Raw genomic sequence first — 70,907 nt, 5'->3', positions numbered from 1 at the left:
AGGCCAATATCTGAAGCACCCCCCCCACCCCACACACTGCTAAGGTCCCAGCGAGATCTGTGCCCACTTCTTCCACATCTCTTTTGTTTATGAGCCATTGAACATGGATCATGCCTCATGCTTGCCTGGATGGAAGGAATTGTGACTTTAAAAAATTAAAACTGGTTGTCTTATAATATACTGTGCCCACATCTTATGTAGGAGAGCTGGGTTCCATATGGCTAATGTGTGTATGTGAAAGTTGTGCATAGTCAAAATTGTGGTACCCTTGGAGCCGTCCCACAGCTAGACAGCCTGGGGTGAAGATAGAGCACCCCCTCTAGTCCCAGAGATGGCGTGCCAAGCAGGCCTTAGCTGGGAGGCAAAGCTGAGAACTTAAAAGCACTTTTTGCACCAGGTCTGCTTGGGGTTACTCATCACAAAGAGCGCTTTTAAGGTCTCTGCCTTGCTTTGGGGGGCAGGCATGCGGACTCTTGGAGTACTAGGGATGCTCTTGTGAGATGTCATGGAACAATCTCAGTTTCTGTGCGATCTCACAAGAGAATCCGTACCCGTCCTGTGTATGATTGAAATCATGCAAGTTAAATGGGCATCAGATGTGCGTATTCTCTCTCTCTCTCTCTCTCTCTCTCTCTCTCTCTCTCTCTCTCTCTCTCTCTCGTTGGAGCTCCCTGGAGTTGCCCAGATTCACCACCTGTTATGTCTCATTCACATATCACTTAAAAGCAAAAATAAGAACACACTGGAGTCCAGCTGGTAAGGAAGAAAGGTCCTTTACTTACTGTTGCTTCATATTCACAAGGATGGCTTCAGATTCCAAACTATATGGCTGGAGCTACTTTCATGGCGTCCTCGTACCAGGAAAGAGGGAGAAGAAAGAGAGTGAGCAGGAGGAAGGGGCAGAGGTTAGGTGTTCAGTGGGAAGCCACACATTCCATATTCCCTGACTACCTCTTCGTCCCGTCCCTGCCTCCTACTGGCTGGAGGCATGCAAGGTTGCTTATGCCCAACAAGATAAAGGCTCACAAAATTTACAGCCTAAGTTGTACAAGGCTTCATAGGCAGAACCAGCCTGTCCACGAGGCAAGGTAAGGCAGCAGGCTCCCGAGGGTGACACCACCAGGCAGCTGACACTTGGCACTGCCAGGCTGCTGTCAGATGATTGCCACCTCCTCTTGCTCCACCATGACACCAACCCCACTGCCACACCTTCTCCTCTGATGCCTGGAGGTGGCCCAGGGAAGCCCCCTTCCAATAGTGATGCCCTGCAAGCACCTTTCCTCTAGGAGAAGCACTCATGGGGCCTCACCCTGTCCTTTACTATTGTGATGATCTGCAGGCACTTGTGGAGCCTTGCCCGCCCCTAAATGCCTAGCCCCACTCCCAATGATGTTGATTTTCACACTCCTTCCTTTTCTCATCCCCATACTGATGCTCCCTGCCACATCTCATCCCAATGCTGCCTGCCATCTCACTGAACTGGCAGGGCAGTCTGAATTGGGCCTGGAGACAGACCAGTTGCCAGTGCAGCTGCTCTAACAAGTGAGTCGTGTCAGAAGCAGTTTTAGAGTGGCATGACTGGTGAGCTGCAGGGGGCGCCAAAACAATGCTGTAGAACCGAGTGTGAGAGGCTGGGGGGGCACGCCAAATGGTTAGCATTGCACAGGGCACTGCTGAAATTTGAGAAACCCAAAGTCCTTCATTGGTCATATACTCCCTGTAACCAGCCCTGATCAACAGTCTGGCTGCAGCTCTTTGGGCCAGTTGCAGTTTCTGATTTTCAAAGGCAGCCCCACGTAGAGCACATTACAGGAATCCAAATGGGATGTGTCTCATTGCAGCTACGTGAATTTTCATGATGGCTGTAGAAAAAATTCACAAGCTGGTGCACGCATGTGGCAAACTGAAGATGGGCCACATCAGAATGCATGGATTTGTCCTTCTTTACCCACAGGAAGGACACAGCAGGCCAGAAGTTTTCTCCTACCTCATTCTGCTGCAGCGTCTCATTTCCCAGACCAAATGTGCTTCAATTAAGCTCCTCTCTTCTAACCTTTTTGCTTATCAGTTCAACTTTATCTAATATAAACTACTAAGGCTTCTTAGGATCAATTATACCTCCTCCCCTTTGTAATTTCTAAAGCTTAATATCTCTGTTACTTGTCAGCCCCTGGGGCAAAGTTGTCCGACTGACTCCTATAAACAATCTCAAGCCTTTAATTCAATTGGATCTTCTTCTTCTCTTTCTTTTTTTACCACAGCCCAGGCAATTAACGTAACTCTTTTATGGACAAGGAGCCTCTTTAGAAATAATCCAATCGCTCATATTAAAATACAGGCCCTCACAAGAGCTGCCAAATCACTTGTCATAACTCTTGAGGGCGGAGTTTCCAGCTTCTTTCATTTTGAAGCCATCAGCTCAAGGAGCTGGGCTTCCAAGCAATGCACATGATACACCCTTGGGGGCAACTGGAGGTTCCCCTGGGGCCAGTCAGTGAAACATCACTTTATGTACCCTTAGAGAGAGATTTGTAAAGAACATAAGAAGAGCCTGCTGGGTCAAGCCAAAGGCCCATCTAGCCCAAGCATCCTGTTCTCACAGGGACCAACCAGATCCCTCTGGCAAGCAGGACCCCCAAGAAAAAGAGCCCCCTCCCTTCCTGCAGTTTCCAGCAACTGGTATTCAGAAGCATCGTTACCTTTAACGGTTGTGGCAGAGCATAGCCATTCTGACTAGTAGCCATTGGTAGCCCTCTCCTCCATGAATATACAGTGGTACCTTGGGTTACACACGCTTCAGGTTACATATGCTTCAGGTTACAGACTTCGCTAACCCAGAAATATTACCTCGGGTTAAGAACTTTGCTTCAGGATGAGAACAGAACAGCGGCAGCGGGAGGCTCCATTAGCTAAAGTGGTGCTTCAAGTTAAGAACAGTTTCAGGTTAAGAACGGACCTCCAGAACGAATTAGGTAAGTTCTTAACCTGAGGTACCACTGTATCTTAGCATTCCATAGTCAATACTTTTAAAAGTACATAATTTGTTTTTAAACTGCTTCTAGTGCTGTATTTTAAACTGGTCCAACCCACCCCAACACTTCTGTGTGAAGGGTGGGTTAATAATATAATAATATTATATTATGTAATATTAAAATAATAATAATAATGTAAAAAACTGCAGCTATAAAAACAATTATAAAATATTACTTATATAAAACCAGGTAAAACAACCATTCCTTAAACACTGAGTGACAGTAAAGGATATATAATGTGATCCTCATCAGCAACAGGATATGTTTTCTATTATACAAATCCTTCTACAGGATGACCTAAATGCTTTAAAAAAATTGATTGTCTCAAAGTTGGAGAGCCTAAAATGACAGATGTTCCCAATCTTAAAATTTCACATTATGCCACAGCAGCCAAAATTGGCTCTCCCCGCAACCCAAACCTCCCCAGTCAGAACTTCTGCAACAATAAAAGTTTCCACTCATCCACCAAAACTATCTACTAACATTCAGAAGAAGAAGAAAAATCTGGATTCTTTTGTGAATAATTTGATCTGTACAACTGCTTTTCAGAGTGAGTGGGATATGCAAAATTCAGAGCCTATAAATGCTGAAAAAAACATGGAAATTTTGGCACAAGCTGAAACGGTATGGGCAAGCTCTCATTTGGAGATAGTAGGGGTAGAGATTAGGTTAGTAGTGCTTGGAGTAAGGCCATGGCTCTTTGGCAGAATATCTGCTTTTCATGCAGCAGGTCCTAGATTTAAATTAAGACAATTGAAACCCACAAAAAATATTAAAATCACATACCCTCAGAGGTGTTAATTGCACAGTTTTCATGTCCAGTATCATGTTTTTGATTTTCTCCTGAAAGTCAGTAATGAGTGGGGCGTATGCACCTCACCAGGAAGAGTATTCCACAAACAGGGAGTCACCACCAAGAATGCCCTATTATTGGTCAATGCTAACTGGGTGGCAGCTGGAGGCAAAAGCACCAAAAAGGGATCCCCAGCCAAGCACAGGGCCTGAGATGGTTGTGATTGGTTTTGGCTAATATTAGTAAAGCATCCCTGCTGCATTTGGGAGTCCTTGTGCACATTCTGCTGAATGAGGTCCCGGGCATCCACCCCAAATGTCTGCCCTGCCACAATCAAGAGTCTGCAAGCATGCTCCTCTATTTGTCTGTAAAACACTGTAGGGTATGGAACAGGGAATGACTTCTGGCACAGGCCTTGAGGAACCTCTGCAAGTTGGGTATGCTAGGAGTAACCAGGTCAGTGCCCTCTGTATGTTATTGGACTCCCAACATCCATCAACCCCAGTTGGCATAGTCAACAGATACTAAGGGCCAGTGAGAGTGGGCAGAGCTCTCTCTCTCTATCTCTCTCTCTCTCTTCCCTGCCCATCAGGCTCTATTTGCAGGCTTTCAAACTAGACAAGAACAAAAATGAAGAGTGCTGTGTAATTGCAAATCTGCTACTGGTTTTGTTTTGTTTTTTAAAGGGGTGGGGGCAAAGGTTTTATAGGATCTGATGAAAAGGCAGAGTATAAGCTTGCTTGTTTTGAAACCCAGTGGAGGCTGATCTGTTAGTGCAAGTGGGGCACTGCCCCACCAACCTGAATCTGCCCTCAGCCAGCCTTCACCGGCCTGCCTTCTTCATAACAAATGGCCCTGGGCTGGCAGCTTCCTCCCTCCTTAGTCTCAGCATTACCCTCATAAAAGTTAGCAGCAATGAGGAGGAGGAGGACAAGACTGGAATGATTAGGTCCACCTCTTGCTTGGGCTCCCTGCATTCTGCACTTTTCCCGCCCCGCGTTGATCCCGCCCAAAGGCAACATCTCTCCTTAGGCTGTGCCTCTGTTAAAGAAAGAAAAGAAAAGCTAGCCTATCTATGCACAAGTTTTAAGGCTTCTTTCAACCCGTAGCTTCTGTGTTTAAACAGCTGCTGCCTTTCCAGCCAAGAGCTCGTTGAATTTATCGCCCATGTCAGCTAATGTTTGCAAAGCAGTACAGCAGGTCTTCCTAGACTGCAATAGTTTCTGGACCTCATTCTCTGCTGTGATTTTCACTTCATATTTCAGCTTGAAAACATCGCCGCTGAAGGCTTTAAAATGGTTTGGGCACCTTCCATCATGGCTGCGGAGTGAAGGAGGTTGTTAATCCTTACAAGGCAAAAGGTGTGATTTGCAGAAAATTAGGCTCATACTAAAATTCATTCCATTTTTTTCCCTTCTCTCTCCACTACTTGCCATGCCTTCTCCCAAAGAATCATGGGCATTGTCATTTGGGCTGCCTTCAGACAGCTGTTTGGTCCACTTCCCTGACATTTCCCTAGCTAATTTCTATAGTATTTTTGAGCTTTCACAGGACATAAAAGCCACTTCTGGGAAGCCAATGCTGAAGACTCATTCCTGTGTTATTTGATTCCAGGAAAAACCCTGTGTGCAGCTCCCTTAACCTGAAAAACAAGGGGGATAGTGACAGAATTTGGACCAGTATATTGGCAGACCATTCATTCCTGCTGTTTTCATGGGGGAATCCTGGGGGAACAGGAGCACACATGTATAAAAGGGTGGGGGAACAGCACTGTTTTCCAATGATGTTCACTGTTGTGTCATACCACGCCCACTGGTGCAAATGAAATATAGCACAGAATGTGACATATTGGTCAAAATGCTCCAGTTCTGTAAAACAACAAGTACTGGAGTATGAAAGGAATGTTAGAAAACCAGGACAGAAAGACATACTTTGCAACCAGGGAAACAAATGTGATTATTTCCCAGGAGTGCATGCAGCCTTGGTGAAGATATCCTTGGGCTGTGTACACATTCCTACTTACTCTGTCTCTAGTTCACTTCCACCACTGGTGCTGGAAGCCAAGTAACCAAGGCATTTGCCACAGTTCAAAGGTGTCCTATATAGCTTCTTGGGAAACACTTCTACTGGATGCTCTTTCCCTCCATTTCCCTCCATTTGATCTGAAAATGGAAGCTGATGTGTGTGCATTCCAGGCACCAATGGCACATGCTCAGATAACAGCACATGCACAAGCGACAGCTTCAGTGAACTGGAGTGCAGGGTGAGGAAACAAATCAGGTAATGGGCTTCAGGTGAAGACATCCCTGCCCATCTCCGGTATGTACAGCAAGGTAAGATTGTAACTTGAAACACAGTTGGAGGGTAAACAATCTCACTGCATTTCAAGCTGCCAATGTGTGCAGAGTCTTGGTTAGAGCTGGGTGGGAAACGTTGGCAGGTACTGCTGGGCTACATCTCCCATCAGTCCTGACCACTGGCCATACTGGCTGGGGTTGATGGGAGTTAACTATGGGAGCACATTGTTAAACGATGGAAGGCACTGATAACCAATGGTGGTTTTAAAAGATTAGACAAATTCATGGAGGCAAAAGTTCTCAATGACTGCTAGCCATGATGGCTATGCTCTGCCTCCACAATCAGATGTAGTAATGCTTCTGAATATGAGCTTCTGGAAACCGCAGGGGAAGGAACTGCTCCTGTTCTCAAGTCCTGCTTGCAGGCTTCTCATGGACACCTGGTTGGCCATTGTGAGAACCAGATGTTGGACTAGATGGGTCATTGGCCTGATCCAGCAGAGTCTTCTCATGTTCTTATATTCATATGTTCTCATCCAGCAGACTCTCCTTATGTCCTCTAGAGGCTGCTCATGTGTTACATTGAATGCAGGTGAAACCTGTCTCTACGCATGTATAAGTGTTTGTGTGAAAGGGATTTGTTGATTTGGGCAGCTCAACTATTCCTGCACACAAGTACTCAGGCACTGGGTAACATGTAGATGAGCAATGTGTGAACACCACTTCTCTCTCCACCCATGGCCCACCTCCTTTAAGAGTGCCTGCTGTGTCTCTCCCCATCTCCTTTTGCATTTGTAAATGTAGCAAGCATTACAAAAATGTCCTACTTTCTCCAGCGGTGAAGTGAGGCAGGGAAAGGCAGGGATGAAACACAACCACTTGTTTCACAGCAGGAACAACGACACCATCTCCTGGGGTGCTATCTGCCTGTTTTCTGTATGCCAAATAAATAAAGCTCCCCACCCTCTCGAGAGAGAAACCTACCCAATAAGCAAATCAAAGGTAGGCTAACATGGTTAAGCACTAAACAACACCACTGTCTATTTATACGCTACCTTTTCATAGTTAAAATCATGCTTAATGTGGCTTTCAGCATGGTAAGAGTTACATAATTAGAAAACATATATATAACAAAAGCAGTCATAAGCAATATATTGAAAATGTCAACAATTATGCAATAAAACCAAACAATCCCCACACAATGGAAAGGAGGTGTGGAGGGGCTCTTCACTTATAGGGTGGCTGAATACGTTGAAGAACTGAGTGCTTGTGGGACCCCAGACATTTGCCACCTTAATTTGCCCAGAGAAATCTATATCCACATGCAAATATTTTGCTAATTGGTGCAATGTGCCTGTGCCCTGCCGTTGAGTCTTTTAAGTAGCAACACTACTGGAGGTCAGAAACAAAGCAGGAGATGTATAGATTTCACCACCCAAAAAGAATTGTCTTTCCTCTGGTCTGATCCAGCCTCTCTTCAAAGTTTAAAGCATCTCAGGTCTCAGGGTGATCAGTGCCACCAACTGAAGGCACCAGCTTCTCCTTACCGACTCCTCACCCCCACCCCACCCAAGCAAAAGCAAACACAGCCAGATTGTTTTCTCTATCCCCTTTCTCCCTTGCCTGCAACTGCTTCAAGTGCTGTCAAGCCCCATTAGGCACAACGTGGTCCAGACTGATTCAAGATTAAGCCCTTTTTTGGTGAAATCCAATTGAGGACTTTTCTTACCTTGAGGGGGCGGCTGATATTACATTAACTAAGGCTGCCCACACTTTTCCACCCAGAAGCTCCGCAGAAAGAGAGAGAGGGAGAGGGGGAAAGAGAGGATCAAATTCTTCAGGGGAAACAACTATTGGGGTGGGGGAGAGAAGGGGTTTCTGGGGCACCCCCTCCTTAACGCACTGAAGATCAAACCCACTCCCCACTCCAAAGTCTTGAGCCTTCAGGAGAGAAAAGAATCCTTCCAGCTGCTCCGGGCTAAACCTACTTTCTCCAGTAAGGGAAAGCGATCAGGATGCTCCAGGGCAAAACATCTGGGAGGTTTTTATTAATACAGTAATTCAATCACGTGGAAAGAAGAGAGACACAGAGGTTTAAAAAGCTCTCTGGTGCCTTGCCTACAGCTTTTCCTCTGGTCCCAAAGGAGAGCCGGGTCTGCGACACTCATCCTGCCCTGCTGGTCCTGTATATGTCTCACCCACCAAGCTCGACAACCTTTGGGGCATGGGACATCTATCTTGGTTGAGTGTCGTCTTCTGCTAAGAGAATTAACCTGTCTGCTGGTGAGTTTTCATAAATCCTCTGTTAAAGCAGAGGTTGGTTTTGTGGGGGTGGGGTGGGTTAAGTTTTGTGGGGTTTTGAAGAAGCAAGGTGTGACCTCTGTCTCTATACACAACAATATTGTCTATTTTATGCAGTAGGGAGGAGTGGGTCTGGTGTTTTCAGTTTCTCTTTCTTTCTCATTTTTCCAAGCTGAAATTCAATTCTCCACATTGCTACATAAAGTTGTGGGTTGTTGTTTTTTTTTGTCTTCATTAAAATTTACCTGCTAATTTCTCCCATTTTGTGTATGCCATTTTTGCCAAATACTTTTGCAAAACAATGTTCCCGGCTGTGATGCATTTTTGTATGTTATTGTCATTAATATATGCTCTCTCTCTCTCTTTTGCACACTTTACCCTAATATATACATTTTGTACACATTACTTGGATGGAGAACTGCATTGCAAAATTCAGAGAAGTGCATATTTCAAACACTGCCTGCGTTTTTGGTTCTCATACTGTTTTGGAAAGCAACAATTAGATGTGCCTTTAAATGTGAACTGAACTGAATTTCTGCTCCATCTCCATCTCCAGTGTGCAGATGTGTGTCCCGATGTGCACAGCATCATCATGGAAGACTGTGTGTCAGTCTGCTGCACTGCCTGTGCACAAATATGAGTCTTCCATGTACAAGGTGTGAAATTTGTCTCAACAATGGGCCTGGCAAAACCTTAACAGTGTATATCTGAAGCAAAGTTGTGTAAGACAGTGCATAGCTGGTTGTGTTTGGGGTTCTCTCTTGTGTGTCTGTGTGGAGGCATGTTAGTGTGAACAGTTCCTCTGCAATAGCTTTGGCTAACCCTGGTTCTGTTTACACTGTAATTGTAGGTAAATCCTGAGAACCCACATTTATCTCCCATTTCATGCATATGCATTCTAGGAACTATGCAGAACGGGAGTGGGGAATCTTTGGTCCTCCAGATGTTGCCGAACTTCAAGTTTGAAATCCCATTGATTTTCATGAGAGGGAAAAACATGTACTTAACATTCTTCTTATGCTGAAATCAGTGAAGTAAAAAAAAACCCCACACACCAAAAAAATTGATTTGGGCTAGATTGCCCCAGGGCATGAGATGTGTCACTGTTGCCCACTGCCTTGAAGGCGCACAGATTGGTTAGGCAGGTGTTATTTTTTAAATGCATTATTGACACTGATTTCCCTACCCTTTGTTGTTTCCTACTCTCTGATTCAAAGCTGAATTTGGCTTGTTTTTATTCTTTACCCTTCACTCAAATTAAGTGGAACAAGGGCAAACATTTTATAGCACAAATTGGACCACTATTGGCTTGCGGTTTGAGCTTGAGAATGTGTGTGTGTGTGAAAGAGAGACAGACAGACAGATGTCTGCTAAAAACACGGGAATAGCTCAAGAACTATGTTGGATGAAGACTATGAAGGGATGGAGCAGGGAGAGGAATTCACTTCAGATCTCATTTAAAGATGTAGATAAAAAAATAAAATAAAGATGTAGATAACTTCTGAAAGCAATATGCACACCAAAATGCAGCTTTCTTTTAGACTTCACTCTTCACCATATTTTGGGAGGAGGTGTGAAAATGCATGTACTGGTGTGCATAAAAATGCACATATTGCTGAAAATAACACATGAAGATGCATCATACTAGGGGAAATTACTTGCCAAATATTCCATTAGGCAAGATTGCAATCCAAAAAAAATGTATATAGTAGGAGAAAGTTGAACTAAACTGCTGATGGGTTTTCATTAGGACTTTTTGTTTTTTTTTAAAGCAAATTGATGTGGAAATGTGGAGAACTGAACTGAAGGTTTGAAAAATGAGACACTAAGAGAAACTGAAATCAACATATTTGCCCATTCATACTGACATGACATAACTATTCCAGAAGGAATTAAAGTCACCCTCTGGACTATGCTTGGATTTTGTTGTTTGGGGAGGGGTAGTGCTTCTGGTGGAGGACATGTTGTGCTCCTTCTGGGGTAGTTTGTCCAACTTTGGTCGCCGCACTGCATTCTGCTCTCACCTGTGCCTCCTAAAAGCTGTCAGCATGGGAGAGTGGCCACACCCCAAGAATGGCTTTGACTAGCTGGCAAAATCAGGTGAAGGTAGCCAATTGGTCTCAAAACACTTGGCGAGTCAGGGACTTCCCCTGCATGCAAAGACAGGCTCTGGTGGGTTGAATGGATGAGACCAATAATGGTCAAGAAGACAGTTTCTGAATGTGCTGTAGAGGAAAGTGAGGGGCACATGAGGCTCATTAATCTAGGAAGGTAGCCCATCTAGGAGAAGGAAAACTCTGATCCTAAACCTCCGCTGCCTTGTGGGATATCTTCAGGAGAAGAAAATGCTAAGGAGTAAACCCTACACAAATCCAGAGCGGAATCCTTAAGACTGTTGGATGGCACCTTGTATGCCTCTGTCCAGCAACCCCTGCAGCCAAGCTGGTTCCAAATGTATTGCTCTGCTTTCCTTTGGACCACATCAGTGAGGCAGAGAGCCAGGTATTGTCGTCTGAGCAGCCCAGGACCTCCATACTCACTGCCCATGCTTCCCCCCTGGGTAGTTCACTTAAGTCAGGGGTCGGCAAGGTTTACCTCGCAAGGGCCGGTTCACTCCAGCAGAGATCCCTCTGTGGGCCAGATTGTGTGCATGTGTGAGCAAGCGCGCCCATGATTTCCGGCATCTGCACAGGTGCAATTTCCAGCACCGTGGAAGTGAGTTACAGTGCTGAGCCGCACCAGTTTAGTGCAGTGTGCGAGGACTCGCCGAGCAGGCGGCTTGGTTCGGGGACAGCTCATGGGCCACTTAAATGACCCCCATGGGCCACTTGTGGCCCATGGGCCTTAGGTTGCCTAGCCCTGACTTAAGTGCTGCTAATGCAGCGGTTTGACTTAATCCACAGAGGTGCACTCCATTGTCTCTCGAGACAGACAGATGCCAACAACGGTTACTATGTTTGCTTTGTGTGTGTGTAAGCTGCCCTGAGAATATTTTTCTTTTTATTTCTGCAATTGAAGGACAGCATAAACATTTTTAAAGTAATTACAGGCAAACATATAAACACACAAGGATGGCCCTATCCCAAGTCTGGCAGTGTTGCATTGTAACTGTGATTCTTGGGAGCAGCAATGCTGATTTCTCTCCATAGAGATGCCCCCCTTCTTCCACAATTTCCTAACAGTTCCGTTACTTGAGGATAGAGCATTTGCTCCAAATGGAGCAAATGGAGCAGCGATTCTGAAATAGTAATTATCATAATTATTTATTGATTTTATTGGTCACTTTTTAAAAAGTAGCTCAAAAGCAACTTACAAAAATAGCACATACCATAAAACTAAAACAAAGTAAAAGCTAAAGACACTTTCCAATTTATGAAAAGGCAGGACAAAAACATCCCACTCCCTGAAGGAGGCCACAGGTAATTTAAAACCAAAGACCTGGCAAAAAAGAAGCACCCAAGGACAGGTAATGAAGGTGACAGAAAATTCCCCATGAAGGGGCCAAGCACCCACAAATTTGGGGGCCAGGACCATGGCACCCACAGCCCTGGGCACCCATGGTCACAGGGCGAAGTTGGCACTCCTGCTTCCAAGTGTTGCTGAATGTCAACTACTATCCTGACCATTGACCATGCTGGCTGGGGCTGATGGGAGTTGGAGTCCAACCACAGCTGGAGCCCTGCAGGTGCCCCATCCCTGATCTAGAAGAAGTGTGCAGAAGTGTGTGGGCTGGGACTGGGAGGCAACGAGATATCCCTGAGCAACGGGGGGGGGACACTCGTCTGAAGGCAAGAGTAGGCAGTCCGAATTGTGTCTATTAATCGATGTCCACGATTCTAGAATCCACGCTGAACATTCTATCTGTGTGCCTAAAGAATCTCTCTCTCTGGCACTTAGCTTAGGTGAGCAATATGAGCAACATCCCTTCCCTCCCCTCTCCGCCTCGACGTGCGACTGTGCGCCTTGGGTAAAGCGGTGAGTCCCCAATTGAGGGTGGGAAGCTAACAGAGGCGGGAGAGTTACTCTGACTCCCAGGAGTACCGTTGCCTTGTGCCCTTCCGTGGCCACCTGCTTGGTGCGGAGCAGGGATGGGCGACAAGGAGGAGGGTCCGCTCCGCTGGCGAGAAGAAGAAGGCGCAGACGGTGCACGGCGGCGGCGCCTGGAATCAGGGGCCGGTTTAGTTTGGCCCCCAAGGTGGAGGAGGCGAGCTAGGGTTTTCCTTTTTTTTTATTAATAATAAAAAACTGGGGAAGGCTGTCAGGAAAGCGAATCGCTGCTTTTTCCATTTTTCCTCACACACCCGCCTCATTTGCATGCCCTCCTCCCTCACCGCCTCCTTTCTCCGAGGCGCGTTTTTGCGCTGCGCTCTTGGAGAGCCCTCGCCAAGAGCGCCCTTGCGCGCTCCGGGGGAGAAGACGAAGGGGGCGCTTCCGTTCGCTCCCACTTCTCGCCAGTCTGCCTCGCCTCCCACTCGCGCTTCGCCCCTCCGCTCTCCCACGCTGAGCTTCTCTTTCTCTCTCGGTGTGTGTGTGTCTTTCCCCCTCCCTCTTTCTCTCTCCTCTTGGACGTCTCAAGGCGACAATGACCAAGTCCCTGAGCCAGCCCGAGCAGAGGGACTCGGCGGTGGCGCCCTTGCGGGACTGCTCTGACCCGCCGCTCCAAAAGAAGGACGTGGAGCTTCTCCTGGTGAAAGAGCAGAACGGCGTACAGTACACCAGCAGCAACCTTCTGGAGACCCGTAGCCCGCGCTACAGTCCCACTGCCGCGGAGCCAGAGCGGGAGACGTGGGGCAAGAAGATCGACTTCCTCCTCTCGGTCATCGGGTTCTCGGTGGATCTGGCCAACGTGTGGAGATTTCCCTATCTCTGCTATAAAAACGGAGGAGGTAAGAGAAGTCTCTCCTCTCTCTCTCTCAATCTCTCTCCTGTACACATACGATCTTCTCTTCTGCATCTTTGTGTTTCTCCATAGCATAACCGATCCGACTAGCCTGTGGAAGTTTGACGCGAATGGTTAGGAGAAGGTTTGGAAGCCAAGGAGTGGAAGGCAGGTTCTTGCCCCACTGTGCCCTCCCTCGATGCACACGAAGGCCCTTAGCAAGTCGCATGCTCCCACCCTCAGTTCCTACCAGGAGAAGGGAAATAGCAGGAATCTACCTCCTAGGGTTGTTATGAGGGTGGCCATAGTAAAGAACACGGGGGCACCCTGATCTGAAACACGGTTGCTTACTTAGAGTTCATTTATTTGCTTATCCTTCACACCTCTTCATTTCCCTTCTTCCAAACAGTGTCAAGGAAGTAAACACCACCACCTCCTCTTTTTTAAAAAAATTATATTGAGTGACAGGGTTGGCTTGGGATCTCCTAGAACTTCACTGGACGAGTAGAAATTTGAATCCAGCACTTCATGCTCCTTGTACTACTGCTAACTGTGCATTTTAAACTGTATTCTAACTTATATTTTAATCAACTGTTTTGTGTGTGTGTTTTAATGTTTTTACTGTATTTATATTCAGTGTTAGCTGCCTTGAGCCCAGTCTTGGCCGGGGAGGGTGGGGTATAAATAAAAAATTATTATTATTTATTATAGGATCTAACCTTGACAGTCCCAGCTGATGCACACTTTACTTGAAAGGTGCAAGGGGTTACGGCTTGAAAGTGTCATCCTATATGCATGTTTACTCAGAAGTGAGACCCGCTAAGTTCGGTGAAGCTAGCAACATAGTAGTGATTCCCACTGAGTCTTGCCCCACTGATAAGTGTGTTAAGGACTACAGCTTGTGTTTAGGATTGCAGTATGAAACTCTTTGCAGATTAAAGGGGAGTGTAATGGGAGCAGTTGGTGGAAAGGGCAAGCTGTTATAAGCACTTCTGTTTTCCTTGACTATGAAAGAGGGAGAGAGCTGAGTTACAAACTGACTATGATGAACATTTCTATACAGGTCCAGGACTTCAAAATTTCCCAGCATCTTGGGGCTGATTCATTCCCTGCACTCTAGTCAGTGTCTCATTGCCTGATGACTCTGAATGGGTGATCTGCTGTGCTTTCAAAGAGAATTGTGTATTTTGGGTCATGAAACAAATACTCAGATTGCTTTTGATGATTGTTATATTAATGATTACATTTTTATCCCTTTCTTCCTCCAAGGAGCTCAATACAGTGTAGAGAGGTCTCTTCTCCACCCCTTCCTTTGTTCACACAACAACCCTGTGAGGTGGGTTAGGCTGAGTGAGTGATCAGCCCAAGCTCAGCCAGTATCTTAAGTAGGATTTGAACCCAGGTCCACTACTTTTGCATAGCCATCACTTGAGGTGCAACAATCCTCTACTGATTGATGTGGTAGATCTATCCTAAAGAAAATACAGAAAGGCTGCTAAATCAGAACTTTGTTTTTTGTGAAATAGATGTGCACCAATCCACCCACCGTGGCTGTCCCAGAGAAGCTTGACTTATTTTGAGAGTGGATCAAATCCAGTCGCCCAGTGATCAGTGTAGGGCTGTGTACAGAACCCCCCCGTCCCTGTGAAGTTACTACCCCAGGGACTCCTAAACTGTGGTCTTCCAATCACCAGTGGTGCACAAGCTTCATGCATGTGGCCTGTGGTGTGTCTCTAAAAAACAATCGCTATTTAAATTCCATAGAATTCTATTGGATTTGGATTGCAATGCAATCCAATACTACAAACAGGGAATATATATATATATATATATATATATGCAGGTTTTGGTGTCCTCGGGTGTCTTCCCGTGTAAAAGTATATATATATATATATATATATATATATATATATATATATATATATATATATATATATATATTCCAAGTGGTCTGCCAAGGCCTCGACAATTTGCAGGTGGTCTGATGTGTGTATGTGCAGATTTGGGAAGTTTGGCCTATCCAAACTTTTCCGCCTTGTTGTATTTAAATTTGGATGAACTTCTTGTGATTTCCAAGCTTCTCTGACATGCAAAAGGGTTTGCTGGATCACATCAAGGACCCATCTAGCCCACCCTCCTCTTTCCCACGTCAGTCCCCTGCTGGGCCCTCTCAGCAACTGGTGTTCAGTAGATACTGCCTCTTAATTCCAATTAGCCATCAGGGCTAATAGTTGTGGCTCACCCAACAGCTCATGCACCCATTTGTTCACCACTGCTAGATTTAAGATTAATTTAAGATTCCATTTCCATGGCTATGTATCTGTGGCTGCATACACACCATACATGGAAAACACATCTGCCAGCCTCCTGGCTAATAATCCTGGAAACTGTAGTTTGTACCTCACAGAGCTACACTGCACAGCACCCTTAAGAAACCATAGTTTTCATGGGGTTTTTTGGTGACTTTTTCTTGTGGGGCGCTTTAAATGTGTTGTGTGTGTGCAGTCTATGTCAGGGACATGCGCTCCCTGCTGCCATTCCACTTGAACAAGAACTCCCCTTCATTGCAGAAACTGCAGGGAACCATGAGGACTAGGCAGTTGTGCAGAGTTGCATGATTTGACAGCTGTGTAAATTTGTCACAGCGCAACCAGGTGCAGAGCAATGAATTAGGACAGTTCAGATTTCATCTGGTCAACAGATAAAAGGGATAAAGGCAGGGCTGGATTTAGGTTTCATGAGGCCCTAAGCTACTGAAGGTAATGGGGTCCTTTATATGTCCAGCTGTCCTTTGTCAACAACAAATTGTCGCTGTTTTTTTTTTTGTGTGTGTTGAATATATGCTATATGGTAATTTATGGACCTAATAGGTATCTGAAGCCATTTGCACATAACAAAATATGTATTTTATCAAAGTAATTATTGAACTGAAATACAATAAAGACGAAGTATATCAATAGTGAAATAATTATTAAGCTCTAACTTAAAATGATTTTTTTATTCATAACAAACTTAATAATGCAAACACATTGGCATTTGGCGATAACAAAAGTTCCTTTAGAAACACAGTTTACAAAGACTCATAATGAGCAAACCAGGGATATTTTAGAGAGCAGGCTAGCAGGTGGGGCCCATTACTTACATCATAGGAACCTACACAACGCAAAACACTGTTGCTGTTTGTAGGTTTTATTTTATTTCTTTTTTGTCTTATATTTTGGAAACTAGATCCAGGTTTCTTTTTCCTTAAAAATTTTTTGGGGGCCCCAAGAGAGTGGGGCCCTAAGCTATAGCTTGTTTAGCTTATATGTAAATCTGGCACTGGATAAAGGTGCTTCTCCTTAAGGAGAGGAGCTGTTGCTCAGTGGTAGAGCTTCTGCCTTGTATTCCAAAGGTCCCAGGTTCAGTCCACAACATTTCCAGGTGGGGCTGGGTATGTGCCTTGTCTGAAGCCCCAGAGAACTGCTGCCAGTCAGAGTAGGTGGTGCTCAGCAAGATAGTTCAAGGGACTGGTTTATATAAGGCTGTGTACACACAGGAGGCCCAGTCCTTCTAGTGTCTGTCTAATTGGACTTGCTTTTGACAACAAGATGCCTTCTGCATGCTTGCTGGAGTAACTCCATCTTTGGGAATCTGCCAGTTCCATGCTGGAGGAACAGAGAGCATGGCAAACAGATGGAGAACTCTTGGCAAGACTGGGGTAGACGTTTGGCTACAAGGGAACCAGCAACAGAAGACACAGCTATGCTATGAAGCCTGGACCACTTGGTTGCCAGATTATAAAACAGTAGCTAAACATACTTCTTGCTTTTTAATAAATGATTTTTATTGAGTTTTAGTCAACATGCAATAAACACAGAGCAATATAGGCAATATAGGGACACAGGTGGCGCTGTGGGTTAAACCACAGAGCCTAGGACTTGCTGATCAGAAGGTCGGCGGTTCAAATCCCCATGACGGGGTGAGCTCCCGTTGCTCCGTCCCTGCTCCTGCCAACCTAGCAGTTCAAAAGCACGTCAAAGTGCAAGTAGATAAATAGGTACCGCTCCAGCGGGAAGGTAAACGGTGTTTCCATGCGCTGCTCTGGTTCGCCAGAAGCAGCTCAGTCATGCTGGCCACATGACCCAGAAGCTGTACACCGACTCCTTCGGCCAATAAAGCGAGATGAGTGCCGAAACCCCAGAGTCAGTCATGACTGGACCTATTGGTCAGGAGTCCCTTTACCTTTAATATAGGCAAAGTACGTTATAGGAATGTCTGCAACAGGATTTGGAGTGGTATTGCAAAAGTTCATAGCACAGAATATCTGTAGCCGTGTGCGGTGATTCAGAGTGGACCAATATAAGCGGAAGTTCTCAAGCAGAAGGTAGACGTTATAGATATGCCCTCCACAATGTAAGCTGACTCATTGAAAGTTGCAGTGGAAAATAGAACTCAAAGGGGATAGGTGAATGTGCATTCCCCATAGCTTGGTGGAAGAGCATCTGCTTTGCATGCAGAAGGTCCCAGGTTCAATCCCCAGTATCTCTGAGTAGGGCTTGGAAATGCTAGATGGACCTAATTGAGCTAGATGAGTCAATGAACTAAATGGGCCTGCTTCTGCAAACCTTTACAATAATGTTTTTTACAGTGAGTTTTGATAGGTATAAATTAGAATTGCAAGGGATGGAACTAGCCTCCTAGAGCTTATGTTTTAGGGCCCAGAAAACAGTTTCCAGTCAGAAAACTTGCTTTGTTCAAGTTTACTTACACTTGCTTATGTTTCTGGTTACAAATGCAACATAATGTTAACGTTCTGAAACTGAAGAGTGTTTGGCAAATTTGTCATGTGCCATTCACACAAGGAGGACATCACTTGCTTGCCCTGCGTATGATTCCTGTTCATTTAATGTCTGATGGCTGAACTTGTGAACTGACTTGGCTGAAAAGCTTTGTTTTGAAATCATGGGGTGATAGGAACTTTTGTTTTGTTCTCTTTCTTTCTTTCTTTCTTTCTTTCTTTCTCTCTCTCTCTCTCTCTCACACACACACATGTACCACATAGCTTTATGTAACCATTGACATGTGATGGACACCCATATCTGAACCAGTTATATGTGGGTCACCAGAACCCTCAGGCTATAATCTTGTCCACATATTACACTCAATGCATGAGCAGTCTGTGTACCTCTGCACAAAATAATTGATCTGTATACTCGTTCAGTTATTCACATGCAATGTGCAACTGGTGTACAATTTCTATACCTTTATACACAGTAGTTGAGCTGTACAAATCAGCACGTGTACACTCTTCCACACAAATTTGTGTGTAGGGTCAGCATGTACCTGTGTTCAGTGCAACATGTGTCAACAAGCCAATAAATAAATATCTTTCCCAAGTTAAGTAATATGCATGGACATCCAAACCAGTCATAGGCATTAGAATGATTATTCCCTCATCTAGATAGCTGTGGTTATCCCTACAAGTCCTCTGGTGACTTGCTCTGACAACCCCACACCTAAGCAAGCCCTGGGCCCATTGTCATTTTGAAGTTGCAGATATATCAGATTAAAGCGCTCTACCAGTCAACCCATGAATTTGGGTCTTTCATTTTCATGCACAAACGCCGGATGCTTTAACTTCAACCACCTGGGTTTAAAAGATTTGGCCTGATTCCCCAAGTAGTAGCATAAGGATATTTAAACACACACACACACACACACACACACACACACACACACACACATCATTTCCTGCATTCTGGGGCTTTGTTCTCTGGTGATTTATTTATTTATCATTTGCCCTGGGAAGGTCATGGATGAGAGTTCTGGCACAGGGCGTCCTTTGTGCAGACGGCTTATCTCTACTAGCTCTTGCAGTAATTCTCCCCAAAGCATGACAAAGGTGAATGTAAAAGTCCATTTTCTTTGTAAAAGGGAAGACATTATGGGTTGTCTGGGCTATGCAAGGCCAGTGTTGGGAGCTGGCACTGCTGGGAACCTGTCAGGGCCTTCGCACCAGAAGCAGCCATGCTGTTGACTAAGGATAGCAAAACACATTTTTTTCTGCTCTGCCCTGTATTCATTGCATGCAGCGTGGTTTCCATTCTGCTGCAGTTCATCTTCCACCAAAGCCAACCTTTTTCATATCAGTGTCTGCTGCAGAAAAATTGTGCAACTTATGTACTTTATGTAATTCGTGACATTGTTCCACCCTGTTCATTTCAGGGCAAAGGAAACACAATGCAAAGGGAGGAATGTAATCAATTACATATGATTGTGCAAACTGAAAGCAACAACAATGGCAAACGTAAATTGCATTCACATGTTTGATATTAGTTCCAGGCATCGGGTAGCATTCAGTGTTAGGGTGGCACAGAGCATACCCACTGAAGTTAATGAACATTATGATTGCCGTATTTACTCAAATGCAGTGCTTTTTTTTCTTTTAAAAATGTTTAGGGGTACTCTCATTTTCCTACTCATATTGAAATACTGCCCCTCAATGAGGTCAATGTTTAGATTCATGAAATGTTTAGGGGTATGCGTACCCCTACGTCCCCCCCCAAAAAAAGCAATGCTCAAATGTAATGCGCACCTTTTTTGGCCAAATTACGTCGCGGAAATTAGGGTGTGCATTAGATTTGATGGTGCATTAGATTTGATTGCAAGCTTGAAAAACACCCTCTGACTTGGCAAATACTTTTTTGGTTTCAAGGTTTTGAAAAGAGAGGTGTGCATTAGATTCAATGGCACATAAGATTTGTGTAAATATGGGAATTTCATAAGGTCTACTCTGAGTAGGACTAGTGTTGCATACCACCCATAGAATAGCATATCATGGGCATTTGCAGTTTTCACTCCCTTTTCTGTTTTCATCTGAATTCTCTGAGACCCCTAGAGCCTCACTTGTGTTGCTTCTCATCTTTATCCTTGCTCTTTGCAAGTCTGTGAGTTGTAAGAAGTTCGAGGAGGAGGAGGAGGAGGAGGCTCCACTTAACTTTGCTCTCTCTTGGGTTGTAGTGTGGAGAGTACAAGCAATTTAATTTATTATTATTATTATTTATTTATTTATTTGCTCAAGGAACCCCAAAATATGGAGCAAATACTGAGTTGCCTCTCTGCCTAGACTGGGAATAATTTAATGCTAATGGTGCACTAGATGGTCTTTGAGCAACTGTGAATCTTTCATGCTCCAAAATGCATGCAAATCTTAACAAGGATGCTCCTGCTCCACAAGATTTTAAGCTGAGACGCATGGTCAGTGGCGCTGGATGGTGCAGCTCTTTCTAGACTGTCCCAGTTCGAATTTCAAATGGGGAACTACATATTTCAATGCACTCCATGTAATAATGTGATACAGAACATTAAAGTATAGCAAAATAGGGGTGGGGTAAAAGGTCAACCCGAGGGTCACATTTCCACCTGGGCAACCTTCCAGGGGCCACATGTCAGTGTGTCCTTGGACTCTGATAACACCTCCTGCTTCCCTGGATGGAGGTTATAGCAGTGAGTGTGTGTAGAAACTAGCCTCCTGTACAAAGGTTAGAATTTACATTTGTTGCTGTGTCCACTTGTCTCTGGCTCTGCCGATCTCTGAGATATGGAGTTCAGAAGTTTACCCAGAAATGAATATGGCCTTTGGGATGAACAGGGTTCCCCATTCTTGGGATGGGGGTGATCTGAATTGCTCACCCAGGCACACACTTATGGGTGTCCATACATCATATGTGCCTATCTTTCTCTGCCTTGATACTGTGTGTGTGTGTGTGTGTGTGTGTGTGTATGCATATATATATATGCATATATATATATATATATATATATATATATATATATATGCAAAGCACTCTGGCAAATCACAAAGCCATTCACTTGACATGTGTCAAAAGCCTTCCTATTGTTCCACGATCATTCTATTGTTCGTTGGTTGGTACTCTGCTCTGCTGGCATGTGTGTAATACGGGGAATCTTTTTTGCTACTGGAGAGCTATTCTTAGCTGATGGAAATAAGAGCCCAATCTACGCCTGCTGTGTCTTGAACCGCTTCCTGTAGAAACTGCATGCCGCACACTAGTCGAACGGTAAACTACTGGGGGAAAGAGCAGTTTGGAGAGCTCCTTTTGGAGCTCCCCATAATCTCATTTTTCCTCAGACCACCCTGATCAATTTGGTGCCACCAGGAAACTTGGCTGTTTTGCTACTTGCCCCTAACTCCAGGGCATTTATGAAAAAGTTACAACGCACAGGTTCCAGAAGTGATTCTTTGAGGGGGGTGGGGATCCTACTTTATACATCCCTTCATTGTAAAACAAAAGTAACAACAACTCTGTATATTTATTCTGACTTTCTGCTTCCTTGGAACTTTGGAAGGGAGGTCCGACAGCTCACCTGTCAATCATCTGACATAGTTATGACATGTGCATTATCCTGCCCACCTGTTGAAGTCCTTTGCTGAGTATTTGATAAGCGCTCAACTGCCAGCTGGTTGTTGGGCACTTGGAAAGTGCAGTGCAAGGTGTTTTGCAAACCATATGCCCAGTGCTTGGGAAGTGCAAGGACTGGGGAAAACTGCAGCCTCGTGGGACAAATTTGGCCTGCAAGTTGTAGGTTCTCCTTTCTTGCTTTCTGCCTATAATATATATGCTCTCATTTGAAGAACTCCATCTTACCCATCTTGGTTTGGAGGCTTCTAGCATTAGCATATAAATGCTTTCAGTATTTACAGTGTTTTTCTCTCCAAAAGTCTTTGACATGTTCACTTTGTTCTATCGTGCTTTGTATTCCTCGAATTGCTGTCATGTCCCCCTTGTGCACGCTGATTCCCTAGTTCTACACCACTCCCATTTGCACCATCCTAAACAATTAAACCCTCATCCCTTGTGGATGATTTACCCTGAACCGGAGACTCCTCATCTACTGTCAGTTTTCTGAAAGTTGCTCTGCCAGAATTTTGGCTGTCATGTCCAACAATCTGTTTCCATTCTGGTTCACACAGAACCCTTCTTCTTTGTATAGTCCTGGCTTGTCCCAAAATGCTCCCCAGCACGTACCAGATCCAGGCATCTTTTCCTGACACCAGTGTCATGGCTACCAGCCATGATGGCTAAGCTCTGTCTCAGGGTGGCCCAACTTTTCATACCAAGTGGGCAACCAGAGTACTTTGACACAGAACCCACAGGGGGCACACTGCCTTATTGCACCGGGGTGTGTGTGTTAATGAACACTTTCCCCAGCCCTTGCACTGCCTTCCCAAAGCTGGGAAAGCACTAACTAGGCTTTGGGAAGGAGGCAGGAGGACCCTTGAACCCTGCCACAGCCCCGTGTCTCTTTCCCAAAGCCCAGCACCGTGCTTGAGGGCAGGGCCGTCTTAAGCATAGCCGGTGCCGTGGGGCAAAGATCCCTCTGGCGCCCCTCCAAAACAAGGGAGGGGGCGGTGGAAAATGTCCTCTGCCTCCCCACCACCCCGATCCCCGGCGTGGTGGCCATGATCAAGCAGGAAAATGTGCCAGAGGACATGCTCTCTGGCATCAGGGCACCCGAGAAGGCAGCCCAGGAAGGCTGCACACCGCCTTTCGCCAGGAAGCAGAAGGAGGACAATGACCGGGAGCAGGGCTGTCTTTAGCAGATGGAGAGGCTTGGGGTCCTAAGCCTCTGTGGGGTTTGCTCTCCTCCTGCAGAGGCTTGGGAGGGAAGCTGCACACTCTCCAGGCATATAGGTGGCGGGGATCAGCTGGTGGGCTTGCAGGGAAAGGGGAGGCTGCCGGCAAAGCCGCACAGCTCCCCCACTCACTAGGGCGCCCCTGAGAGGCCGGCGCCCTGGCACAACGAACCACTAAGACCAATGGGAAAGACGGCTCTGCTTGAGGGCTGTGCTGGGGTTGTCAAATGTTGCCGAGGGCCACCAAGAAAGGCCTTGGGGCCACACATTGGACCACCTTGCTGTATCTCCATGTGCTTCCGAATACCAGTCATTGAAAACCACAGGGGAGAGTACTCTTGTGTTCAGGTCCTGCTTGCATATTTCTCCTCAAGCACCTGGTTGACCACTGTGAGAACAGGATAATGGACTAGATGGGCCATTGGCCCAATCCAGCAGGGCTCGTCTTATGTTCTTATATCCAGGTGGGGCTAGAGCTTACCTGAATGAAAGCCTAAAGAGCCACAGCCTGTCGTTGTAGACAATACTGAGCTAGGTGGCCAATGGTATGACTCAGTATAAGGCAGCTTCCTTTGTTTCACTAGGCACATGCCCACAACCTCTATCCATCAGGGACATTCTGCACAATACATTCGGCAATCTACCAGCATACCAGTTATTGCTGTTTATTGAGATAATTTTATTTGGTGCCTGGGTCATGAAATGGTGAGGTGAGGATAGTCTGTCCCGGCCTTATCTCACTGCTGCACTGAACTCACACAGCTGCCCAACTCACGTGTTTCCTTGGCTTGCGGATTAGGGCCTGAGATGTTTCTTTGAGTGGGGCTCTCCTCTTGCTCACAGAGCTGTGATCAAAGCTTCCCTGATGATTTTCTATAGAATGAAGAAAATGCTGCCTAAGAAGAGGGGGGGAGGGAATCATTAGCAGTGTGAGAGGATTCACTCTTCTGTTATGTGTTCAGTCCCTTTCATTTGGGGGAGCCTCAAATATATATATTATTTTCTTCAGGCCACAAGGTGGAGCCATGTAACTTTAAAATAATAATTAACATACAACGTATATAAATGTACATGTTACATATTACCAGCTCCTGAAGAAGTCAAGTAGATATTTTCAGGAGTCTTTCTTTATTTTTATTTTTTTGTAGTACAAAATATTTGGTACACGTTTTCCCAACCTGGCGCCTTCTAAATATTTGGACTACTCAGTGGTGCTGGCTGAGACTGAAGGGTTGTAGCCCCAGTCATCTGGAAGGCACCAGTTTGAGAAAGTCCTCTCTGGAATCGTAAACATGTACTTTACAGCTGGGAAAAGGACAAATCTGCTGAGCACTAGTTTTAAACACCAGCCATCTAGATTAAATCATCTGTACATCATATTTAGTTGGTCAGACCTTCACGTGTACCACAGAATGAAATCTCCCTGATCCCGTAGAGCTGAATTTCAGCCTTCAGTTCAAGGCAAATGATGCAACCCCTGTGCTGAAGCTAACCAGGTCTTGTTCTGTGTCTGAGGCTACTTGGAAAAGCCATGACAGAAGAAATGTGGAATAGGTTTGTGAATAAACGCAATCCAATTAGATTGGAGTTCTCTTCAGCTTTTGGTGCGGTATTACTTTCAGAGTAAAAATGGGTGTGGAGCCTTTTCCCTTTCCCTCAGAAGTATGCCCATGATAGGTGGGGCTGGAGCCCAAAGGTGGGCAGGTCCAGCAGTAATAAGTAGGCAGAGCAACAAGTGTGACTCTCTAGCCCTTTCAAAGAGGGGCCCAGAGAGACCCAGGTTTAAAAAGGCTGCAACATTTAGAGAAAAGACAAGTAAGAGGTGATATGATAGACGTATTGTGGTAAAACTGGATAAAGAAAAGTTCCTCTCATATCACTAGAGCTCATGGACATGCAATGAAGCTGAATGTTGGAAGATTCAGGACGGATAAAAGAAAGCTCTTCTTCAACCAAAGCAGAGCTAAACTGAGTCACTGGACCTGTGGCTGCTCCTCCAGACATAAAGGGCAGCAGATCTGACCTGGTGTTTGTTTTTGTTGTTGTTTTATTTGGGGTAGCTTCTGCTGAAGTAAACGCCTGCAAAGTTTGGAGCTATGCAGAATGCTTTGTTTTCATAAGCAGCATGGATGCTTCTTTTATCCAGTGAACAATTTCTGTATCATTCAGAGAATGGATACCTGCTTTGTATGCAGAGAAAAAACAGATTCAGTTAAAGCTCATTTTCTGTTGTATCATTTTATACTTTACATATTGTTGTAACAAGCACCGCTCCCCGCTGGATGAAATTGCAGAGCAAGAACTATTTCTTAAAAGGCTGTGAAATCTTGAAAGCAGAATTTCCACCTTTACAGGGCACTATGTATGTTTAATTTGGAAGGGAAACAGACTATTTAAAAAAAACAAAACACCTGAGGTTTATGACCACTGTTACAAGATGTGAAAATGTGTGTGTGTGCCAGGTGGGGCGGCGGGGTATAATTTCTCCCTTACAGTGTCTCATCTTGCACACTTCAGCTTTTCAGGATAAGACTTGTAAATGAACACTTTGATGTCAAATAACAGTCACATGGTTTGGAATAACAAGGGTAGGAAGTGCTCTGTCAAAGCATTCGGAAGAGATTGCAGGATCAAAAGGGAGCAGCTGGATGCGATTTGCATCTCTGCAGGACTTTTTTTGCCAACATTGGGAATCACAGCTCTTCCTGGGGTGGAGAGGTCAGCCGTGGCTGAAGGAACTGAAATATTACACTGATATCATTAATTGCACGGCTGTGTAAACCTTCCTATGAGCACCTTCCTATGAGACCTTAAGGTGGGTGTCCAAAGAGGCTCACTGTTGCCACAGATCAAAGCTGAGGGACACCTTGAAGCTCCCATCTTTGAACTTTATCTGTACTTAAATCCGTTATGATCTCCGGTTGTGTACCTGCTACAGCTTCATGGGTTGCTTATTTCACAAAATCTGTATACTGCTTGAATGACAGAAAACAACAACCTAAAAGTGTTTTACATAAATAATAAAACAAACATCACTAAAAAAAGAGAGAGTTAAAATGACTTTAACCATTCCAAAAAGATTGAAGTCCACGATGAGCTAAAAACCAGACTAAAGTGCGTGTCTGCTAGTGTTTCACATGTCTGGAGAAACTTGCCTAAACAAAAATGGTTATCAGGTGCAGAAAAGAGTACAATGAGTTTCAGGGTGTGGATGCTGCCATATGGTGTTCTTAGAAATGTGGAAGTGGCTGAGTGGAGATATATAGGGTAAAGTGATTTCTCAGGTCAAGAATATGGGAGAAATTTGATTTAGTTTGCCTAAATCAGGTGGAGTTACCTATTTTGCACTTTCCATGACAATGCGTATAATGAAAGACAGTCATCTTTTGAAATTCAGTTTTTGGAATTTGGCAATGCTTTTCTCTAGTCAAGTCATGTGTTCAGAAAATGGATATAGTAGGGTAAAGTCTGCATACAAATGCATATGTAAGTGAACATACAAAAATGCATTCTGTTAGGGGGAATGGCTTTACAAATATGTGTATGTTGTGACTCTTCACTTTAAGGGATGCATCCTGTTTCAGCTGTTGCTTACTTAGACGGTGTCAGGGAGACTTGAACCTTCTGCAATGGCTCCCGTCCAGTTTGAAACCATTCCAGACGCTGCAAATACACTAGCAGTTTTATTGCTGGACCACTAGGAGATGCATTTGAGGGGCAGCAACGTGACATCCTTGTTCCAGAGGGGCACTAGTACCATGGGCTCATCTTGTCAACGTATTCTAGGGCCTGCATTCCATGCAAATGCTTTTCTTGCTTAGAGTCTCTAAGACCTGCTGCCTCCGCGTAAGGCTTAGTCTAAAGCTGGTGCTTGCTGAAGCAACATCAACATGACTCTGGAGGGCCACAGACTCTTTATCTGTGTTATGATGCAAGCACTCACTTTGTCATTGACAGGGGTGGGAAAATGGTCCTCTGAGAAAGGGTTGCAGCATTTGGGGCTTTTATAATTGAGGGGGAAAGGGTGGGGCATGATAGAGGTGTATGAAATTATGCATGACATGGAAGAAATGGACAGTTTTTACTTTTCTCTAGTAAGAAACCTATTGGGGAATTCACAGACTGACAATGGACTAAGGTAGTACTTCTTCACGTATAGCTTGGTGAAGTGCCAGTGCTTTTTTATAGAAAAAAAAGGCTTTAGAACTGCCCCCTCTCCCCTGCCTTGCTCCTGCCTCGCTCTTACCCCCCTGCTGTTAACCCCTTCCATGGCGGGCTGCTGCTGTGGTCACAGTGATCAATATCTGATCGTGGTGGTGGCAGCAGGTTTCTTGATGGGAGGCAGAGGCGGGCAGAGGGAGTGGGCAGGGGCTGCCAAGTCAGAGCCAACCAGCCTCTAGGAGGGAGAGAGAAGGGGAGTCAGGAATGAGAGGGAGATAGAGAAAGCAGGGGAAGCGGGGGGAGGGGGCTGGAGGGGAGGACAAGGGGATGATTTAACCTAGAGCAGAAAATCTCACAAGCACCTCTTGGGCAGAAAACCAAACCATAAAAAATAAGGAGGGAGGGAGGTGGCAATAAAGCAGAATGAGGTGGTGGTGGGTGGAAAACTCAGACAGCAGTGGTAGCGGTGCTTCAAATCTCTCGGAAAGGCTGACCCAGCGGCTGCTGAAGGGACAGGCAGAGATTGATTTTTGTTTCCCTTTTCATATGTATATATAATGCACTTCTTTGGGATGGGGGGGGGGAGAGAAAAGGTGCCGGGACTGTGCTCCAGTGCGCTCTGGCTCAAAAAAAGTACTGCTCTTAGCCTAAGATTGCCAGATTTTTTTCCAATGAATTGGGGGACGCTTTTCAACTTCAATGGATTTTGTATGGGGACTGATTTGTAAATCTGGGGACTGTCCCCGGGAAACGGGGACATCTGGTAACCTTACTTTAGCCACAGGGAACATAGGAAGTCATCCTGTACTGAGCTACACTATTGAGCCTTCTGCTTCTATGATGTCAACACTAACTAGAGCAGGGGCTGTCCAGGGTTTCAGGCCATGCCCCCCACCCCAGTCCAACCTGGAGATGCCCATGATTGATCTTGAGAGCTTCTGCATGAAAAGCAGATTCTCTACCATGGAGCTGTGTGACAACTCTTCTCCTGCTACAACCTTGGAAGGTAGAGGCACTTTCTGCTTCAGTTGCTTGGCTGCAGAAACACCACTTGTGAATTAAAACACAGTTGATTGTGGCACAGTGATAAGAGCCTTAAGTGTAATCTTGAGACATTTGTGTTTTTTGTTTGATCCTGCTCTAGGCAGAATTTTCAATCATCTACCTCCTATTGGCTTCTGCATTAATCCTCTTGAAAGACACACGTAGCTTATTTCAGATGTTTTAAAGCACTTTTCTTCACCTTAGTGTGCAGTGGCTCTCAGTGATCCTTCTCTCTGCCCCTCTTGACCCTTTTCTAAGAAGCTATTTTCTCTTTCCTCTCTAGAATGTGCTCCTTTCAGAATGGTTGTCTGGAAGCCTGTTTGCTTATTTGGGTTTTTTCACTCTGACAATCAAGGAGGAGTGAGCTAAAAAAAGAAAGTATTAAAACATTTTGAAGATCTGACTTTAAGAAAGAAAGAAAGGAAGGAAGGAAGGAAGGAAGAAAGGAAGGAAGGAAGGAAGGAAGGAAGGAAGGAAGGAAGGAAGGAAGGAAGGAAGAAAGAAAGAAAGAAAGAAAGAAAGAAAGAAAGAAAGAAAGAAATGCCTTTGCAAATCCAGCCTCTCTCCAGCTTTAATTTATTTGTTTAAAAGCATTGCTTGACAGCTTTAATATGTTAAAAATCTCTTAAGTGGGTGTATTCTTTGCACTGATTTATTTATTCAAGCTATCGTTAATTTATTGATTACCTTCCTTCACCCTGAAGTCCCAGGATGGGTTTACAGCATTAAACACTACATAAAAGCAATTTAAAACAGCTATGCCCCACCCTTGCTCCAGAAGGTTACCCGGCCACCAAACCTAATAATAATAATAATAATAATAATAATAATAATAATAATAATAAACATTATAAAATCAGGTAAAAACAAACTCTCAACTAGTGATTTCAGGGTTGCCAGGCATGGTATTGTTCTGAGCTTATAGTGTGACAGAAAAGATTTTTGGAAGATGCTCTGGTTATCAGTACCTCAGAGGGGCCTTGGGGTGGAGGTTGTTGTTGTTGGGCTTCTTTGTTTTGTACCACAGTGTCTATCAACTCCCCAAATGGATGCATGCAATCTGCCTGCTTCTTATTTTATTTGATCTTGAACATCCCCCATTAACGCTTGTTACACTTTGATATTTAAATTAGCCGTGTCCTGATGAGAGAATGCATTTGCTTTCCCAGAGAGACTGTATCACGGAGATGGATTTACTCAGCCAAGTGTTGTAGCTATTGCTGTATACACACACACACACACACACACACACACACACACACACTAAAACATTATATTATATCACACAACTGGAATGTTGCTCAGTGCATTGAACACTGTCCAGCCACACAAAGCTTAGCAAATGGGCAGTTTAAAAGTTGGGGGGGGAGACAATGCAAGGTTTCTGCAGTGGAAAATGGTGTGGGATGCAGGAAGGGAATCCAGGGACTCAGCTGTACAGCTGCAAACAACATTTTAAGTGTGTTTTAAGTGCATTATTAAGGGGTGTGGGTGGCGCTGTGGGTTAAGCCACAGCGTTTCCGTGTGCTGCTCCGGTTCGCCAGAAGCGGCTTAGTCATGCTGGCCACATGACCCAGAAACTGTACGCCGGCTCCCTTGGCCAGTAAAGCGAGATGAGCGCCGCAACCCCAGGGTCGGCCACGACTGGACCTAATGGTCAGGGGTCCCTTTACCTTTAAGTGCATTATTATACAAATGAGTCACTAGATGACGATGGTGAGCTAATGGCAAATTCAACATATATTTTAAAACTTTCTTTTAAAAGAGCGTTTTCATAGTGCTTTTTTATATATGTCTAGATTCAGCCCAGGAAGCATTGCCTGACTAGGTTAAAATGGGTTGCATAAGTAGAAGCAAAGAATTGTAGAGTTGGAGCTTGGTTGATCTCTGTCTCGGTGCTTCTGTTTCCAGGTGCCTTCCTCATACCTTACATACTCTTCCTCGTCATTGCTGGGATGCCCTTATTCTACATGGAACTAGCTTTGGGCCAATATAACAGAGAAGGGGCTGCTACCGTATGGAAAATCTGCCCACTTTTTAAAGGTAAATCCCAGGCTTTCTGCTTAATACATTTGCAATATCTTCTGGAGTTTCTTGATATTGAACACATCTCCGAGGCTTGCATTGAAAGTTTTTGGCAAGGCCAGAATAGCTAACATCTGTATTTTGAGAGTCACTTGTCACTAATGCCTTTATTGCTCATCAGCAAAAAAATAGACTTTAGGGCAGCCTTCAGTAACTTGGTGCCTTCCAGATGTTTTTGCACTACAATTTCCATCAGCCCCAGCCAGCAATGGTGCACTGGCCGAGGCTGACAGGAGTTGTATTCCCAAACATCTGGAGGGCACCAAGTTGGTGAAAGCAGATATAGCAGGAAGATAGACACCATTTTGCATGACGATATATAGGAGATTTTAAAAAAGGTTCCTCCAGGGAAAGTGCTAGCTATTTGACAAGTCTAAAAATATCTGGGCAAATGCTGATGAAGTATCCCTGCCCCAAAGCATCCACCTTACTAACAACCAAAAGATGCCGTGCTCATCAACAGGTCTGCATGAATCTCCAAAACAAACGAGTCTTTAATAAAACTGTAGTGAATTATTATAAGTATGCTGGATTAGATGGCACATTGGTCTCATCCAGGAGGCTCCTCTGTTCTTTTGCTGCCGCCAGTGGCGTAGCGTGGGGGGTGCCAGGGGTGCCGGCCGCACTGGGCGCAACATGGGCGGGGGGCGCACTCGCACTAGCAGCTCTCTGCCCCTACTAAAATCCACGCGTTAGGGAGCCCGCACTCGCTCGGCTTGGCGAGGAGGTCACGGAAGGGGGAGAGCGAAGCCTTCTGTTGCGGGCAAAAAAAGGAGAGGAAGCCGGGCGGGCGGGCGGGCTGGCTGGCGGGGGTCTGGCTGCGCCTGCTGCTGCCGTTGCCGCTGCTGCCGGGCTTTGACAGCTTGGCGAAGCGGAGGGAGAGGAGCTTTATGGTAATTTGAGCCGAGCCGAGCAGGGAGTCTGGCGAGGGGGTGGGAAGAGACTTTCCCCCCTTTTCCCCACCTCGCCTGGTCAAAAAGGAGAGCGGAGTCTCCTCAGGGCGCCCTCAGGCAGGGCAGGGCAAGGCAAGCAGAGCGAGGAGGAGAGAGAGGGGAAGGGGGGGGAAGCAGCCAGGAAACGCCGCGGTGTGGAGGGGGAATCAATTAAGGAGAGAAAGCGAAAAGCCTTGGAGAAAGGGGAAAAAGGAAAGAAAAGAGGCAGCTCCGGCAGAGCGCGGGGGAAAGAGAAGCCTCGCTGCTGCTGCTTGGGAGAGTAAATTACTGTACTTGCCTTGCCCCGGGTTAGGGGGCGCAAATTACTTGCCTTGCCCCGGGTGCTGATAACCCACGCTACGCCGCTGGCTGCCACCGTTGCAAAACTGGTAGCAAAAGTGAAAACAACAACAGGGGTGGAGTCTGGTGCAACCTCACCCTGAGCTAGGCCAAAATTTGGTGCACCACCCCTGCAGCCCTCATGCAATGCCAGGCTTTGGGATGGAGGTGGGAGGCTCTGGCAGGATCCTAGAGGGAAGCCTAGAGGGAAGTGGTAACTAAGCTTGGTGAAGGAGGTGAGAGGACTCTAGGCCCCTGCCAGAGACCTCAAGCTTCTTTCCCATAGCTGGGCAAGTGCTTCTATCCACTCAGTACCCAACACAGAAGAACTGGCCAGGCTGCCCTAAAACTGCATCTGATAATAATAATAATAATAATAATAATAATAATAATAATAATAATAATAATTTGTACCCTGCCCATCTGGCTGTGTTTCCCCAGCCACTCTGGGTGGCTTCCAACAAAGATTAAAAATAGATTAAAATGTCACACATTAAAAACTTCCCTGAACAGGGCTGCCTTCAGATGTCTTCTAAATGTCAGGTAGTTGTTTATCTACCTGAAAGGTAGGGTCACTCCTCTTTCTGCCATCTTTTCCCACCTGCCTCATTTTTAATCTAGAACTTTCCCCATGAGAATTTTGTCTCACTGACTCACTCTCAGATTTCTGTTTTTTCCACAACACCCCCAAGTTAGCAATCTGGTGTTGCCTGCCTCACCTGAACAATAGGAACAGCCATGGTGGATCTCTGTGTGTTGCCATTTAAATTCTAGTACATTTGGACCCAGAGTAAAAATGTAGCCGTTGATGAAATGCTGATAGTGGGAAAGCCTTGGACAGAGCTTGGTTCAAAGCTCTAGCTTTGGGTGTCATGGGCTGCAACCTGCTCCAGAGCTCTCATTTTCATGGTTTTTCATGAATTTGAATCTTTAGTGGCGATGATAAGCCAACAGTTTATTTCTAATTAGTTAAAAACACTTCTAATTGGGGGGATGGAGAGGGAGAGAGAGAAGTTGGCTAATTTTAGTTTGCTGCACCTGGAAAGACCCTTTGGACCAGAAAGCAAACAGACATTAAACACAACAGGCTAATATTAGCTATAAATGGCAGTGCTGTAAAATCTGGGACTTGGTGGTAATGATGTGAGCCCGCCGTGTTTGGCACCAGGACTGTACCCTGCAATCACTGTGGAAGTATTCATTCAAATGTTGGAATAAGAAGGCTGCCTTCAACCACTTGGGTGTCACCCAGCTGTTGTAAATAGCAGGCTGTGTCCAGATTTGCTTCTCAAATTTACTCTAATGACATGCTAGAATAATATACCCCAAGGGTGCTATTCTGGATTTTCAGTTTGGGTTTACACTACTTTTGTACACATTTTTGCTAGGATTGACAAGCCAATCAATTAACCAGTCAGATCATCAGTTTACTCCTGTTTGTTTCACTACTGTTAAATGTTGTCAAATATTCCAACATACAGGTCACAGATTACCTTTGCAAGAGCCTTTCAAAAGTTGCTATTACTTTCTACTATTGGAATTTGTGTATATTTCAGTAGCTGGGCACCTTTGGGAGGAAATGCAGAAATAATAATAATAATAATAATAATAATAATAATAATAATAATAATAATAGTAGTAGTAGTAGTAGTAGTAAGTCTCGCCAGAGTGGTGCATGCTCTAGTTATCTCACGCTTGGACTACTGCAACGCGCTCTACGTGGGGCTACCTTTGAAGGTGACCCGGAAACTGCAATTAATCCAGAATGCGGCAGCTAGACTGGTGACTGGGAGTGGCCGCCGGGACCACATAACACCGGTTCTGAGAGATCTGCACTGGCTCCCAGTACGTTTCCGAGCACGATTCAAAGTGTTGGTGCTGACCTTTAAAGCCCTAAACGGCCTCGGTCCTGTATACCTGAAGGAGCGTCTCCACCCCCATCGTTCAGCCCGGACACTGAGATCCAGTGCCGAGGGCCTTCTGGCGGTTCCGTCATTGCGAGAAGTGAGGCTACAGGGAACCAGACAGAGGGCCTTCTCGGTAGTGGCGCCCGCCCTGTGGAACGCCCTCCCATCAGATGTCAAAGAGATAAAGAATTACCTGACATTCAGAAGACATCTTAAGGCAGCCCTGTTCAGGGAAGTTTTTAATATGTAATGCTGTACTGTTTTTAACACTGATTGGGAGCCGCCCAGAGTGGCTGGGGAAACTCAGCCAGATGGGCGGGGTATAAATAATAAATTATTATTATTATTATTAATAACATGACCCTGCTATAAAAATCCAAGCGAAGAACTATGCTATGAATTATTTGCATTTATAGTTTACAATAATTCACTGCACTTTCCTTAAAAAGTTAATTAAATTGTTCTCACAATATGTTAGCTATTTTTTGTAATTAGCATAAGTATTTGGGTTGCTTGTTTTAATTATGGTGATTTCTCCCCTACCTTTCAAGTAAAAGGCTCGCGATTTTCTGCTGTAGGTATTTAAGCAGAGACTGGACAACTCATCTCTCAGGGTTGCTGCAATTGCACCCTGCATTGCAGATCCTGCTTTGAGCAGAGGGCTGGACTTGATTACTTTCAAGATCCCTTCCAACTCAATTTCTTAATTAAATTTGGCATCCATATGGTCAGAAATACAACAAAGCAGGGAAACACAAAGGCTGTGCCTTGATTGACCAGCCTATGTACCCCACCCTGAATGAAAGGGTGCTTCCCTTTCCCACCAAACACCTTGGTGAGAAATTGTTATTGTTAATAATATTTGGCAAATAGTTGGTTGGGGTGATGAGCAATGGCACCCTCTTCTAGCCCTCACTAGGAAGATGAACCTAATGTGACTTACAGCTTCATGTGTAATCTGGTTTTCCTTTGTCTTCAGGTGTAGGCTATGCTGTGATACTCATAGCTCTATACGTGGGTTTCTACTACAACGTTATCATAGCTTGGTCTCTGTATTATCTGTTTGCATCCTTCACACTGGAGGAGCTTCCCTGGACGAAGTGTGGCAACCCCTGGAACAGCCCTAACTGCATAGACCCCAAACTCATCAATGCCTCAACATTTGCCGCTGGAACCACTTATTCCAAGTACAAGATAACTCCTGCAGCTGAATTTTATGAGTAAGTTTGGAGCTCCTTGTGGCTCTGACTTTTGGAAAACAGTTTGCAGTTGCTCTGGGATGTATTTAAGGAGCTCTTCTGACATCCCTTTAAATATGCATTCATGATGATTTGTGCTTGTGATGGTTGTCACCAGTGCTTTTTTTCTAGAGAAACAGGTGCCAGTACTCACCATGAAGTTGTTACAGTAAGTGTCACACTTTTTAACAACAACACCCCCCCCCCCAAGGTGCTGGTACTGAGTACCCTTGCGTACCCTGGGGGGAGCATTGGTCATCACAATAGTTATACACAATCTCACTTTTTTATATACAATCTCACTTTTTTATACACAATCTCACTTTGATTACCATTTGAACCTGCTAAAATTTAGGGTGGCCAAGCTGCTTCATTTACAATTGGTGCATGCCCTGTAGCTTCCTGCTCAAACCCTGCAACATTTTATACCACAGTTGTCCTGGGTTTGTGCATTTCCCCCACTTTTGTAGCTCAAGGCAACAATAACCTCGTAACATTCGGGAAACATTACAGGAAGACTAATAAAGCTGATTGATATGTGGGCAATCCAGCATTAAAAAAAAAAAAGGTAAAGGACTCCTGACAGTTAAGTCCAGTCATGAACGACTCTGGGGTTGTAGCGCTCATCTTGCTTTACTGGCTGAGGGAGCCGGCGTTTGTCTGTAGACAGTTTTTCCGGGTCATGTGGCCAGCATGAATAAGCTGCTTCTGGTGAAACCAGAGCAGTGCACGGAAACACTGTTTACCTTCCCGCCAGAGCGGTACCTATTTATCTACTTGCACTTTGACATGCTTTCGAACTGCTGGGTTGGCAGAAGCTGGGACTGAACAATGGGAGCTCACCCTGTTGCAGGGATTCGAACCGCCGACCTTCCGATCGGCAAGCCCTAGTCTCAGTGGTTTACACCACAGCGCCACCCGTATCCAGCATTACTCTACCACTAAATGCACTCTTACTGCATCAATGACTTGTTGCCAACCGCTCCACTAGGCTCCATCTGAAGGGAGCCTAAGTCATGCCCCACCAATCATTTTTTGGCATGGGGGCACATGCATATTTTTGCGTGAGTATTGTGGACACCACTGCCTCTAGCCACTTATTTTTCCTCTGCCCCAGATCAGCCACTTTTCCTGGGGACAAGAAGCATGATTGAACCTGCACACAAACTTTGCTTTCAAGAGATCTTGATAAAAGTTTTATCTAACAGAATTAACCTGAACCTTGAAAAACACATAGAGATGAAAGTGGAAGTGGGAAAGAGTGTCCTTCTTCCATCCTCCTCCATCTCCTCCATCTACTTTTCAGGGGAGAAAAAAGTAACCAGGGGGCAAGCTAAACCCCTGATATCTCCTGGAAGGGCTGGAAGAGAACCCTATCTGCAGTCTTTGAGAGCTGCTGCCAGTCAGGACTGAGCTGGAAGAACCAATAGTTTGACTGAGTATGAGTCAGCTTCCTGTGTCCCTTTGTTCCCCTGAACCCACTCAACAATGGAAATAAGTTTCCTGAGTCTGAATGCTGTATTCAGGATGGAGCAACTGACGATTCAGATCCTCTTGTAGCCATTGATACCACTGTTTGTGGATTGCTGCTGACACATCTGTGGGACCTAGTGGATGCTTCAGTTTCATTATCTTTGAGCCCCCTTTCAGTCTGTGTTATTAAATGGCACAAAATTCATGATTGTTACTAGCCAAGGCACAATGTAAAATACTAAGTGGCTGTCTATTGCAACACACCCACACCCACCCATAGGTCTCTATTATTTGATCTAGGCAGTAATTATGGCAGTGGAAGTGGAAATAGACGTGTAGTATTTTCTATTATTTCCTCTATAGTTGTATCAAAAAGATAACGCAAGAGAGAAGTCCGGAAAGTGGTGCTCCTTACTCAAGTTGGCCTCACAACACAGGGATGGAGCAATTTCCCTCTCAGCAAAGATTATTTGTTTAACAATCTATTTCACATTGTAGTATTAATGTGTTTTCTTTTTAGAAGACAAACAAATACATTGACCAGTTTTAGAACCATGGGATCATTTATTACCTTTAAACCTTTAACCATTTCCCCTCATTATTTTGATAAGCTTCAACAGGCATAATCAAATGCCACATAGTACTAAAAACAAATAATAAAAATAAAAGCAGCTGTTTTCTCCCACCGTCTCTAATCTAGCACATTTCAGATGTTACTGGACTACAACTTCCATCTTCCCTGACTCTTGGCCATGCTGGCTGGGGCTGATGGGAGTTGGTGTCTAACAACATCTGGAGGGTTAGAGGTCTAACGAATGTTCATAATGGTTTTGCCATTAGTAGTAGTAGTAGTTGTTATTTATTAAATTTATATACCACCCTTCATCTGAGGATCATAGGGCAGTTTTCAATATAACAACACAAGAATACATACTACAGTAACACACAATAACCCCTTCACACAGTTTAAAAGACCATAGATTGTTTAATTAGCTGAACGCCTTGGAGAAGTGGAATGTTTTTGCTTTGTGCCTAAAGATATGAAACGGAATGAAGGCCTGATCTAGGGCACGGGGGAAATGGGGAAGGCTGTGTTGTAGATAAAAACAGCCAAGAACAGCTTTATCATTTTCTTCTTGCAAATGTAACATCCCACATTAACCTTGGTTTGTTTTGTTTTGGTTTGGTTTGGTTTGGATGTGTTTGTCTCATTAAGTTCTGTTTTGTTATTTGGGTTATATGGATAAAAAAAATTTAAATCAGAAGTTTGGAGGGACACTTTTATAGTCTGATTCACAGCTGTAAGGCTGTGCCCCTGAATCCATGTGCTGACAGAAACGACTTCGAAGTGGAAGCCTTCACATATACAGCTGTGCATACCAAAACTCACATGTAATTGGTCCATGAAAACATAGGAGGCATCGTTATACCTGGTCAGTCTATTGGCAGCGGCTCTCCAGGGTTTCTCCAGGTGTCTCTCCCATCTCTACCTGGAGATGCACCTTCTGCATGCCAATCAGATATTCTACCACTGAGCTATGTCCCTAATCACTGTTCTAGTTTTGAGATAACTTCTGGGGTCTATTTTTGAAGAATGTGTCCCCATTGCCTCTCTGTTCCAGCATGCCTCTCAGCTTCCTTTGCCCAGCTTCATAACTCTGAAAGCAATTCCCTTCTGCCATATCTTAAGCTTGAAACAGCTGCATGAGAGGGTTTGAACCTGTTATTTTCCACATGCAAATTTGTGGGTGGTGAAAACTGGGGAATTATTTTGCTGAGTTTTCCCCCAGGAGAGGAGAAAATCTCTGAACAATATCTATAGAGATATGGTTTCTACGTCATGTGTTTAAGAGTAGGGTGTTTGTTTTTTCTGGCTCCATCTTAAAGACCAAGATTGAAAACAAAGTGGGCACATCTCATCAAGGCATTTCACATTCTTTTAAATTCTGTTTCCTGTTTAGGCTTCATGTCCTTTTAACAGCGACATAAAGAGTGGACTTTCAATACAGCTCAAAAAGGAAAATTTGAATCCACAATAGAGGGCAATCTAAGGGTCTTGGGTTTAGTTTGCATCCCTAATGACCATATACCATATATATATATTTTTGTCAGAGGTCTCTAAGGCTCCATCTATACCATGTATATAAAGCTGTATCATACTCCATTAAACAGCCATGCCCCCCAACCCCAGAGTCCTGGGAAATGTAATTTGCTAAGGCTGCTGAGAGTTGTAATGAGACCCCTATTTCCCCCCAGAGCACTACAAACTACAATTCTTAGGATCCTAACCCTCTATTTGCCTCACCAAGCTACCATTTCCAGAGTCCCCTGGCAAGAGGAATTGACTGTTTAAATCACTCTGAGTATTGTAGCTCTGGGAGGGGAAATGAGATGTATTTATGAGAGAACAAATAGTGCACTTTGCCCAGGGCAACAAATTCATGGGAGCATTTGCAACACCACTGGGGGGGGGCTGAACTCTTAGCTTTCATTTTCTTAAAGTTCTCTCCACTATGAGAAAAGGATGCTGGACTAGATGGGCCATAGGCCTGATCCAACAGGCTCATTTTAGGGTCTTGGGCTTGGAGGGATGAATTTACCCTTCTGGGCCAGAGGTTCCACACCCCTACTCTAAAGCAAGAGTGTATATTCAGGGTATTTTCACAGCTAAGGCAAAACCTGTGAAAAGTGACCCACTTGAGTATGCATTTTTGCTTAAAGACACAAGAAATGCCTTGATGGAGCAAAAAGAGATCCACCTAGTCCAGCGTCCTTTGCAACAATCCCTGAGTATACTGCCTGAAATTGATTACTAGCTCACCACTGAACATGGCCGAGGAAACCTAGATGACCAGTCCTGACATCAAACTGAGCTGTGCATTACTTTCTTTTTGTTTTTACTTCTATGTTTTTCAGACCCCTTGATGAGACCTGATCTTGACAAACAGTTCACTGTTTGTGTGTTCAGACCCAGAGACCTCCCCCCTAAATAAACACACATTTGACTCAAATTTTAGTTTTGGTTTTTGGCAAAATTTAGGCCATAACTTTATTGATTACAAAAACTGAGTGGTTGCAAAAGTTGTAGTTCGACTATCTCCCTGCACCCTTGCAGGTAATGCTGACCCAGAGCTCTATCATAGGTTAGCCAAGGGTGAACACCTGAGGTAGGTGGAAAGCCTGGGAACAGACTATGTCTACTCCCCAGATGCTCCCTTGGACTCAGGCATGGGCACAACCCCTTCTCGGGGGTTGACCAAACCAAGTTGAGTCCCTGGATTCCTTCACATAGGGATGGCGAGACTGTTCTCCCATCCCTATCACCTGAACCAGTGCCTATCTACAACCTTACAAGTTGTGATGATTTGCTATGCGGCAAATGAAACCCAAATGGCAACAGCCAATCAGCCAAGTGGGGAAAATTCCTGCCGTGCCCCTGTCCCAATGACAGATGACGCACAATGACATAACAAGGTCAATCGCAAAATACCCTAAATATAGGGAGAGGTGGGTGGGTGTTCCAATGCATGAGCCGAAAGAGGAAGCTCTGGGTCACGTGCATAGGTATATATAGGTCCCTTGATCTGTTTAGACTGCACCCCAGTGGCCAGATTAAACCCTGCAATGAGAGACCTACCAGTCGGATGTTGTGGCTGTCCAATTAACCCACTCACAACACAGGAGGTCAGTGTCCAGGTCTCACTGCAACATGTGCCCTCTTTTAGGGAGGACATGCTTTGCTGAAACCAAGTCACACCACTTCAAATAAATGTGGAGCCAGTTAGTGATTGTTTTTCCATACAAAAGGATCTAACTCAATCCCTCTTCTGTCACTTTTTGCTTAGGCGGAGAGTTCTACAGCTTCACCTAAGCCGGGGGATTCATGATATTGGCTTGCCCCAATGGCAGCTCACACTGTGTCTCGTGGTTGTGGTGATCACTGTTTTCTTCAGCCTGTGGAAAGGTGTGAAAACTTCAGGAAAGGTTGGCAAATATTTTCTTAATACATACATTTTTTTCTTTAAAAAGGGCTTTTCTATTAGGGTTTTGGTGGTTCAGATGTAACATCAAACCATGGTTTGTACAGAACACTGTCTACTTTCAAGCCATGCTTTGTGTTCCAGACATATAGGCACACAGTGATTCATGCAGCTTCCACCTTCCCTTCACCTTCTCTGATACTATGCCAAGCAGTGGAGTACCCCCTAAACTGTGAGCCTGTCATGAACTGGCTGGATGCAGAGTTGTGGTGGGAGGCACCAGCTGGGGAACCCCCAAGGTCAGAAGCCAAAAAGGTAACAAGGTTGGTGAGCAGGAAGAGGTTATGGCAGAGGGCAGCTCAGACTCTGAGGCAGAAACGGAGGCTGGAGGAGAGTGGGGCCAGAAGACAGAGAAGCAGACTGCTGAAGAAGCCAGGGAGTCTCCCCCTCCTGCTGTGGCCAGCTTCCCTTCCCCTTGGGTCTCCTAGAACACAGAGAAAAACGAAGAGACTGGAGCACAGTTTGCAACTGCTTGGGAGGAGGAGCCTTAGGGAAGGCGGGGACCATCAACCAGTCCCTGCATTTGCCTTGTTAGAACAAAACCTACTGGGAAGAGTTGCTGTTATGGCTTCTGGAATAAAGAGTTAACTTCACTGACTCTGGGTTGATTGCTGACCTACATTTGACTGTAGCTCCTGACAGCCTCAACCCTTCTAAGACTGACCTTACCCCACTCACCACACTTTTGTATTGTCTCAATTAAGTTTCAGCTTCTTTGTCCCCATCATCCATTCCAAATTACCCAGGCTATATCCAGATACCTGTTCAGACTTCCATAGCCTCCCTTGATTAGGTGCCAGAGACTGAACATGGTTTGATTAAGGTTTGTTTTATGTAACCACAGTTAGATCAAGCCACAATTTCCTGCATTTAGACTTAATGGCAAATTCTGCTTAGTTCAATCTCTCTTTATACATGAAAAGCAGAAGGGAGAAAGGAATGGGGAGCAAGACAACCTTGTCCTGATGTATATTTTGCTCTAGGAGGTTTAGTTTGGCCAGAATCAAACATACACTCCCAGAGTTGGCACTAATTACTGCTACGTGAGCCACCATAGCCACTAGAAGGCCATGAAAATTTGTGCCCTGGGCTTTTAAGACTCGTCTACCCATGTATTATCTGAAACCAAAGGGGCACATTGGTTGCCAGATGTCAATTCCCCCCCCCCCAGCTCTACTACCTTACTATACTGAAATGGAAAGATGCTGTTCAAATGGTTGGTTGCATTTCTTTTTTAACAACCAAAAAAGCAGTCAAAGAGAGAGGAGCATCTCTACCCCCATCGTTCAGCCAGGACACTGAGGTCCAGCTCCCAAAGGCCTTCTAGCGGTTCCCTCCCGGCGAGAAGTGAGGTTACAGGGAATGAGGCAGAGGGCCTTCTCGGTAGTGGCATCCATCCCTTGGAACGCCCTCTCATCGGATGTCAAGGAAATAAACAACTATCTGACTTTTAGAAAACATCTGAAGGCAGCCCTGTTTAGGGAAGTTTTATTGTGCTTTTAGTATTCTGTTGGGAGCCACTCAGAGTGGCTGGGGAGGCCCGGCCAGCTGGGTGGTATATACCGTAAGTAATAAATTGTTGTTGCTGTTGTTGTTGTTGTAGCAGTAGTAATGCTGTGTTTGCCATTCAAGAGACAGATCAATATTTTTTGTTGCTTGTCTTAACTTAATAGGTTGTATGGATAACAGCCACATTGCCTTACGTTGTTTTATCCGTACTGTTAATCCATGGACTGACATTGCCTGGTGCATATGATGGAATCAAAGCATACCTCAACATTGACTTTAGAAGATTAAAAGAAGCCACAGTGAGTGCTTGGTTTCAACCTTCTCATTTAACATTGAAAAGGAGATTACAGTAACAAACCAAGTTTGTTCATTCACATGCAGTTTCATTGGATAGAGAGATGTTTTTATGCCTCTTTCATAATAATAGAACAATTGGACATCCAACGAGGCTGAATGTTGACAGATAGAGGTCTGGTTAAATAAAGCACCTCTTCATATATTGCATGGTTAAGCAATGGAACTCACCCCCCCCCCCAGGAGGCAGTGATGACCACCATCTTGGGTAGATTTAAAAGAGTATTGGACAAGTTTGTGGATAAAGATATCAGTGGCTAGCAGCCATTATGCTTATGGTCCAATGTAGTAATGCTTCTGTACACCAGTTGCTGGAAATCACAGGTGGGAAGAGTTCTCTTGTGCTTGGGATCTGCTGGTCAGTTTCTCAGAGGCATCCGGGTGGCCACTGTGAGAAGAGGATGCTGAACTAGATGAGTCATTAGCCTGACCCAGCAGGCTCTTTTTATCTTCTTAATTAACAACAACAAAATTCAGTACACCATTAAGAGCTTTCCATGTGCACTCATGCTAAGTGATGCTAGGGAATTGCATCTGTTAAGGGTCATGTAGTTAACAGATGTGTTGTTTAGGTAATTCAAGATGAACCTCTGCCTTTTAGAACTGGGTGGCTTGGTGGACCTAAGTCACAGCTTTCTCTATTTGCTGTTCATTTCCAGGCCCAATTCAAGCTGCTTCATATTTGCTATTCTCTGGGGTTATCCCATATCTTCTCAAAGGTACCTGATACTGAACAATGAATCCCTGCGTCTGGAATGCCTACAGCAGGAAGTAGTAACCTCATTGGCTCCCCAGCAATGAATGAATTGCTGTCCTGCAGACATCTAGTGTCTCTTTCACAAAAGGAGCAGCAGTAGCTATCCAGTGAAATCTGAGATGCCAGGAAGAGTGTGTCTCCCTTCTTCATTGTTCTCTGTGAAGAGCTTCCTGCAAATACTTTAGTGTTTGTGGGTGCCCTGGTTGTTTTTCTCTTCCTCAGGCTATAAATCTGCCTATGATTGTTTGCCAGCAAGAATCATGCATTACCACAATGGTGTAGTAATGCTTGCAATGACGCAATGCTGAAGCTTAGAAGAAGAGACTGGCTGGCACCTCTTGGGAAAATATTTAGGAAACTTGAAGTAGTTTTGGGTAAACAGCTCTGCGTAGTACTAGTGCTGCTGAAGTCAACATATAGCACAAATGTAGACTGCAGCCTGCAGCTGTGGTGTACTTGGAATTAAAACAAAAACAACAGTTGGATTTATTTTTAAATGCATATGGCATGTGTCAGAGGTGAGAAATAAAAGAGTTTTAAGCTTAAACCATGCAGGAAGTAAATATATTGGTGTGGGGGGAATGGGAGGTCAGGGATCGGTTATGGTGGAACAAATTATCTGAATTAGATGTGGCTTAAGGTTGAAACAGGGACGTGGGTGGCGCTGTAGGTTAAACCACAGATCCTAGGACTTGCCGATCAGAAGGTCGGCGGTTCGAATCCCCGTGACGGGGTGAGCTCCCGTTGCTCGGTCCCTGCTCCTGCCAACCTAGCAGTTCGAAAGCACCTCAAAGTGCAAGTAGATAAATAGGTACCGCTCTGGCAGGAAGGTAAATGGCGTTTCCGTGCGCTGCTCTGGTTCGCCAGAAGCGGCTTAGTCATGCTGGCCACATGACTCGGAAGCTGTACGCCGGCTCCCTCAGCCAATAAAGCGAGATGAGCACCACAACCCCAGAGTCGGTCACAACTGGACCTAATGGTCAGGGTTGCCTTTACCTTTACCTTTAAGGTTGAATCAGATGTAATATCTGCCCATTGGAATGACTTTTTTTAAAAGTACAGACTGACATGTACATATAACATAGGCCCTAGGTTGGCATACCTGTGGGCCTCTGAATGTTGTTGGACTCCAGTTCACATCAGCTCCAGCCACCATGGCTAATGATAAGGGAAGATGGGAGCTGTAGTCAAGCAACCTCTGGAGAGATACAGTTTCCTTACCCCTCACCTAGGGCACAGTAATTGCTAGGTACATCGCGCTTGGTGTCAACCAGTAAAAATAAGAGCATAAGAAGAGCCTGCTGGATCGGGCCATAGGTCCATCTAACCATATAATCATACCAGCATCCTATTCTCACCCACAAGCAGGACCTGAGCACAAGAGCACTCTCCCCTCTTATGGTTTCTAGTATCTGATATTGAAAGGCATTTGCTGCCTGGAGGCAAAGCTAGTAGCCATTGATAGCCTTTTCCTCAATGAATTGTCTAATCCTCACTGGCCCTCACTGCCTCCTGTGGGAGGGAGTTCCATTGTCCCATAACTGTGTGCTGTGTGAAGAAGATATTTCATCTATCGATCAACGTTCAGCTTTATTGGATGTCCATGACTTCTCGTGTTGTGATTGTTTTGTATTACTCATTGCCTGAGTCCAGAGATCCTCTGCTTAAATTCTGTGTCACATATCCCCAGTCCTATAGCATTTTTATTGGTTACCTGTTTGTTTCCAGGTTCAGTTTTGAGTGCTGGTGCCAACTTTCCCATCCATTAATGGCCTAGAGTAGCCTTCACTGACATGGTGCCCTCCAGTTGTTTTCTATGCCAGCTCCCATCAGCCCCAGCCAGCACGGGGGAGTTTTCATCCAAATTGTCTCTCCTAGTGCAAAGATACATTAAGGACCATCTTCTCCCCCACTCAAACATGTCTAAACCTTAAGGGTGCACTTTCCAATGCAATACACAAACCTCAACACAGCTGCTATTTTAAATAACATGCTTCTCCGAATTTTGTAATGCAGTTGTCCAGCCAAGTAATGCATACAAAATGCATACGTTGGGGGCAAAGTGTTCACAAAAATGCATCTGTTAGTGGCAAAAATCACCCCGTTTGTAATTTAGGCAAATGCATACAAGCATATGCATATTAGAAGAAATTTGCACCAAAATGCCAATGAATTTTCATGAGGACTTCTTTTTTTTAAAAAAAAAAAATCATAATCATTAGCAAAGTGATTTGGAAGTGAACACTGGAAAAATGAGAAATGGAGACGAACTGAGAGTGACAGATTTGCCTATCAGTTTGCCCTCAGGAGGCCAGTTTTTCTCCTCTGCTAAATGCCACAGATGTGCCTGTCCCCTCTCCTTAAAATACTAAAGTAGGGCACCTGGGTTCAAATTCTTGCTCACCTATGCTTTCTGGATTTCAGCAGAGCTTTTCCCTATTTCTTAGTTTTAAATCCATGAAATGGATTCCCCCCCTCCCCAAACAAATTATATAATTGAAAATACAGTTGTTGTTGTTGTTGTTGTTGTTCAATTTTGCTATAATCCACAAACTACCTTCCTCTGTTCTCCTTATGCAGGTATGGATTGATGCAGCCACACAAATATTTTACTCCTTAGGGGCTGGGTTTGGGGTCTTAATTGCCTTTGCCAGCTACAATAGATTTGACAACAACTGCTACAGGTAAGCTACAATGCTGTAAACCTACTCATGTCCCTGTAATCAATTTTATTTGTTTAAATAGATGAGGAAAACATATTTTTGATTGTTTGACAATTTTATTTCCATGTATGTGTGTATGTTCTTAATAATAATGTACAGAGCCAGTCTACCTTTACATTCCACAAACTGAGGAAATCAGCAGGAAAAGGTCAAAACAGGGCCTTGGCTTGTGAGCTTCCTAGAGTTATGTGGCTCAGTGGTAGAATGCCTGCTTTGCATGCAGAAGCTCTAAGGGTCAAGCCTGACATCTCCAGGTAGGGCTGGGAGAGACCTCTGCTTGAAACCCTGGTGAGCCACATCACTCAGTGAAGACAATGCTAAGTTGGATGGACCAATGGGCTGACTCAGTATTAGTCAGCTTCCTATGTTTGCATGCATGTCTGTACAGTGCTGCCATAGTTCTGGAAAGAAGTTATTCATTCCTGAGGTTACTGAACTTAAGAACCTTACTGGACCCAGCTAGTCCAATATCTCATTTCCCACACCAGCCAATAAAAAGCCTATGCAAAGTCCAAAAGAGCAACCACTTTCTCCTAATGTTCTTCCCTCGTGACTGGTTTTGTAGGGGCATGCAGTCTCTCATTCTGGAAGGTATCACATCACTTAGAGACAGGAAACCTGTTAAAAGCTTAGCAGGGCTGAATAAATATCAAGATATTTGTGTGGCATCTAAGCCCCCGTTCCGTGACCAATAAGCACATGGCGCCTCTGTAGCCCATAGATTTGCAGCAAAATACTGGGCAAGGTTTCTTCTCTGTGTGATGGGCTTATGGGAAAAGGCTGGCCTATGAGCCCTTGCTGCAGAGGGGAGGGGAAAGCCTATATAAGGCTGCTTCCCCTGGATGTCACAGCCATTTTGCTTTGACAGCATCTCTCCCACCCTTGGGTTAGAGCCTTCACTGAGCAAATTTGGGTCATTGGTTGACAGGGCCAGAAATGATTTTCTCTCAACCTGATTGGCACTTGGTTGGGGTTTTTTTCACTTTTCCCTCAGTGAAATTACAGCTTTCTTTTGTTAAGCAGAAGAACATTGTTTGTATGAGGGCAGAAATGGCATTGGTCAGGATCAACATAGTATAGGGCTCCCCCATAAGGGGCCTGAGGGGAGTTTGGTATCTGCCTGGTTGGAATATGTATCCTGGTCCCGCAGTGAGACCTTGCTTGCTTGCACCACAGCAAGGTTCAACACTGGCTCACTCCTGTTGAACAGGTTTGGAGTGACCAAACCCTGCGGATCCATTCCATCAACATGGGGCTTGTGGAATGATGAACTGATCCTGGGACCCAATGCCATGCCAACCCTTGCCCTACCTGCTGCTGCCAATAAAGATTTGGCCTGATTTTATCTCATCACCGTTGTACAGTCTGGTTATTTTGTTGCTCTCATGGGTCACATAACACAGCTGCCTGGGCAAAAGTAATTAAATTTGGTAGCAGATGAGCCTCTGGTGGAAAAACATTCCACCTCTGGGGCTAAGCCTAATCTCTGATGGCAGTGGTACCTGGTGAAGGACTCAGATGATGCTCCTAGAAACAGCACATGCATATGTGGCAGTTGCTGGACCACAGTTCCCATAATCCCTGACCATTGCCCATATTGACTGAGGCAGAAAACATCTGGAGGGCCATAGGTTTCCCAATCTCATTTAGGATGGATAACTGCCCCAGAGTGGCTATGTGTAGTTCCCTCCCTCCATATAAGCATCCATATTTTCATGCATCCTCCAAACTGTTGTCAGTGCAAGAGATTTGAACCAGTGTGTCTGTTCCACTGAAGTAATGGTACATGTCTCTGCTAAGCCACAATGGCTACACACAATTGGAGGCAATTACGCTTCTGAATAGCAGTTGCTGGAAACTGCAGGACAGGAGAGGGCTCTTGTGCTCGAGTCCTGCTTGCGCGTTTCCCACAGGCATCTGGTTGGTGACTTTGAGAACAGGATGCTGGACTAGATGGGCCATTGGCCTGATCCACCAGACTCTTCATGTTCCGCGAAATTCACAATGCCGCAATGAAGCAAATAGTGGCTTTGGCAGTCTGCTATTTTGTTTGTTTCAGATTTGAACTGGGCTTTAGATTTCCAAGTAAGATGTTCCACTGTGACAATGAATGGGCATCATCTTGCAGCAGAAGCAACACCTGCAATCACATGCAGTTATCCAAATGACAACCATCTGCTTTTTTTTTTTTTTTGCAATTAGATTACTATTAACCAATCACTAGGAAGCATGCCTTTAAAATGAGAGAGAGAGAACCGTTTCCTGCATAATTGCTTTTACCCTGTAATCTGAGTAAATTTGCCATGAAACATCTAAAACAGAGTGGGGGTGCCACCCCACCCTGGATAAAAACTGCTTGAGGCGATATTCAGTATTGCATTAAATTCTTCAAAGATTAATAATCCTGTCTTCCGCTCTATGGCTCGTGTCATTCACTCTTTTCCATATATATAGCCTTTAGAATTGATGCAGGGAAAGTGGTCCCCTGATGGACTCCAACTTCCACCAGCCCCAGCCACAATAGGAAATGGTCAGGGGTGATGGGAGTTGTGGTCCAGCAACATCTGGTGGGCCACAGGTTTGCCACCTCCGCTCTCAAACAATGTTTGGTCCTGAGACCATTTCAATGTATATTATTCTGGGGGTAAGGCAGTAATGACAAGGAGCCTGAGGAGACAGTTGTGTTGGCCACATGGCCTGCCCTCTGCCCTCTCCTTGGGTGATGCTGTAGGATGTTGGCCTATTGCCATTCTCACCACCTTCTGTTTCTGGAATTGGCAGGTGGAACCATTTTGCCCTTTGCCTCAGTTAACCAAATGTATTGAGATGTCCCTGCTCTTTCCCCTTCATTTATCCTCCTCACAACAACCTTGTAAGGTAGAATAAACTGATGGGGACTGGTTGTCCCACAGTCACCCAATGGTGGGGCTGTGCTGAAAACCTGCCTCACAATTTCTCAAAAGTTTTCTTCCCCCATGAAAGCACCTTCTGTTTCTTTCTGCTTCATCTGCAGGGCATTTCAAAATTTCTTTAGAATCATTAAACTCTACAAGTCTGGCATCTATCTATCCATCTATCCATCTATCATCTATCTATATCTCCAGTGGCCTCCTTGAAAGCGAGGAAAGCTCTCTACCCATGAGCTTTTCATTAAAGTTTCCTTTTCCCTTTGATAAAGACATTTTCAGTACAGCACTACTGAGTGATCTTTTGAGCCTGAGTAGGAATTTGAACACATGTCACCTGGCTCATCATCTTAACACTTTAACCACTATGCCGAAGTGGTGTGGAGATCTCTTGAGATTTCTTTTCACTCGGACAAGGCCCATTGACTCTACCTGAGCCTTCTGTTCCTGACACTCGGAGTATTAACACACTGACACTAGTCCACTCAAAATTGCAATCTACCACAAGTTGTCACCTCAAAACAGATGCTTTGGTCAGCAGAATTTGATGATCTGGGTGTAAATTTATGCTGGGTGGTAGCCTTAAAAAACAGTAGTCAAATTGTATACAGTACTTCAAATTTGTGCTTAGCTCTACTCAAATGACATTGCATGAGGTTCTTAACTGGGTTTGGCACTGGGATCTGCTTGCTGCCTTTTCATCATCTCCTGATTTCTCCTAGGGATGCGCTGATGACCAGTACAATCAATTGTGTCACTAGCTTCATCTCTGGATTTGCCATTTTTTCTATACTGGGCTACATGGCACATGTATACAAAGTCAAAATTCAAGATGTGGCCACCGAAGGTAAGAATGCATCTGCACACTTTCCTCGTTTCAAACTACATAAACCTATGCACCTCTCCTTTTTAGTTGAAAATGCCACATGACAGAATACAGCCAATGAATCTGAATGTTGCAGAATTCAGGACAGATAAATGACTCATCAACACAGTTTGAAATGTGTTGTAAAGTGCAGTATACAAGCGTGACATTGGATGGCAACAGTGAGTTATGTAAAATTCAATGTATTTTTCAAAACGGTGGTTTTTTTAAAAGCATTTTCACAGCATTTTTTATATGTGTGTAGATTCTACCAAAGAAAGCCCTTCTACACACAATGCATGGTTAATCTATGGAACTCACTCCCACAGAAGGCAGTGATGGCCACCAACTTGAATGGCTTTAGAATTAGGATTATATCATGGAAGAGAAGGCTATCAGTGGCTGATAGCCATCATGGCTATGCTCTACCTCCATAGCTGGAGGCAGCAATGTTACTGAATAATAGTTTCTGGAGACCACAAGATGGGATGGTGCTACTTGTGCTTTGGTTTTGCTTGTGAGTTTCCCACAGGAATTTGGGTGGCCACATTGAGAACCAGATACTGGACTAGATGAGCCATTGGCTTCAATTAGCTGGCTCTTCCTGTGTTTTTAAACGTGCTACCAGCAATACCAGATTGGGTCCATTACTGTGTTTATACCGCATTGACCACACTGCCACCTCACTCCTCCTCCTCCTCTCTCTCTTGGTAAGTGACAGTGACCCACCTACCCGTAAAATATAGCAATGGTATGCTGTTATACAGTATGTATAGTCTGGTAAGCCTGCTGGTTGAAAGAATAAAGTATTGTAAGGTTTATTACTGCAAGCAAAGAAAGCCACTCTGAGTACAAGATTGCATGTGGAGGCATGTGGTTCACAAAAAATAAGACCTAACACTAACTAACTGGAGGAGGAGGAAGAAGGAAGCAAAGCCTCAGAATAAATGATCTACAGATAGTTACTTGTAGGCAAGTTATTCTTCCCTCATCGATTCCATCTTGTCTTTCTGTTTATTCTACCCCCCACAACTGGTCGCGGTAACCAGCTTCACTCCCAACGTGAAGCACATGTCTAGGCTCCAAAGTACAATTTCTGGCTAATGTTTGTGTGTTCCCTCTGGTATTTATTTCCCTGATCTATATGCAATGTCTATGTATTTGTGCCATTGACAAAACCACTTCTGCACCACCTTGAAGCAGTACTTTTCTTCTTTTTCTCCTCTAGATTTTCACTTCTGGCCTATGTGCCTCTCTCAGTCTTCTGAGTTGCATGCTGTGAAATGAGTGTGGTCTAATCCTGCAGAACTGGAAAGGTTTCTCTGTCTCAGAAATGTTTTAAGAAAAGACTGGTTATTTTCAAGGCTTGCTTGTTTCCTTATTCATTTTATAGGGAATAATATTTTACTGTATTACTTGATGTTCTTATGCCAGGTGACAGTGTTGCTACCTATAACAAACATGAAAACAGACAATCTTTTCTTAACACATTTTGGGCCCAAAGCAGAAGCCTTTCCAGGCAGGATTAGGCCACATACATTATGTTGCAAGCTGTGCAAGCAGCACTATAGTGACACCTGCTGACATATTACAAGCATTACAATGCAACATACATATATAACTTTTCAGCCAAGGGTTGGGTGGGGGGGGAGAAGGGAAGCAACTGAATTAGAGACAGTATTAAAGAAGGCTCTCTAACCAAGGCATAACCAACCAATATTAAATATAAATATAAAATCTTGCCTTAAAGTTGTGCAATTAGGAAACTATTTTTCTTTCCTTCTTCCTCAGGAGCTGGATTAGTTTTCATCATTTATCCAGAAGCTATTTCAACCCTTAAAGGATCAACTTTTTGGGCAATAGTGTTTTTCATAATGCTGCTTTCACTGGGTATTGACAGTTCTGTAAGTATATGTTATTTTTCATTTGCAACATTCTTTATTCACACACATATATGAATGTCACTCCCACACTGCTGCTCCATTTATGTAAGAGGTCCCACAGCAGAGATCATTCAGTTTTTAACTTAAGGGTTAATTCTGTTATCAGTAAGCCAGGCCAACCAAGATGGTGGTGGAGAAGGAGGTTTGCTTAGCTAGCAAGCAGAGCAGCATGAAGTTTGCTGCTTTAGCACACTCTCTGTAGTTCTGGGGGAGCTTTCCTCTGTGTGGTTAGTTGAATATCTCTCTGCTATGTACAAGGTCTGAAATAAGAAAGACAAAACCCCTATGTTCTGTTCTCAAATCACGCACTGTTTTTGTTTAGCTGCCTCAGTAAAGTTTTACCAGGATTTCATTTCTATCTGGATTCAGCCTGTGTTTACGGCTGGTGCTTGAACAATAATAGTTAAATGAATCTCAGTCATTTCATCATGGATTTCAGTGACCTAAATGTAATTTCACAATCAGATCCCTCAACGTCTGTTACCATATTAAGAGAGCTTTAGAGAAGGGGAACCAGTGGCGTGGGGGAACTTTCATAAGTGTCTGTCTTTACTTTCTTTAACTGGGATTAAGTGGCTTGCTGAAACTTCAGACTTGCCCCATACATTCAGAGCACTCTAACTGCACTCAGTCCTTCTTGTTCTTGATGCTGGAGTGGCATCAAGATTTCTATATTTAAATCAAGAGTGAGTTCACTTCTGGGAAAAACAAACAGAGCCTTCAAACTACAGTAGGGTGACTGACTGACTGTGATGCTCAGGGGTGCCGTTCTATCACCTTCAGGAGGAATAAAAGCTTGAAAGACACCAGTCATTTATCAGGAGGAAGCAAAAGACCCAATATGTGTCAGCATAAGGTAGAAAGTGGAAGTTGTGTCGGGGCCTGTGCTATGGGTGCTGTGCACCCACCCAAAAAAATTGTGGATGTCTGGGCCCCCAAGACACCCTATAGTTGGTACCTGTGCTCCCCTCATGAGGTTTCCAGCAACTAGTAATCAGAAGCATTACCGCATCTGACTGTAGAAGTAGAGCAGGCATAGGCAAACTCGGCTCTCCAGATGTTTTGGGACCTACAGTTTCCATCATCCCTGACCACTAGTCCTGTTAGCTAGGGATCATGGGAGTTGTAGCCCCAAAACATCTGGAGGGCAGAGTTTGCCTATGCCTGAAGTAGAGCATAGCCATTGTGGCTAGCCTTCTCCTTCATGAATTTGTCCAACCCTATTTTAAAGGCATTCAAGTTGGTCGCTATGACAGTGCCCCTCCCCCATGGCAGGGAGTGCCATACTTTAATTACTGTATGTATAAATATATTATTATTATTATTATTATTAGTGCTGCATGGAGAAGTAGTTTTGTTTACATGTCCAAAATCATTCCTATGAGGAGATGTTGGCTATAGAGAGTGGTTGCTGTTGTTCCCTCTCATTTTACTAGCTCTTGGATCATGATGAAACTAATTGGTAATAGGTTCAAGACAGGCCCCCTCCCCCCCAAAAAAAGGAAAAAAGGAAAAACTTGCACAACAGATAATTGACTTGCGAAATTCAATCACACAGGATGTGGCATTTGGTTATACACTTAATAGGTTTTCTTAGCGAGGGCTAGTTAAATTCATGAAGGATTGGTCTGTCCATTGTCATTAGATGTCATATGGAACCTCTAATGTCTGGATACAAGATATCTTTGATTACCAGATGTTTGTGGCAAACAGCAGAAAATAGCCATCTCCCATTTTGCTCATCTGATGAGTTTCCCTTGCCCGATTTGACTCTCAAGGTGGCTCCAGAATTAGAGAAAGAAGCCAGATTTGGTGGATCTTGAATCATGGAAAGCTGCCTTATACTGAGTCAGATCATTAATCTATCTATTTCAGTATTGTCTATACTAATTCTGAGTGGCTCTCCAGGATTCTTGGAGCTGTGGTTTCTTAAGGGTGCCAATAGTTGCTAGGCGACCCCTATTCCCTTGCCAGAGCTACAATTTCAGAATGGTTTAACAATCAATTCCTTTTCACAGAGAACTCTGGGAATCTTACTCAGAGTAGACCCACTGAAATAAATGATCCTAAGTTAGCCATGTCCATTTACTTCTAGGTCTACTCTGTGTAGGACTAGCATTGGATGCCACCCTTGGAGTAATTAATTTATACCAGTTTTTTTAAAAATAAAATAAAATGGGAAAAGGTTAAATGATAAAGCATTTTTGCTAACCTGCAATTTTCTTATTTTCTATTTCTTTTTAGATGGGTGGCATGGAAGCTGTCATCACCGGCTTAGCAGATGATTTCCACATCCTAAAAAGACATAGAAAACTTTTCACATTTGGGGTCTCCTTTGGCACCTTCCTCGTTGCTCTCTTTTGCATAACAAATGTAAGTGTCCCTTTGGGAAGTCTGTGCCTATTCTTGGGCAACAACTCAAGTGACTACCAAGTGGATAGCTGCCAATCCTTCCATCAAATTTTGTGTCGGGGAGTTAACTATTTGGCACAATGGCCAGAAACTGCTGCCGATCCAATACATAGATGATAGAGAAAATCCTGTTGTCTTATGCTCCAGTGAGAGATTCAAATTACAGAATTAAAAATTAGTAATGTATTTATTGCACTTATATCCCCCTCTCCCCCACCCCCGGAGTTCAAGTTGATGTTCTTTACTTATCATTCCCCATGACAGAACTGTTTCTTTTAAATCTGTCTCTTCCTACTTTTACTCTGCATGATTGGTCAACAGCCTGCAGGATGATAACCCAATGGTCTGTCCATCACAGACACCAGGTTAGCGGGGGGAAATGGTTCGTATTGAGTCAGACTCTCCTAGGACTGAAGTAGATTGGTTACATGGGTTGTCAAGCAAATTAGATCCCATCCAATCAGAGCTTTGAGTGTTCGAGTATTTCTGGGCTGCTTGCTTTATTGGCTGCTTTCTTCTTGTTACTTAGGGTGGAATCTACATACTGACTCTGTTGGACACATTTGCTGCTGGGACGTCCATCTTGTTTGCTGTTTTAATAGAAGCCATTGGCGTCTCCTGGTTTTATGGTGAGCCAGCGGTGGGGGAGGATTGTTCCAATTGTTTATGACTGCAACCAGTCAGAGTAAACTGCAGTGTTTCCCCCCAAAGTAATTGCTACAGTAACATCATAGTAGTTTAGAGAAAGGGAATGTGGATGAACAAGAATCAAAGAAGAAGAGACAAAGGGACTATCTTGACCAGCATTCTTTTTCCACTGGGGCCAACCAAATTCCTATGAGAAGCCCAAAGCAGGGCATGAATGCTGTAGCTGTCTCCTGCAGATGAACCTCAGCAGGTATGTGCTGAGTGAAGAAGTCCTTCCTTTTGGCTGTCCTGAATCTCCCACCATTCAGCTTCATTGAATGGCTCAGGTTCCAGTATTACAGGGGGAGGGGGACAAATCTACATCCTAATTAAAAACACATCTCATGAAAACTCGCCAGAAATTTAGTGAAGATTTCTCCTGATCATCATACTTTTTGTGTGCAGTTTTGACTAATGTGCATATTTCGCCCGCTGTTTTCCCTAACATAATGCGTTTCTGTATGTTGTTTTCAGTTGCTGATTTTTATGCACATTTCACCTCTGACATATGCATTTTGGTAAACGCTGTTTGATTGGAAAACTAAACTGAAAAATTCTAAGAAGTGCAAACTTCGAGAGACAGCTGTGTTTCAGTTCTCATACAGTTTTGAAAAGTGCATGTTAAGGAGGTTCACTATTAAATGCAAGCTGAATTGAATTTCTCCTCCATCCCTAGCCCTGCAATGTATGACATCAGGCTGCAGCTCATGGGATCAGTGTGACTGCCTATTGAACAAAAGTCTCCATTCCCATATACTAGAATATGCACGTGAAAGGCATGTTATGGCCTTTCTCCTCGACATCTAGTTTTCAATAGGCTGTTTTTTCATATGCATTTTATGTTATATACAAATCAATATAATATTGTGAGCCTCCCATCAGCCTTATGCAATAGTCCAGTCCAAACGGAAGTGTTTCTTTTTTCTTTGACGTCTTCATCTGCTGTCTATCAGACAGAGACCAAAACATCAGGTCAAAGACTCCCTTTATTTACACACTCAGCTCAGCTTTTTGAGATTAGTTGCAATTCAACATCAGAGAACAGAGCTTTGCCCTCTGATGCTTTCTGTATGTCAAATAGCCAAAGGACATAAACACAGACCAGTGGAGTAAAGGAGACACAGAGAGATTAATTTCCCCCCTCTTTCCCACTGTGTAGACGATCATAACACTGCCAGCCAGCCAGATGTCTCTCCTCCTTCTCCTGCAAATGAAAATGAATGCGTTTAGATAACCTGGGCTTGAAAAGCTTGCCGAAGCTGTATTTATTATAACAGCTCTTTAGAGAGTTTACTAAACACAGCAGGGCAACCTGGGGGGAAATGGCTTTTTAATCACACATGCGCCTGCCAAGAGGTAAGAGCGAGGAAGCTTCTGACCAACTACTACCTTGAAGGCTGGGAGCACGGCGTTAATTATGCCCTCAATTACACTGTTCCCATCATGCTGTATAAATGCATGTGATTGCAGGGCAGCTCAAGCTCTGCTAGGACAGCGTTCCTTGGGGAGAGGGTTGGATAGTTAAACCACAGTCAGTCCCTCTTCCCAAGAATCTCTGGGGATTGTAGCAAGCTGCAAGCAGAGTAGGGCTCTCCTGAAAACTCTCAGTACCCTTAACAAACTACAGTCTCCAGGAGTATTTGAAGGAAGCCATGGCTGTTAAAGTGGAATCATATGCTTTAAATGTAATGTGCCTAAGACTGGATCCCTCTTTCTTTCTTTCTTTCTTTCTTTCTTTCTTTCTTTCTTTCTTTCTTTCTTTCTTTCTTTCTTTCTTTCGAGTGGGGAACCTAGTACCATCGACAAGTTGTTGCATGACAATTCCCTTCAGTCCCAATGGTCAGAGATAGAAAGTTATAGAATCATAGCGTCTGAAGGGAGCCCGAGGATCATCTTGTCCCACCTCCTGCAATTCATGGGAGCAAAGATCCAACAACATCTGGAGGATTGCCTCTTCCCTATCCCTGTTTAAAAAGGTTTGCATCAGTGGAGGTGCTCCCTAGCCTAGTCTGAGCCACGAGACCCTTCCCCGCCTTTTTGCTAAATTTCTTCTCTTCATTGCTCTTTCAAAATTATCTCCCATTCTGTTGAAACAGGAGGTCCGGAACTGAGAACGCTCCACATTATTGCCGTCACGGAATGAAGTCCACCCCCACACCACCACCCTTCCTTTTTTCTCTGGTCATAGCCAGGTGTCTTAAATGGTTTTCTTATGAACTTTCCTCCCTTTGTTCTTACCATTCTTCTCCCTCATCAAACGCCTCTGCCTGGTCACACACATTCTCATCTTTCAGTTCTTCTGCCAAAGACCTCCTAAGTGCTTTGGCAACTCCAAAAGCGCATTGAGGACACAATCATCCAAACAAGATGATGCGGGTTGTTGCATGCTCCCTCACCCCTTTCCCCATCTGCATTAAAAGGCCTGTAACCAGGTTCATGGAAGTAATTCTTCATGCACCATATCATTTCAAACTGTCCCTATAAAAAGCTCGACTTTAATCAACACCTTCCATACAGATTGCATTTCTTCTTCATCTCTTTGACTCACTTGTTAATCCTCCAGATTCTTTCCTCTTTGATTCAGCTGTCTCCTCTTCAGTATAACGGACAACATAGCTTCAGTCCTCTCAAAGTTGAAACAAGGTCAACGTTTGTTGTGTGAAATTCATCCTATGCCTTCTGCTTTGCTGCTTATAAACGGGCCTCTACTCTCCTTGCATAAGTTTAAAGGCTGGGATGTGACTGAGGTTACGGCATATCTGTTGGAGTTTGCTGATCAAAGAATATGACATTAACAACATCCCTATCTTCTTTGGACTCAGAAGTTATTTACTCCAACTGAACTCGGATTTACTGGTCTTTTAGAATAGCTTCCTTTTGATTGAGGTTCATGTCATTGAATCTCTGCAATTAGCCAGACTCTGTTCATTTCTTAGAACTATTTCTTTCCTAATTACTACCATTCTTCCTTCTCTTGCTCATATCCCCTTCCCTTTGGAAGTTCTACACACAAAGGTCAATTCCTGGTGTATCCAGGTCAGACTGGGAAAACCTCCTGCCTGAAACCTTGGAGAGCTGCTGCCTGCCAGTGTAAACAGTGCTGAGCTTGATGGACCAATGGTTTGACTCAGTATAGGCAGCTTCCTATGCTCCTATTCAAATTTACTGCTGCACATAGCTCAGTGGTAGAGCACACATTTTGTATTCTAAAGATCTCAGGTTCAAGCCCTGGTATCTCAAGATAGCGCTGGGAGAGACCCCTGCCTGAAATAATGAAAGGCCCTCCTTATCATACAGACAATAAAGGTAAAGGGACCTCTGACCATTATGTCCAGTCATGACCGACTCTGGGGTTGCGGCACTCATCTCGCTTTACTGGCTGAGGGAGCCGGCGTACAGCTTCCGGGTCATGTGGCCAGCATGACTAAACCGCTTCTGGCAAACCAGAGCAGCACACTGAAACGCCATTTACCTTCCCACCGGAGTGGTACCACTTTGACATGCTTTTGAACTACTAGGTTGGCAGGAGCAGGGACCGAGCAAAGGGAGCTCACCCCCTTGCGGGGATTCAAACCGCCAACCTTCTGATCGGCAAGTCCTAGGCTCTGTGGTTTAACCCACAGTGCCACCCGCGTCCCTATTATATAGACAATTTTGTTGTTGTTGTTTAGTCGTTTAGTCGTGTCCGACTCTTTGTGACCCCATGGACCAGAGCACGCCAGGCACTTCTGTCTTCCACTGCCTCCCGCAGTTTGGTCATATAGACAATACACTGATCTAAATGGACTAGCTGTCTGACTCAGTGAATAAGGCTTCTTCCTATATTCCTGTGTTCAATGGAGTTTAAAAGATGTCTAGTAGAATAGACCAGTGGTCTGGCTGGGTAGAAGGCAGCTCCCTACATTAGACCAGGGTCATGACTCAGTGGTGAAGCATCTTCTATGCCTGCAGAGTTCAATTTCCAGGTGGGTCAGCTGCCTAAAACTCTGTACAGTTACTACCAGTCAATGTAGACAGATATATGATCAGCTATAGAAGGTAGAAGGCTGATTCCCCCCTGTGGATCAGTATGAGGGGAGACTTTCAAGTCAACTGTTTCAGGAAGCTAAGAGATGATTTTTGTTGTTGACACATTGCTCTGTAAAACATAATTTATTATGGCTGTAGGGAATGTTAAAATTGATCATTGGTTAAATCTGGCATGGCTCTGTCCACCTACTATCTTCGGAGTTGATCTCTCTCTCTCTCTCTCTCTCTCTCTCTCTCTCTCTCTCTCTCTCTCTCTCTCTCACACACACACACACACACACACACACACACCAGCCATCCCCTTCTTTCAATGCCCAGTTGCCTTATTGACCAGCCAAAAACTCTGTTTAGCTGAAAGGCGCACTTGACATTTTAGCACCAGCCAAAGGAAGTTTTTCTGAAATGTTTTGATGACAGCTTAAGCTATACCTGTGTCAGTTTATGTGGGGAAGGAATGACTGCATGTAAGAGTTTTTACAAAGAATGATTCCAAATAAGAATTTGTTATTACATGGATAAACTGTGGTGTTTACAAATTGAGTGGATATTCTTATATGTTTGACTGTCATTTTGGGCTACAAAGGGATTTTAGGGAGGGGCAAAATGTGCACATGTTTCCTTCTGGTTCTCTGGCATTATTTTCCCTCTTCCCTGCTTTAGTTCCATTTTCCTGGGATGGCTTCTTCCTGAAAAAGAGGCACATGGGAGAACCCAGATACCATGGGCAACTTTAGGGGTTAGACTAGATGACCCTGGGGGTCCCTTCCAACTCTCCAATTCTATGATTCTAACATTAGGAACTTGGTGCTGTTATGGTGCTGCATTGCAGATGTTGCTGCTTGATACCTTTCCCTTTTTGGAGAACTTCTAGAAAATCATAAAAAGAAGTGACTTTTTTGCCATTGCAAAATGGAAAAATGTGCCCATTTCAGCAGAACCCTAACTAGATTTGCTAATTAACATTGTAAATAATGGTACCTTGTTTTTAAAAACCCTCATACTAACAGATGTTAGGAAAAGTTTTGTAGAATTAAGGGACTTTGCTTACAACAATTGAGCTGAATTAGGGTTTTAGAGAGGACAAACCTTTGCTGTGATTTGCTACTTGACAGCATTCCAAATGTATGAAACCTTACCAGAGCTTAGTCCCCCCCCCCCGAGTTCCTGGGGCTTACTCCCAAATAAGCACACACAGGAACTGCAGCAAATTGCTTAAATCTCATTGGATTCAGTGACTTCAAAATGACAGTCATTTGGCCATCATTTCATAGAGCACCATCCTTTTGATGATGCCACAGAACATGAGTCATATTTGAACAGCTTATCAGCTTTAAGTGGTATGGCAAGCAAGTAGTGTGAACATCAAGCATTGCAGTGGCTGTTGTTGTCAAATGTATCCATGCGCTGTCTGCTTCTGTCTTATATTTGTGGTCAACCTTCAGGTGTGGACAGGTTCAGTGAAGACATCCAGCAAATGATGGGCTTCAAACCAGGCCTCTACTGGAGACTTTGTTGGAAATTCGTGAGCCCTGCTTTTTTATTGGTAAGCCTTTCAGGTGTTTTAATAGGAATTATAGAGCATGTGAATCTATGGCAGGCATAGCCAAAGCAGTGCCTTTCCGCATGATGTTGGGCTTCAGCTCCCATCAGCCTTATCTGACATGACCAATGGTGACAGAAGCTATAGTCCAGTAGCAACGTATGAAGGGAACCACATTGACTACTCCTGTGACATGGTTTGCTCCCCTGCCTCTTCTGGTATAGATCAAAAATGTGGGTCCTGGCCCAGACATGTTCATGTCTAAGAAACCTACAATCAGGTACAGTAGCGATGAGCATGCTAGCTTCCATGAACTGGAGGGTGACCGTATAAAATGGGGAGCCTTTGCTGTTCATACAGACTTCCTGTGTGGTGTAGTACCCTAGAAAATACTGTATTTTTCCATGTATAAGTCTAGGAATGTAAAGCACCATAGAAAAATAAAATAAGCATTAATATTAATCATAGAGTTGTAAAGTTGGAAGGCACACCAAGAGTCGTCTAGAGCAACCCTCTGTGATACAGGAATCACAGCTAATAACTGGCTAATCAAGAAAGTTTAAGCAGCTGCAAAGGCCAGGCAGCATAAAAAAATAGTGTTCAAAAGATGCCTGAAAGTCAAAAGCAAGATGCCTGCTGCATCTCTGCTGCAAGAGTATTTCAAAGCAAGGGACCAGTGATACTAAAAGCCCCACTTCTCATTGAAGCTAGTCAGGACTCTGTGATATTGGAGATAGCTAACTGTGCTCCTCTGGATGATGTCAGTGATCAGGCTGGGATGTAAGAGCTCAGGCATCCTGGACCCAAGCTGTTTAGGGCTTTGTATAGTAATACAAGAGCTCTGAACCTTCCCTGGTAGCATCAAACAGACAGTGCAGATGTTTTAGCGAGGAGGGGGGGTCACATGCTGGTCAGATGCCTGCACCCGCCAGCCATCTGCAGTATCAAAAACCTTCTTCTGCGTTTGAATCTCCCTTGACCTTGGACACCTTCAACTTGAAATTGCTCTGCACAGTTCTACTGAAAGGAGTGGGGCTTCAGAACAGCACGTGTTAATGGATTTTGTACAAGAAATAGATTGTTCCATAGGTGCAGGAACATGAAGATTAATGGGAAAGAGTGATCAGTAACTGGACTGTTGTTGAATGGAAGTTTCACAGTTTTGTTTGTGGGTCTGGTTTTGTTGATTTATTTTCAATCTTCAGCTGCTGCAAAGGTGCTGGTGGTGGGAAATAGAATCTGAAAATGAGATATTTGTTTATTAATTCTAAAGGGGGGGAAACAGTAAGCCGTTTGGCGTCATTTAAATTTTTTAATACATGGAAGATGTTTCTGCTTGGAACACTCACAACCCACTTTTGTTAACATTTCCCTTTTTAATTTCCCACCCAAAATCTGAAGATCCCCACTCCACTACTTCTAATCATGGGACTCTATAAGACCATTAAGTGCATCTTTTTCAAATGAAATATAAATAAATAACAGATGTGTCCCACCTTTCTGGGCTCTTTGCTCTCATAAGATTTGAAGAAAATGAAAACACACATACTATCTAATTACAGTGATGAGCAGCAGATGGTTTCTTTTTTTTCTTTTTAATTGGAAACAAAAAAAAAGAGCAGATCAACCCAAAACGTCTTTAATTTTTTTATTCCAGATGTCAAGTGAAGTGAGTGTGAATGTAGTAAATATATATATTAAGGATAAATGTGCTTTCAAATGCTAGTGGCGGGAGAATTGCAACCTGATGTGGAAAAGGGGTGGGGGAGGGAGACTGGAAAAATGAGGGAAACTGAAATTGAGAAATTTGTCTATTTCTAGTCCACAGTAGCTTCCTGGAAGCAAATCTCTTGCTTTAGTGTAAAGATGGAGTTGGGTAAGTTTAGGCTGGAGAAAAGAAGCCTGAGAGGTAATATGAAAACCATCTTCAAATACCTGAAGGGCTGTCACATGAAAGATGGAACAAGTTTGTTTTCTCCTTCTCCAGATGGTAGGACTGTCAGGTTTGCATTTATTGGTACAGGAAGTATTGGTTTAAAGTGTAGAGATCTTTCCTATTCTAATTAATTCAAGAAGGTTCTAGAAACTTCTCTGTATGAGACAAGCTGGTGCAAACTGGAAGTTTCTAGCTAACAATCAAGCTTCTATCCTGTCTGGAAACAAGCAGAAGGTTCCTGATGTTTGGGTTATTCCTTCAGAGAAGCTGAACAGCTGGTTCAAGCTGGTTTTGTTAACTATTTCTGTCAAGGTCATGCTGACTATAATAATAGGCCAGAAGGAGCCTAGGTTTCACTTTCTGTCTCTCTTTCCTTCTGGTGTGGTGGTCTGTATATAGTGTTAAGGTTTTAGTCTTTTTTAAAGTTTAAGTTAAGTCTGCTGCAACTTGATTTCTTATGGACTGTGATAATCCTGAAGACTTGGATTTGTGACCGTTATGTTCATTTGCCTTCAGTAGTAAAAACTCTGCTGGATGAAGTTGATTGCCTATGGCTTATTTTTGGGGAACCCTGTACCGTGTTTAATTTTTTACTCTGCTAACTATACGTTGGAGTCTGCTCTGGATCAATATGGAGCAGAATCATGGCAAGGACCTGAACCAATGGGTTCAAATGACAGGAAAGAAGATTCTAGCTAAACATTAGGAAGAACTTTCTGATGGTAAAAGCTGTTCAACAGTGGAATGGACCACCTCAGAAAGTGGTGGGTTGGCCTTCACTGGAGGTTTTTAAACAGAGGTTGAATGGCCATCTGTCAAGGACTCTTTAGCTGTGACTCCTGCTTTGCAGTGTGTTGGACTAGGTGAGGATACCTTCCAACTTTATGATTCTATTCTTCAACATCCATCTTTTACCGGGTTATGGCAGTGGTGTTTTTGTTTGCTTGCTTGTTTTCTGTTCCAAAGATGGCATGCTATCAGCAAAGACTATAAACTCAGGCTGAAGCCTCTTCTCCGACATCTAATGCCCTTAATTTGATGTTTGAGCGACAAGCCTAATAGCTAACATTATAGGCAAATCAAAACCCTTTCGGGCTTTTCTTCTGTGACAAGATTTAACTTGACACTCAATATTAAACAATGAGGTGCATCGGGTCTTGTCCCCTTTCTGAGGTTGCCATTTGCACTCATTCTGTTAAGTTTGATAGCTGAGAATGCCACAGTCGACAAGCACATGGTGAGGCTAGACAGCAGAAGCAACTGGAATTTTGGGATGAGAGAAGACACTGAGTTTTTGGATTGTGATACAGACAAATGGGCTCCCACTACAACATTGGTGTGCCTAGGCCAGGGGACATGCAAAGCTCCTCCTTCTCAGGTAGAAGACTGTTCGGGGCAAGTCAATGGGTAGGCACCTTCACATATCAATATGGCGTAGTGGTTAGAGTGTCAGACTAACAGCTTGGGGACCAGGGTTTAAATCTCTGCTCAGCCATGAATTTCACTGGGTCTCCTTGGGCCATTCACTGCCTCCTCTCAGCCTAATCTACCACACAGAGTGGTTGTGAGGACAAAATGGGGAAGAGAACCATTTACAGTACACCACCTTGAGTGCTGGGGGGGGGGGAGGTATATGAATGTATTAAATATATAAAATAAACATCTGTACACCCCTTTGTCCACCCCCCTTTCCAGCCACTTTATTCCACTCCTCCCCTTCACTGGGTTTGACACTAGTCTTTTCTTACATATTTCACTTTCCTGTCCTTAAAATCATGCATGTGTATATACTGTTCCTCTGTAGACAGGGTAATGCCCAGCTGTGAGTCAATTGCAAAGCCAATTCTCTAAGGTGATTCTATCATATTACTTTTCAAGTGGAAGCATTTATAGGAAGTTTGATAAGCCGCTTGGTGACTAATGTAAGTGCCAAGAATTATTGTGTGGTCACTAATATGATTGCAGATAAATATTGTATGTTTATTTTACACTAAACCAGTCATCTTCAAATTACAAAATAAGCTTCAGAGTTCTACAGCAGCCTTTGCTAATTTTGCGTCCACAAATCTTCTTGGATGACAACTCTCATCCTCTCCACCCAGCAGGGCCAATGGACAAGTGAGGACAGGAGTTGTCATCCAATAAGATCTGGAAATCCAAGGTTGGGGAAAGATTCAGAGGATGGAGGTAACCATAAAGACTACCTCCTTCCCTGCAGACCCTCCTGGGTGCTGAGAATGGCAGAGAAGGCCCTCTTGGTTGTTCCATTGCCCTCAGAAGCATGGGTGGTGGCGGACTGCAAGAGGGCATTCTCTGTGGAAGCCCCTAAGTTGTGGGACTCCCTCCCCACAGAGGTGTGTCTGACACCTTCATTACACAGCTTTCATCATATACTGAGGATACACCACTTTAGCCTGGCTTTTGATATTTGAGAGATAAATATCTTAGGACCCACCTTATTTCTGTGATTGTAAATTCTTCTAAAATGTTTTTAACATTGTGCTTTAATTGTTGTAAGCTGCCTTGGGACCTTAGGGTCAAGAGTGGCTTGTTGTTGTTGTTGTTGTTGTTATTCTGAGGAGACACCTGAAGAGTCTCCTTGGTTTCATCTTGGAATAAACATATGGTTAAAAGGAAATTGATCATAACTTTCTCCTCTTATTTCCCACAGTTTGTGGTAATAGCCAGCATTGTCACTTTTAAACCTCTGACCTACGATGAGTATGTCTTCCCACCCTGGGCCAACTCTGTCGGATGGGGAATAGCATTGTCATCAATGATCCTTGTGCCTGCGTATGCCCTCTATAAATTATTGAAGGCGCGAGGGACCTTTAAACAAGTGAGTGGCCAAGCAGTGAAATGTCATGGAAATGTTCTTTGTGAAATGAAAATCGCCAGTATTAAGCTAAGAGTTTGCTTTCTTTAATTCCACAAACACTTTTGCAGATAGGTGACCTTTTGGAAGCAGCTTTTAAGTAATTTGCCATTTCAAGAAGGGATTTAGGACTCTTTTTCTACTTCCTGTTCTGGAAGTTTGGAAGCTAAAACACCCCAGGACCTGACCTATTAAAGGACAAACTAGGCATGAGAGCCATCATCTCGTTTTCTAGCACGATGATAGCCAATTTGGTGCCCTGCAGGTGCTGTTGGACTCCATTTCCCATCAGCCCCAGTCAGTGTAGCCAATAGGCAAGGATGATGTGAGTTGTAGTCTAGAGGGCACCCTGTTGGCTCTGCTAGCAACTTGTTCTTAACTTCAAAACATCTGCAAAGATTAGATTAAGGAGTGGAATTGGTTGAGCATTTCTTTTATGCCATTTCTATTATTTGAAATTTGCTCCGTGAATGTGCCGGGACTAATAGAAGCTTCAGACTGGGAGGGATGTGATTCCAATCAGAAAAAAACAGTGTTGGGGAGAACCATTAACACCCCCACCCCAAGTGCATCCCTGCGTGACTGTTTTGGCATTAAGTGTTATATCAGTGAATAAAACGTGATAATAATGTATAGAAGCAAAATATAATGGGGAAGCTTTTAAGATACACTTCCTTCCCTTGGATGTGAAAATAAATTCTATTACAGAAAATGAGTTATAGGAAATTCTTCCACACACCAGATGTGAAAATAAATGGGGGAAACCCTTCTCTGCAGTTTTTTCACACTTAAGTTGTTAATGGAGGCGAATCACTTGCAAAGTAATGGGAATGTGGCTTGAGCAAAAGAGGTCAAGGCTGGGACAGATGAGGTGACAGTGACACTCCTTTTCCAAATTTAAATCCCAGCTGTTAGTTCAAAACTCTCTCTGTAGACCAGTGATGGCAAAGGGTTCTAGTTCAGTGCTAGAGCATCAGCCTTGCATGCAGGCCCCTCCAGGTACAATCCCCCAGGTAAGGATGGAGGGAAGCCCTATCTGAAACTCTGCAGAGCCACTGGCAGTCAGTGTTGACAATTCTGAGCTAGATGGACCAACTGTCTGACTCGGTATAAAACAGCTTTCTATGTTCCTAACCTGTGGCTCTCCTGACATTGCTGGACTACAACTCCCATCACCCTGACCTGACCATGCTGGCAAAGTCTGATGAGAGTTGCAGTCCAACAACATTTGGTGGGTGGGCACAGGTTAACCAGCACTGGTATAAGGATACAGAACCCAAAATTTATCATATTTGGTTTATCTATACTTTCAAAAAGAGAGCCTTGGTTTCTATGGTGAAAAAATGTCTCCCATTATTCTGCATTGCAATTGCACTGTGCTCGCTTCCCAATTACCATCCCTAAACTGTGCAGAATTAAGTTTTGTGATCATATTAATTTTCCTGTCACTGCCATGGGAAAGCCTTCTCAGTGCTGTCACGTTCACTTTAGATGCGCTTCAGCCTTTCAGTAAGAAAGCATGAAGGCACAATTTTCCCTCTCTTGCTTTTCACTTCCCAGCATCTTCTATTGCAAAGCTGGTTCAAAGAAGGTTATGTTATTTGCCACTAAGCTTTCTGTGTCCCACTCCTGCCTTTTGTTTAAGGCAGTGTTTCCCAACCTTGGGCCTCCAGCTGTTTTTGAACTACAATTCCCATCATCCCTGACCACTGGTCTTGCTAGCTAGGGATGATGGGAGTTGTAGTCCAAAAACAGCTGGAGGCCCAAGGTTGGGAAACACTGGTTTAAGGTGCTGTGGTGTCACAGAATCCTCACATGCAGCCAAAGATGTCTGTGTAACTTGTGATGTGTTTACTCCCGCGCTAACTAAAGTGTGTTTTTATTACTAAAAATAAAAATAGAAGTCAAGAGCTTTATTCCGTCATCAATATGCAAGTATAATTTTCCTTAAAGTGATTCTTCTCCTCTGCCTGTGCTCCTTTGTAGAGACTAGCATATTGCATCACACCTAAGAATGAACACCATCTTGTAGCAGAAGGGAATGTGCGGCAGTATAAGGTTTGTATTCTTCTCTGAACTTTATTCATTTGTAAGTGTACATTCCTTGAAAAGATGTAGAGTGGTACCTCGGGTTACATACGCTTCAGCTTACACACTCCGCTAACCCAGAAATAGTGCTTCAGGATAAGAACAGAAATCGGGCTCCGGCAGCACGACAGCAGCAGGAGGCCCCGTTAGTTAAAGTGGTGCTTCAGGTTAAGAACAGTTTCAGGTTAAGAACGGACCTCCAGAATGAATTAAGTACCTGAGGTATCACTGTACAGGGTAATAATGTACATCAAACAGGAATATATGAATCACAAACGTGTATATGTGTACAGGTGTATATATATATATATATATATATATATATATATATATATATATATATATATATATATATATATATATGCTTTCGTAGATTTTCACGGGTACAGGAATGCAGGTTTTGGTGTCCTCGGGTGTCTTCCCGTGTAAAAGTTGGGGTGTCTAGGCGACGTTTCGACGAGGTCTCACTCGTCATCTTCAGGCTGGTGCTTTCGGCTTCTTGTTACTGGAACAGAGCAGGATCTCAGTGTTTGAGTTCCTATAAATACTGTTGAGGGGGTGTGGTGTATAGCCTCCAATGTTCTGGGCAGAGAGGAAGTTCCCAGGCTAGTGTGCATACACACACACACACACACACACACACACACAGACCAAACTGATATTTTGATTCTGAGCCATTGTATAAAAGTTTTATTAGAAAGAAAGCTCCTTGGATTTATGTAGAGCAGGGTAGCCAATGTGGTCGCTTCCAGCTGTTGGAGGACTACAACTCCCATCATCCCTACCACAGGCCATGCTTCCTGGGACTGATGGGAGTAGGTGTCCCACAACATTTGGACATCCTGATATAGTGGGATCCATGTCATTCTTGCAAAAAGCAGTTTGGACCTTTTTGCTGAGAAGCTTTCCAAACCCAAAGAAATTTGTAGTTCATAGGCTGTACTTTTATATTTATTGCTCACTAGCCTTCTCTTCAGGTTTTAGCCCCGTGAAGTGTGCAGGGGAGGGAGGTCTTCATTATTGTTTTTGCTAGAATTTAGCAATACCATTAACAACATCACCATAGTATTCAGACAAATCTTTTCTTCTTTTTCCCCTTGCAGTTCCAGCATTGGCTATCTATATGATGATTAAGAAAAGGAAAGCCAGTACCTTATAAAGATAAATTGGGAATACCTGTGAAGTCAGTGACAAAGCTCTCAATCATGCTTGGTCCTGGCAGGCTGGCACACTCCGAAGAGTATCTCCAGCTTTCTTTGGGCGAAGATTCATCATTCACATCCTATCACACAATCATTCAGTTTGTCAAATGAACTTCCCAGACCATTCATTGGTTTTTGTTTAAGGTTTACAGGGTGGGTGGGGATTAACATATAAGTTCTCAGTGTGCTGATCTTGATCCTGACCAAAGGAGTCATCTTTGCTAATGACTGAAGCAAAATTGGGGGAGGGGGAGGGAGATAAAAATCAGTATTCAGCTAAAGGTTGTCTTATCTGGGGGCAGAAAGGTCAACAACATATTTCAAATGCTTGTTTCAAAGGGAGAAAATGGGAAGGTGCCTTATTCCAAGTCAGATCATTGATCCATCTAACTCAATAGGGTTTCAGTTAGGAGATATTCCCAACCCTACCTGGAGACTCCATGGATTGAACCTGGGACCTTTGCATGGAAAGTAGGTGCTCTGCCCCTGAGCCTCTGCCTTCTCCCTTTAAAGTATGTCTGGCATTGGTCTGACTAGACAAAATTCTAGTCTCTGAAACAGGTATGTCCATCTGCAAATCAACATTTGATTGTGAAATCATAGACCCCAGTCCCACTGTCAAATTGCTCTTAGCATCAAGATGTCTCCCCCTCCCATGTTTGGTCAAGTGGGTGACTTGCTTAGGTAGTACTTTGGAACACTCCCTTGTCATTTCTGGTGCGATACTTTTCTAAACAAAGGTGGTTGTCTTAGTTGCACATATCTGCCTTTCCTGGAAAGTGGCCAGAGTTGGAATTAGGTTCCAAGCTCTTGAGGCCAAATGGCAGAGAATCTTTGTGTGTGTGTGTGTGTGTGTGTGTGTGTGTGTGTGTGTGTGTGTGACTGGGCAAAATCATTCCCTAGTAGTTCCTGTGTTTTCTACACAAGTGGAAGTGGAGGACCAGAGAGAGAGAGAAAGAGAGAGAGAAGTAATCAAATACTCTTGCTATGCTTTGTTTATACTTTGTGCTTTAAAAATATTATACACACACACACACACACACCAAATTCATTATGCTCACACACACATAAAATAAAAGGCACCACCAGCTGGCTGCATGTCAGATGTGGATATGGTGGCTCCTCTGAATGGGTTGACCTATTCCACAAACCATCTTGTCAGTCCTTTATAACTGAAACATATAGGTGCTCCTTGCTGATATACCATGATCTATCTAAATTCTAATGATCTTCTGCAGAAGCTAGAAAGACAAAATTTGGAGGGGTGATAATCCATTTTAAGAATGGCTAAATTCAATAGCTTTTAGGGGTTTTGGTGTATGTCATATAGGGAGCCCCTCGCAACACACATTTCTCCATCCAGGAAAGCAAAAGGCATGCCCACATCAGGGACACATTCCAGCCAAGGAAGATATGGAGCAGGATAAGTGTAGCTTGGGGAGAAGGAGGTATAGAAGGACAGTGCCTGGGGAAAGTCCAGTAGCTTTGAAGTTCCAACCGACAGAGCCTCTCTCAAGCCTTCCTGCCTATGACCACTTCCTGACCCCCACTTTCTCCCTCTTTCTCCTCCTTGCTACCAACAACAGATCTTAACTATCAGCATTCTACCTCAGAAAGTTCCTTCTCCTCCACCTCTCCAGCCTCATTTCAAGTAGAGTGTGTACACACTCATTTTCTCCTCCACCACCCATAATAAGTGAAGCCAGGCTTTCAGAAGTTATTTGCCACAGAGGAGCGGGAAATGTTGCCCTTATGTGGGGCTCTGGGAGCAGTTTTTGCTCCACTGCATACTCTTCTACACATCTGCCCAGCACATTGATTTCATTTCAAGAAGTCCAATAGCAAGAAGTCCATCTGACCCCAGTGTGCCTTAACATAATGATGTGCTGTTTAGCATTAGCATGACATCCACACCAAATCAGACTGTTGTGCAATTAATGCACCTCAAACACTTTGAGTGTAGATGATTTATGATGTAACCCAGACAATACAAATCTCCATTCTTCACTTTTCTATACATTGCTTTCATTGTCCTCTCTTTTCATCTAACATCCCCTTGAGAGTAAGTGCTTTAAATCTGAGGAACCATCAAACCTCCTAAATGATTGTTTCAATACACTGTTATTATATTAGTGCTGTGCATGAAGGGCAATTTGGAACTGGATAGAAATAGGGAACCTAAGAATACCAAGTCACCCAGCTTAGTATTAAACAAACCTCATCCACATGGCCAAGTGCCAACGTCGTGTCTCCCTCTAGCAACACTGGAGAGGGAGGGAGACCAGCTACACTGTTGAGGGCATGGAACAGAAGCTTATGGTAGTGAAGACCCAAATATGCTCAGTTTGGGTCTTTCCAAAGCCATGTGCAAATCCCAGTGTTGGACCGATATTCATTTGAATGGAAGAAGCAGGGGCACTTTTGACAGGGAGCACCTTCCAAGATCCACCTGTTCTGTTTTGTTTTCCATCTTTAAGATGGATTCTTGGCAATAATTTAATTCTGAGTGTTTCAGCAGGCAGAAGACCAATAACTTTATGACTCTGTGATCACAAATTGAAGTCAACACAAGTCTACACAAAGTCAACAGCTTCCCCTTTTGGACCTAATATTTAATTCATTGAAGGAGTATCAGAAATAGCATTTGAGAACCGTAGCAGAGGATTATGCCTTCGTGTTACCTCAAATCATCTTCACAGATCTTGGTGTCGCACCCAAATGAATCTCTGGAAGAGCGTGCAATGCTGGTGAGGGGAGCCTGGCTGTTGTTGAGACTCACCTGCTGTCAGTTTTTTATGTACCTGTGGATTAGCCTTTCAAAATTATAAATGATCTGCTTCCATATATCCATACAATGTACCTGATAGCCGGGATCCAAAGGGTTGTTTTAGCCAGACCCGGTGGGATTTTTGACTCACTT

General features: G+C 44.1%; 1 protein-coding gene across 1 annotated transcript; it reads left to right on the top strand.

Moving 5' to 3' along the window:
* Window positions 1–12,294: 12,294 nt before the first annotated feature.
* SLC6A2 (solute carrier family 6 member 2) lies at window positions 12,295–68,113 on the top strand. Its single transcript, XM_081924053.1, has 15 exons — window positions 12,295–12,398; window positions 13,000–13,309; window positions 30,059–30,190; window positions 34,390–34,630; window positions 39,967–40,105; window positions 41,835–41,969; window positions 45,362–45,465; window positions 49,133–49,257; window positions 51,067–51,179; window positions 53,463–53,591; window positions 54,160–54,259; window positions 59,789–59,889; window positions 64,494–64,661; window positions 66,684–66,755; window positions 67,889–68,113. Exons 2-15 carry the CDS (start codon window positions 13,006–13,008, stop codon window positions 67,910–67,912), a joined length of 1,887 nt encoding a protein of 628 aa, XP_081780179.1. The 5' UTR covers window positions 12,295–12,398; window positions 13,000–13,005; the 3' UTR covers window positions 67,913–68,113.
* Window positions 68,114–70,907: the final 2,794 nt, after the last annotated feature.

The sequence above is a fragment of the Podarcis melisellensis genome (genome assembly GCF_964234715.1).
Source record: "Podarcis melisellensis genome assembly, chromosome: 8".
NCBI classification, from domain to species: Eukaryota; Metazoa; Chordata; class Lepidosauria; order Squamata; family Lacertidae; genus Podarcis; species Podarcis melisellensis.
This window is presented reverse-complemented; position numbering and strand designations above follow the sequence as displayed.

Bases quoted from the DNA above. Each gene is read 5' to 3' on its own strand.
- SLC6A2 (XM_081924053.1), top strand. From the start codon at position 13,006: ATGACCAAGTCCCTGAGCCAGCCCGAGCAGAGGGACTCGGCGGTGGCG. The intron at 41,970-45,361 runs GTGAGTGCTTGG...CTCCTTATGCAG, and splicing joins GAAGATTAAAAGAAGCCACA to GTATGGATTGATGCAGCCAC. The intron at 49,258-51,066 runs GTAAGAATGCAT...CTTCTTCCTCAG, and splicing joins TCAAGATGTGGCCACCGAAG to GAGCTGGATTAGTTTTCATC.